At 33.5% G+C, this 71,551-nt stretch overlaps 8 protein-coding genes and 1 long non-coding RNA gene across 13 annotated transcripts in view; 6 read left to right on the plus strand and 3 right to left on the minus strand.

The window, feature by feature from the left end:
- The window catches only part of LOC104766393, a 3,159-nt gene extending 2,768 nt beyond the window's left edge, over window positions 1–391 (plus strand). Inside the window, exon 4 of one of the 2 annotated variants that reach the window (XM_010490271.2) lies at window positions 1–391. This exon is cut by the window's left edge and continues 305 nt beyond it. In XM_010490271.2, coding sequence (XP_010488573.1) covers window positions 1–252 — 252 coding nt within the window. In that variant the 3' untranslated portion in view covers window positions 253–391. The other variant, XM_010490270.2, reaches the window with a different exon arrangement.
- Window positions 25,581–29,423, plus strand: LOC104766394 (B3 domain-containing transcription factor ABI3-like). Its single transcript, XM_010490272.2, has 6 exons — window positions 25,581–27,889; window positions 28,036–28,128; window positions 28,325–28,425; window positions 28,561–28,607; window positions 28,725–28,801; window positions 28,879–29,423. The coding sequence occupies exons 1-6, from the start codon at window positions 26,183–26,185 to the stop codon at window positions 29,044–29,046; spliced, it is 2,193 nt and encodes a 730-aa protein (XP_010488574.1). The 5' UTR covers window positions 25,581–26,182; the 3' UTR covers window positions 29,047–29,423.
- Window positions 32,902–35,554, minus strand: LOC104766395. Of its 2 annotated transcripts, none has more exons than XR_764023.2 (5): window positions 35,125–35,554; window positions 34,717–34,859; window positions 34,241–34,526; window positions 33,884–34,022; window positions 32,902–33,349 (listed from the first exon to the last, which is right to left on the minus strand). It is a non-coding gene; the product is annotated as an uncharacterized LOC104766395 (long non-coding RNA). The 2 variants fall into 2 exon arrangements; XR_764021.2 differs by having other exon boundaries at window positions 32,915–33,349; window positions 34,241–34,391; window positions 35,125–35,543.
- LOC104766396 (putative kinase-like protein TMKL1) lies at window positions 37,382–39,750 on the plus strand. Its single transcript, XM_010490273.2, has 2 exons — window positions 37,382–38,860; window positions 38,980–39,750. The coding sequence occupies exons 1-2, from the start codon at window positions 37,471–37,473 to the stop codon at window positions 39,621–39,623; spliced, it is 2,034 nt and encodes a 677-aa protein (XP_010488575.1). The 5' UTR covers window positions 37,382–37,470; the 3' UTR covers window positions 39,624–39,750.
- LOC104766397 (probable pectate lyase 10) lies at window positions 39,769–42,664 on the minus strand. Its single transcript, XM_010490274.1, has 7 exons — window positions 42,511–42,664; window positions 42,357–42,416; window positions 42,186–42,260; window positions 40,893–41,535; window positions 40,629–40,732; window positions 40,402–40,540; window positions 39,769–40,318 (listed from the first exon to the last, which is right to left on the minus strand). The coding sequence occupies exons 1-7, from the start codon at window positions 42,594–42,596 to the stop codon at window positions 40,097–40,099; spliced, it is 1,329 nt and encodes a 442-aa protein (XP_010488576.1). The 5' UTR covers window positions 42,597–42,664; the 3' UTR covers window positions 39,769–40,096.
- On the plus strand, window positions 50,026–50,807 carry LOC104766398. Its single transcript, XM_010490275.1, has 2 exons — window positions 50,026–50,373; window positions 50,464–50,807. Exons 1-2 carry the CDS (start codon window positions 50,113–50,115, stop codon window positions 50,659–50,661), a joined length of 459 nt encoding a protein of 152 aa, XP_010488577.1. The 5' UTR covers window positions 50,026–50,112; the 3' UTR covers window positions 50,662–50,807.
- Window positions 54,044–59,465, plus strand: LOC104766401 (probable serine/threonine-protein kinase DDB_G0267686). Its single transcript, XM_010490277.2, has 11 exons — window positions 54,044–54,311; window positions 54,752–54,845; window positions 54,981–57,419; window positions 57,513–57,695; window positions 57,780–57,866; window positions 58,037–58,189; window positions 58,312–58,475; window positions 58,553–58,700; window positions 58,781–58,903; window positions 58,990–59,077; window positions 59,166–59,465. Exons 3-11 carry the CDS (start codon window positions 55,170–55,172, stop codon window positions 59,354–59,356), a joined length of 3,387 nt encoding a protein of 1,128 aa, XP_010488579.1. The 5' UTR covers window positions 54,044–54,311; window positions 54,752–54,845; window positions 54,981–55,169; the 3' UTR covers window positions 59,357–59,465.
- LOC104766400 (thioredoxin-like protein 4B) lies at window positions 59,406–60,333 on the minus strand. The gene is made up of 4 exons (XM_010490276.2): window positions 60,140–60,333; window positions 59,894–60,051; window positions 59,743–59,809; window positions 59,406–59,656 (listed from the first exon to the last, which is right to left on the minus strand). The coding sequence occupies exons 1-4, from the start codon at window positions 60,272–60,274 to the stop codon at window positions 59,558–59,560; spliced, it is 459 nt and encodes a 152-aa protein (XP_010488578.1). The 5' UTR covers window positions 60,275–60,333; the 3' UTR covers window positions 59,406–59,557.
- Window positions 70,657–71,551, plus strand: part of LOC104766402 — a 2,654-nt gene continuing 1,759 nt past the window's right edge. For 2 of the 3 annotated variants that reach the window (XM_010490280.2, XM_010490281.2), the window contains exons 1-2: window positions 70,657–70,829; window positions 71,445–71,551. The exon at window positions 71,445–71,551 is cut by the window's right edge. The gene's annotated coding sequence lies outside the window, so the exon portion shown is untranslated. Of the gene's footprint in view, window positions 70,830–70,883; window positions 71,309–71,444 lie in introns of those variants that run through there. The other variant, XM_010490282.2, reaches the window with a different exon arrangement.

The following is a 71,551-nucleotide window of genomic DNA, read 5'->3' on the forward strand; positions in this document are numbered from 1 at the left end:
TTAAGGGAAGTCTGTGATGAGTTTGAGTCTCTGAGAAGTTACAGAGACACGTTTTCAGAACAGAACAGCTTCGTTAAAGAGAGCATTCACATGGTGTTGGAGAATGATCTTAAAGATAAGAAGACTGAGATGACAAGTGGAGTTTGGGACTTGTGTTGGAGAAGTGAGTTTCAGATCGATGAAACTTACCAAGCTGTAGTTGACTTAGAGAAACTTATCTTGTCAGGTTTGATTCAAGAAATCATCACTTGAGTTTACCAAGAATAAATGTGTTTCCTGAGGAAACTTTCCTCTATTTTTGTACCTCGTAGGTTTAATTCTCGTACTTTTTAAATTCTTTGTAACCAGTTCAATAATAAAGTATAAATAATTCAAATATCAGTTAAGAACATACACAAAACTTCATACAATCTAAAAATGTTGGGTTCACCATTTTTAGTACTTGGCTATTAATTATTAAACAAAATTTGCTAGAATCATATAGAAAGAGACGCAAAGGAATTGGTCACACAGCTGTAATCAGCAAAGCATATAACTGAAAACCTCACAATGGTCAAACTCGCCACGTCTCTCCCCAGTATCGTGACGTGTATCCCTCATACTCTTTTTTTTTTTTCTTTTATCAACTATAAAATTCCAAAACTATCAAATCTTCAAATTAACAAACTAATTATAATTCTCGATTACTCAGACAGAAGACGACAAAAGAAGAGAATCCCAAAATGGCAAGTTTATCCACTTACAGCTTTCCTCTGTAAACAATGCACTCATCAGTCATCACAGGTGCAACACATAGAGTTCTTCTCCCCGTCACGACAAAACACTTCCACGTCGATAACTATTATTTCTTCTTTTTGTTTTTGTGTTTACTGATCACTATATATTTTAATCTTATTGCTACGGGATCAATTAACGTTATCCTGTACGTTCTTGGACCAAAATAATAAAAACCACCGCCGAGACAGTCGAGCAAAACATGAAAATTACCAAAAGGTGAAAAATAGTATAGATTAGTATGATACTATAGTGAATCTATTAATAAGGTAATTACAAACCGAATAAGTTTGTTCACTCTTGTGGGTTTTTGGGCCTTTTGGCTTATATTTTCGATTTTTGGTTCGTTTCTTGTTAAAAATAATTTTTGACAAGAATTTTGAATCAGTTTCAACTTTTTTGGATAAAAGATCATAGCACGTTCAACAAATATCTTGAATTAGTAATTTCAACTCTTTTGGATGGCCAAACTGTGATCATATCGGCATTAGATATGGAAAACCAAATTCTTATTATTGTTACTAGGTGAATACGCGCTTAGCGCGGGTTGTTGTTTAGATTTTTTTTTTTTTTAAAATTACCTTGTTTTTTTTATTGAAAATCGTTTTAAAAGAATTATGTTGTCTATTCCTGTAGTTAGTTTTTGTTATTTTGTGTGTTTTTATGTAGTTAATAAATTAAGATATATTTAGTTACAACTTGTATGGTAAGATTCATCTTTGACTCAAAATATTAATTATATTTTTTCATATATTCATATGATTATTTCTATACCTACAAAAACAATATAGGATATACTGACGCAATTCTATGCAATTATGTTACTTATATAGATAATGTTTCAAACTTGCTTAACTTGATTCTAAAGAAACAATTTCTTATTCCATATATTCTCTTATGTTCTAGCACTCGAGTTACATGCATCATCATGGTAGGCTATTGATTAAAATCTGGATTAACATAATTTAAAAAAGATATGTATAACTATAATTACTTATTTGCTTCATGATTTTTCATATGAAAGAAAAAAAGAAAGCTAAAACTAAAAAGTCATTTCAGTAAACATTCTTAGATCTCTCACTTTGCATAAATGAGAGTGTGTCTTGTCTTGAATTTATTGGTACATCTAATATCTCCATGTCAATGTTACTAACTTACCATAATGTATTAAATTGAATAGAGAGAAAATCATATACATATGATAATTAGTTAATTAGTATATGATCTTAATGAAAAATTTTATTTCCCTTCATTAAGTTTAGATAAGAGTGTCTTTTGATTTTCCTTCAATTAATTTGATTAACATTATAGTTATGAAAGTTGGCTAACTTTCTCCATATGAATTATTTTGGTATGATGATGTGGCATTCACATGGAGAAAGTTGGCCAACTTTTATATATATGAGTTTTCATATGGTATAGTGGTCAGTTATTAACTTATTAGCATCCGAACATTTTTTCTTCGAAGTGTAACTTTTTATATATTGTATTGCAATGCAACAGATTCCACAAATGGAGACAACCATCTTCTTCTTTTTTTCTATGAATGTTAATATCATCATGAAGATGAAGTAAAAAGTTTTAGCTTTACAATGTAAAAAGTCTATGCTTTTGAATATTTGACAACAAAAAAGCAAAAAAAGAGATAAAACAAGGAGTCAGTCGTCAATTAGTTGCAAATTCACTTGATGTGGGTTCATGTTATCCATCTTGGATAATCATATATATAGTTCATCCATCTTCGAATTTAGAAGCGCATGCACGCAAAAAAAAGTTGGGGAGATTTCAGATATATTTACAATGTCAACAACGTTTAAAATCTTGGAAAAGTCGTTGTATTTTTTTTTTTTTTTTTTGTTTTTGCAAAAATAGAAAAACTAGGAGTCTCTTTAATATAGAGATTTTTGCAAAAATAGAAAAACTAGGAGTCTCTTTAATATAGAGATGAATGTAAAAACAAATCGGTGCTAACTGCTAAGCCCATATTTCATCTCATAGGTCCAAAACCGACCTTAAGTAATTAAAAAAAAAGTGTCAAACTCTTGTTACATGGATCGATCGATGTAAAACACTTTCTTTTGTCGTGAGAAAAACATTGCCACTTTATAGCACCCGACTAACCCTTAGCAAGAAATAAAACAAAATAATCAGAAAATTAATCAAAATTAGTTATAGAGTTATTTTATAAAATTAATACAAAATAATATATATATATATATGATATTAATTAGAGAATATGTATAGTTTGATTTATGTTAATGTCAAGCCACAATATAAAATACAAAATTATTAGTGTTTTCAAAATGGTAGTAAACACATAAAAACCTATTTTTAAAACCAAATTAATGATTTTTTGTTAAAATTTTGAACACAAATTATTGTAAAATATCATAAACTTTCAATCCAAATGTTTAATAACTGATAAAAGAACAAGAACTGTTTAATCGGTAAGGAGTAATCGGATTAAGCAAAGAATATTCAAATGACTTATTTCTTTAAAGAATTAATCATTAATTAAGGTGGATAAAATGGATCTAACGATTATACAAAAAATAATTAGAGCTAGAAGAAGATTTTTTGAACAGGGATCCTACCCCTTACTAAAACCAAAAGTTGAAAAGAATACTACTAAAACTCTAACATTTATCGAGATTAAACCAATAAAAAATTATTATCAAGTGAAAGTAGTAAATTCATTATCAATATACACTTAATCCTAATGGTAAAAGTAATTAATACTCCTACAAAGTTTTGGAGTACTCACTATATTCTTAAACCATGAAGATGGCAAATGCAAAAGATCAAAAGATGAATGGTGCCAAAATGAAAGAGTTTATTTTTTTTTTTCCACAAAAACGTTTTGTAATGATGTCATACAAAATGGAAACATACTAGATTTTAACCCGCGGTACACCACGTGCATATAATTTTTATTATTATTTATATTTTGTGTTGTATTTGTTTGTTAGATATTGTATGTGTTATAAATAGAGGAATAACTAAATTTTCTGGCCGTTTGTGTGGCTAAATGTTTATATAATTTTTAACCTGTAATAAACTTTATGACTATTTGTTTATTATATTTTGTTTTTTTGTTTAGTGTTTGAAATTATATATTGAATTGTAATTATTATAACAAAAATAATGGATCTAGATACATAATAAGTAATTTATACGCTGTGATTAAAAGTCACATTTTCCTAATGATTTAATTTTTTTTACCACATTTTCTAATGATTTAATTATCTTACATAATTCTAGTTAAATCAACTTGATTTTATATGACAAATATTCTAATATTAGTAGTGTTAACAAATAATACAATTAGGATTTAACCCGTGTTAGCACAAATTTAATAATATTTTATTAATTCCAACATGTTCTCTTTATAACATATCTACTATATAACCAAATTATATAGTATTTTAAACTTTTTAAATTTTACATATTTGTAATATTTTAAAAATTTATTAAGTTTATATATATATTACTTATAATATTTAAATAAATGTGAATCGAAGTTCTTCTTACGTTAAAAATCAAAGCTCACATGTTTTGGAAACTAAAATGGAAATCAAATTGTTGTTTTATCTGTTTGCAAAGGATTCAAAGATAGAATATCTTCAAACACAATAAAAAATGTGAATCGAAGTTCTTCTTTACGTTAAGAATCAAAGCTCACAGGTTTTGGAAACTAAAATGGAATCAAATTGTTGTTTTATCTGTTTGCAAAGGATTCAGAGATAGAATATCTTCAAACACAATAGAAGATATGGTTAAATATATCATAGTTTTTATTTCTATATTGATTGTTGTATTTTTTTAGTAGGAATTAAATGTAAAATATTTAAGAACCAAAATCAGAAGTAATGTTATTTTTTTTAAAAAATTTAGAGATTAACTATGTAAATAAGTTTGTAAATAAGTGCAAATAAAAGAATAGAACCCAAAAATGTACATAAAAAAAATATAAATATAGATATTTCAGATTAGTTTTTTTTTTTTTTTTTTATAATAAATGTTAAATTATATTCAAAAGAATCTGCGGTACAACTAGTGCAGCGTTCTGTTTAAAACATGGTAATTGAAAATTTTACAAAAATATGTGTTAACACAAGCCTACGAAACTTGAGTGGAAAGCCAAGCTAGGATGCCATTCTCAAAACGTCGATCCCCCGTAAGGCCCATGGCTAAGAGGTGATCTCTCATCTGTCTATCAATCGCACGAATGATAGGAATTATATATTGGCATCACATGCATGCTAAATATAGCAACATAAAAACAAAATTAGGAAAAAGAAGAAAAAGGATGGCGAATTGTCGGTTCCCTAACGAACGTTCTTCCGGCCTAATTCCTTCTTCAACTTTGGTCGAAGGTAGTTCCAATCGTCCCCTTCCCCCTTTCCCTCCCGACCCTCCAGACTATCTTCCCCTCCCATCCCTTTCTGATCCCTCCCTCTCTCTTTTCTCCCCCTCTGTTGTTCCCCTTTCCCCAACCCAAACTGGCTTCTTGGCCCCTGAAAGAACTATTCTGGCTCTTTCTGCTCAGCATAAATCTACTCCTGTGGTGGTGAATCCTCAGGCACAGACGATTCTTTATTCTTACTACAAAAATTTGGGGCAAATCCCTAGATCTGTTGATACTGTAGCAAGAACTGCGGCACAAACTGACGGGTTACTTGGTACTTGTCCATCAAAGGTAGCTCGTCGTTATATTAGTAACTCAAGAGACTGTAACCCCTCGCAAGCAGACGAAGGGACTGCACATGTTGTTATACTCCCAGATGTGATGTTGCCTCCGGGTTCGGTTGTGGCAGCGGGTACTCTAGCTCCATCACAGCAAGCCGTTGGTGTCATGCCTCATGCGGAACATCCATTGCCGACACAAGCTGTCCCTGACTTTCCCTTAGCCTCTTCTACCCCCCCCCCCTACCACCTCAGATCCAATCGTTACCAAGCCTGTAAAAACTGCTCATCAGCAAGCTTCACAACCTTCCACTACCTCTAGTATCCCACCGAAAACTCTAGCACAGAAGCTGAAAATTACTGAGGATAGATCACTTACCCGGTTGGCACCAATTGAATACTCTCCTGCTGGCAAGCCTCGCGTCTGCATCCCTGACTCAGTCTTCCAGGAAGGAGCTGACATCCATAAAGACTTTATAATTGGGCGGTTTAAAGGAAGGCTACCTACATACAAACATATCCAGAGTGTAATCACACACATTTGGGGTCGAGGTAAAAGGCTTGAGATTCACCTTAATCATGCGAACAATACTATGTTGGTGCGAGTTCCTAATGAGTATTTGAGGAAAAAAATCCTTGAGAAGAAAATGTGATATATTGGTGATTGTATGTTCCTTGTGGCCCAATGGGATTCTTCAGGTGGTGAGAGTATGGATCTCGATGCAATACCTATTTGGGCTCACCTTAAAGGTATGTCGTTTGACCTGATGCATCACAAAGGCATATGCTTAGTTGCTGGATTGGTTGGAGAGCCTAAGGAAATGGATGAGTTCACAAAAAATTTAGTAAGCTTATATGTTGCCCATGTCAAGGTTGAAAGGAATTTGAATGAGCCTTTGTCTTCCTCAGTTGAAATAGAAAGGGAGAATGGTGAGGTTATCTCCATTGAGGTTGAGTACCCTTGGGTTCCACCTACATGCTCACAATGCAAAGAAATAGGACATGTTATTCGCTATTGCCCACTTGTGATACCCTCATTGACTTAAGAGAAACAAAATAAAGACTTACCAACGGTTCCTCCTGCGGTCAAGAAGGGCAAAGGAAAGCTTGTTTCTAATCCACTTCTGGTTGCTGAAGAGGTTGGTTGCTCTAATGGTCCAGTTTCTGAGCTTAATGGTGAAGCTCCGGTTGATTCAAGTGGAATTGCCAATGCCTCTCTCTCTTCTGTCCTGTTACCGAGTGCTCACCAGCCACCTGCAAGTCACAAATCCCATACGCCTAAATCCCACTTAGTGCCAAAACAAACTAAACCTAAACTTTCAACCCCTCTCCTCCTTCTGAAATCGCTATTCACAATCCTTACAATGTGTTAGCATCTTCTCTCAGTAGTTCTCTCCCACAAAATCCTCTAAAACCACCACCCTTTCTTCAACCTCATCGTTCTCCCCCCNCCCCCCACTTCAACCTCAGCTGACCCATTACTGACATGGTTATTGACACACAAACTCTAAACCCTCTAGACTCTTCCATTGGGGAAAACCCTCCACCTTCTGGAGGAACTCCTCTTAGTCACTAATCTCTTACCTTTCCCCATGTATATAAATTTTTTTTGTTGGAATATGCGTGGTTTTAATGATACGGATAAGCATCAGTCTTTTGCTACTTGGCTTGATACTAATAAGCCTATTTTTTGAGCTCTTTTAGAAACTCATATTAAGGAACAAGGCCTTACCTGGATGGAATTTTACCTCTAATCACAACTCGCATGAGGATGGTAGGATTGTAGTCATTTGGAAAGCGCCGGCCTCAGTCTCTGTCCTGCATCAGTCCACTCACCTAATCACTTGTGAAATTTCAGTTCAAGGTGGTCATCGTTTCTGTTATACCTTCATATATGCACCCAACCAAAGTGAGGATCGTACTGACCTCTGGTGTGAACTGCTGAGACTCCAACAGAATCTTTCGCTTGATTCCACTCCTTGGATCCTTTGTGGAGACTTCAATCAAATTATTCACCCAGCAGAGCACTCCACGCAGACTGTTAACCATTTCACTACTCGCATGATGGAGCTCCGTGATTGTTTGTTGCAGCTTGAGATGTTTGACCTGCGTTTTTCTGGCTCTCTCTTTACCTGGACCAATAAAAACCCGTTAAACCCCATAGCAAAAAAGCTTGACCGTGTTCTTGCAAACAACCAATGGCTTTCCTCTTACCCTGATAGTGCAGTCTCTTTCCTAGCGCCAGATATCTCAGACCATTCCCCAAGTTGCCTTAACCTTTTTGCCCCTCTCCCCTCAGCCGGAACCAAACTTTTTAAGTTCTTCAATTTCCTAACAAAGCACCCAAAATTCATTGTTACAGTTGGAACTGCATGGAATCAGGCTGGAAGCATATCTTCTCAGGAACCCTGTTTGTCCACCTTGAGTGCAAAGCAAAAAATATTAAAGAGAGAATTAAAAACACTTTCTCGAGAGAATTATTCAGATATTCAGAATAGAGTGCGAGAGACTAACAGTTTGTTGCAATCTGTGCAGGTACAAGCCCTGGTAGACCCTTCTCATGACCTGTATCAACAAGAAAAAGAATTACACTCAAGATGGGAGTTTCTGCGAAAAATTGAGGAGGCGTATTTTAGGCAAAGGTCAAGAATCAATTGGCTTAAAGAAGGAGACCTGAACACTACCTACTTTCACCGTATTATGCAGATGAGGAATGCTTTCAATGCTATACGATTGTTTTCCACCCTCTTAGGAATCATAGTAGATGATCCGTTGGAAATGAGCATACTGGCGGTAAACCATTTCAAAACTCTTTTTGCACCTGCTGTCCTCCCACAAGTTGTCGCCCCTATCTTTTGGTTTCAAAGTCTGCTCACCTGAAATGAAGCAAACAATGGTAAAGGTTCCCACTGCTGATGAGATAAGGAATGTTATGTTCAAACTTAAAGCTAATAAAGCACCCGGTCTGGATGGCTTTACCTCTGCATTTTATAAAGCTTCTTGGGGCATAATGGGGCCTGAGGTTATTCTCAGCATTCTCCGCTTCTTCCATACATCTTTTCTCCCGGCTACGGTTAATGCTACCATTCTGGCAATGATACCAAAGGTCCCTGGTGCTTCGCTTGTCTCAGATTTCAGGCCTATTTCTTGTCTCAATACACTGTACAAAGTGGTCTCAAAGCTGCTAGTAGCGAGATTGAAGCCTATTCTTCCGGACTTGGTGCAGAAGAATCAAACAGCTTTTATCCCTGGAAGACTATTGGTAGAAAATACTCTATTAGCAGTTGAACTAGTCAATGGATATCAGAAATCGAATGGGTTGAAAAGAATAACTATCAAAGTTGATATAGCAAAGGCATTTGATACAGTGTGGTGGGAATTTATATTTAGTTGTTTGAGAGGAATTGAAGTTCCGGAGCAATACTTACGTTGGCTTAAGGCATGCATTTGTACACCGTCTTTCTCTGTTGGATTCAATGGAAATGTGCATGGTTACTTCAAAGGTCTCAGGGGGCTGCGCCAAGGGGATCCTCTCTCCCCATACCTCTTTGTTCTCGCTATGAACTGTCTATCTGCCTGCCTAGATAAAGCAGCGGAGGAAGGCAGAATTCAGTATCACCATAGGTGTAAAGAACTGAAACTAACTCACCTTTGCTTTACGGATGACCTACTGATATTCATTGATGGTACGGTCTCCTCAGTGCAAAGTGTTCTCCAAGTTCTGAAAGAGTTTGAGGCAGTCTCTAGACTAGCAGTCAGTCTCCCTAAGACTAGTTTCTTCACCTCAGGTCTCTCCCCGTCTGAAATTGATCATATCGTTAGTATAACAGGACTTACGCATGGTCAATTACCCATTAGATATTTGGGAGTGCCTTTGTGTACGAAGAAGCTGAGCTTACTGGATTGTGCACCGCTGATACAAAAGGTAAAGGGTTGTTTCAATGCCTGGTCCACGAAGTCTCTCTCTTTTGATGGTAGATTACAAATGTTGAACTCGGTGATCGCTGGCATATCCAATTTCTGGTGCTCAAGTTTTGTCCTGCTGAAGCAATGTATAAGGATACTGAACTCTCTCTCCAGTGCGTTTCTCTGGAAAGGAACAACTGAAGGTCATCATTCGGTTAGAGTGGCATGGGAAACAGTTATACAAGAAAAGAAAGAGGGCGGATTGGGAATTAAGGATCTGTCTATCTGGAATAAGGCGTGTATGATAAAACTTATCTGGTTACTCTTCTTTCGCTCTGGATTGGTCTGGGTAGCTTGGTATAAGAGAGAAATTTTGGCTGGAAATTTAAGCTCCTTCTGGACCCGTAAGCCTAGCAACAGGAATTCCTGGTTAGCTAACAAGCTGCTAAAGATAAGAGAAGAGGCATATCCGTGGATTAAGGTAAAACTATGAGATGGAAAATCATGTCAATTCTGGACTGATCACTGGAGCAGCCTAGGTAAGATGTCGACTTACCTTCAGGAGGATGGACTCTATCAAGTTGGTATTCACAGAGGAGCTCGTCTCTCAGACCTATGGCGACAGGGGACATGGTGTTTACCTCCTGCACGATCAGAAGCGCAAGTGAATCTGCACATTGACCTATCTACTCTCACCTTAACTGATGAGCATGATACTTACCTTTGGTGGATCGATGACCGAAGCAGAGATCGTCATAACACGGGCACCATTTGCTCTGCTTGAAGGGAGAGGCACCCTATTGTCTCTTGGCACGATGTGGTTTGGTTCTCAGGACGAATTCCAAAACATTCCTTTCTTACATGGCTTTTTGTGTTGAATCGTTGCTCGACGAGGGACCGACTTCTTCATTGGGGCTTGCAGGTGGATCCCCTTTGTCTTCTTTGTGCAACCATGCATGAATCGCGAGATCACCTCTTCTTCGAATGTCCCTACAGCTGGTCGATCTGGACAACAATAGCGAGGCGATGTACTTTCTCTCCTTCGAACAACTGGTCTACGACTCTTCACAACCTCACTCAGTGTAGAATTGATAAGGTGGCCCAGAAACTACTCCTGATAGCTTGTCAAGCGGTGATCTACACAATTTGGATTGAGAGGAATCATCGCCTTCATCGAAATGCTTTCAAATCCTCTGATCTTCTTCTCCGACAAATCGACTTGACGGTCCGGAACAGAGCTTCGAGTTTCCGTGATACTAATCCTCAACTATCATTAACCCTTCTCCATCTTTGGTTCTCTGGAGCACCATAGTAGGCGGTAAGCAAAAGACTCTCCTCAAGATGCGATCCGTAACCCTACCTCTTCGCTTTCCTCTGTTGGCTGTATTCGAACAATTATTGAAGGTGGTTCGGGGGATAGGCGGTTAAATTCTCAACCGAATTACTGGTTCGATCTCAACATCTGGTTCAATTCTAACTATGGTTCAAGTTCTGTTTCCTTAAAGTAACGAAATTATTAATATTGTAATGGGCTTGAACCCTGTAAATATTTTCTGTATCTTTTTGTTCTATTAATTGAAAACCTTTTAACAAATATATATATATATATATATATATAGCGACATTCGAATATATTCTTGAAACAGAAGGACGAATACCTTATATCCTACAAGTTTTTTTATGCTGGTAGCATCATCTCATAAATTATCAGTTATCACCTTATACCACAACCACAAAAACAAAACTTGTCTAATTTAGGAAAATACTAAAACTTTTTTCCTGACACAAGTATTTTTTATATAATGCCTGACACGATTATTTATCACAATATTTTTAATATATAAAATATATTCACATACTTGAAAAGGAAAAAAAAACAAAGAAGACAAGCATTAAAGCAATGATATTGCGATATTATATTATTTTTAACGCAACTATACACCATCAAAAATAATGACATACGAATAGAAAAATATACGAAACATATTCGTGGCTGCCGTTTATTGGAGAAAACAAAAGGCTAAGATAAGCCGCAGAGGCATATGCAAAGCTTAGGAAAGGGTTTACGTGTAGCTATATTAGTAGTCAACGGGACAAAAACAAATCTTATAATAATATATAATGAGTTTTATTACCACACAAAAACATATACATATATTTATAACTTTGTATGCAGTACTCTACTCGATCGTATATAGTGGTAATGCGTACGTCTTATGTACTGTTCTTCTATTACTTAACCTACAAGCTTTTGGATTCTATGCTCTATAATGGACAAAACATTTACCTTAGTTTATTAATTTTACTAGATACGATCTAATCTAACTAGATACGAGTTAAGTATACTAGATATGTATGGTTTCAATCGTTAAATGTCATACGAGAGAGAGGGGTCGATGGAGAAAAAAAACAAAAAGAAGAAGTAAAACGTAGTTATTGGCGGAAACGAGATAAAGAAGGTTGCTTTAAAGTCAGAAATGGTGACACATGGCAGCATATGAAGACAACCCGCCGCTTAAACCACGAATGGTGACGAAAGGATTCTTGTTTGCATGTGCAACCAATCTCTCTCTGTCTTTTTAAGTCTTTCTTCTTTCATTTTATACGAACTCTAATTTTGGAACGACGATATAAAGGTTGGTGATGTCGTACGGCTCTAATTTAGGGGTGGACAAAGTATACGTGAGATCCGTTTTGTTATTTGCTTTGATCCAATTTATTGAAGTGGAAAAAAAAAAACAACAAATTAATGAAGTGTAAAAAATAATAGTGTAAAAATTAACTAAATTTGATATGATAATAAGATAATAATTTTTTGAAATATATATTCCTATTAATATTATTAATTTATGTAGATATATATTTTTATTAATATCCCAAAAATATATAGTACTAGATGAGGATCCGTCTGATGTGCGGATTTAAAGTTTTATAAATTATATTAAATTTTTTTGTATGTTATTTATAAATTTTATTTTTATTATAATACAATGATTTATATCCATTTACAAATTTTTTATGTATGTTACCATTAAAAATATATTTTTTTACACCTAAATATATTCTATGTTACAAATATATTCACTCACCTAGAAAATGTCTGTATGAACACATTAAGCCAACTATTTTACTTTCACTTTTGCATAGTTTTTTAATTACTTAAATTGTTGGCTCAAAAAACATTTTTAATAAAAAATATATTACATAATATACTAATCAATGATGTATCATCACAATAGTATATGACCACCATGGAGAAAACTTCGGATCCGCCCTCATCTCTTATGGAGAGAACCTTGCGTCCAACCTCCTCCACCATGGACAGAACCTTGGCTTCGCCTTCCTCACTTGGAGAGATAACCTTACATCAAACCTCCTCCACCTTCCTTCCTTGGGGAGATAACCTTATGTCCAACCTTCTACACCATAGAGAGAACCTTGGTTGTGCCTGATATATCATGGTTTTTAGGTGTTTTTAGCCATGATATAAGTCTTATTTATAGAGTCTTTTTGGTATTTTTAGAGTATTTTGAGTCTTTATAGGATTTAGCATGGGTGGGAGTATAATGAAGCTAAATAGGAAGATTTGGAGTATAATCAAGCATTGAGGCTGAGTTACGAGTTGGGAGACCAGTTCAAGAGTAAGCATCGATCGATGCTTCATATGTATCGATCGATGCAGTGTCCACAAGACAAATCAGAAGTTTTCCCACAAGTTTTGAAGATTTACAAAACTACCCCAATGTTTTCCATATTTGCATCATTAGTCACTGGACGTGTTTTAGGAATATATATAAGATTTTTATGGTCATTGTTTAGACCTAAGCTTTATTTTTCCCTGCAACTTTTGAGAGAAAACCCTGAGAGATTTTAGAGAGTTTTTTGGAGAGAAGAATCAATACTCCTTCCAGAGAAGATTCATAACTTCTTTTCTTCTTCCTTTAATCTCTTAATGCTATCTATTTTATTCATAATTTGTGTTTTTACAATTATGTCGTAGTAGATCTGTTTGTTAGGTTTAGGGTTTTTCATTAGGGATTTCATGGATTCTTAGATTGATTAATTGTTTGGATTCATTATCTTTCTTATTCTTCACCATAGGTTGTTCTTAATGCTAGATCTTTGATTAGTCATCTCGATTTAGATCTTAGGATTATTAATTGATATGAGAATATAATTGATTTTCCTAACAAAAACCTTTGGTGAGCAAAATTACTTTTTGCAAAGAGATTTGATTTAGTAATTTTAAGAACTTATCTAAACTTGATTTTATTGCTGGTTTTTAACTTGAATTTTGCAAAGAGATTTGGATTTTTGGGTTTTAAAACTTAGATAATATTTGCAGTGAGAACTGATTTATTTTACAATTGTGTTTAGAGTTCAAGAACGGTGCTTAATTATTGAATCTTGCTTGCTTAATTAATTGATCTGATTTTCCATGATTTCCTGAGAATTTTCCTAGGCCTAGCGTTTAATCCTTCTGAATTTTACAACTCTTTTATTTTCTGTTTAATCTTGCAATTTAATTACAATATTTTGGTTTAGCATAATTAAAAGATTATTAAATCTATTGTGTGAATCTGGAGTCTTTGTGGATTCGATCCCTAAGTACTACAATTGATCTCTTAATTTGAGAGAGTAGCTCAGGGTTAAATTTGAGTATATCAAATTTTAGCGCTGTTGGTTGTGCTCTCCCCCTGTGTGGAGAGAACATGTTCACTTCTTTTTGCTATCTCAAAATGGCTTGCTCCGACAACCAATGAAAGAAAAACCTTTTTTCTAACGTCACAAATTTTTTTTTATAGTAACTAATGTTAAATTTCCCAATGTATTCCTGAAAGTGTCTTTGACACACCATGATGTAGCCTCTGTCTATGTAATGCCTCAAGCGCCACCTTGCTTAGTGAGCCCATGTCCACTCTCAGTCCATGAGCTCACCTTCCTAAGTGGGCCTTACATCTATTCCCGGCTCGTGGACCCACCCATATTCGATGGCCAGTTTGTTACGTCTGGGAGGCTTTTAAAACTTGTTTACCGATCCTACAAATCAAAAAATGATATTTTCCTATGTTTTATCCTCACTCACAAAGTTCCGACAATCACTTTCAGGAAGGTCACCCATCATAAAATTCTCTCAGGACCCTTGACCGAAAAAATAAGTGCATTTTGGTGACATATATAGCCAAAATCAATTCTTTTAAACCTTTTTCCAAACCAGGGTGTCACAGTCTTTGATCTCCTATGGATTTATCAACAACGATTTATGTTTTTCCAATCTATCTGTCTATGTTTGTTGCAAGTTTGTGTTTGATTAACCTATTTTATCCATCCATTAGGTTTATGAGCTTCTACTCGTTATTTTCCTTTGGGATTGAATGGATAATGGTAACAATTATGTTTGCAAAATAAAGAAGGGTTTATGACCAACCAATCAAAGTTGAGTAATTAGAAGAAAATTAATTTGACATAATCAAAGAAACAATAGAAAATTATAACAAGATAATATATGAATCCTAAATAATTCAAAGATGAAAATACAAATTAATTAAAATAATTTAAAAATACTACAATAAATTTTAAAATACAGTATTAAGAAAAGTAGACGCATATATTAAGTTTTTTTGGTCAACATATTAATCTTATTACCTATTTCCAACTGAAAAAGAAGAAAGTAGGAAAAAATTTTGGTTTAAGAAAATAAGAAAAATTTACCTTCCCCTTAAAAAAAATCCTAACTAAACAAAGTTGCAAGCAATGTTTTTGAATAACTTAAAATTAAAAATAATTAAATAATATTATAATTTCAAATTTTATTAAATATATATATATATATAATCTTCTTATAATTATTTTAAAAAACTTATATTTTTTTTTGAAATTCCAAAATATTTTATTTTTGTTGTAATCAAATTACTCCTATTAAATATTAACTTTTACACATGTCAAAATCTGAGATTGAGAACTTGGCACATGTCAAAATCTTATTAATGACTAACTTTCAAAATCCAACTTTATATAATAAAAAACAAAATATTTTATTTTTGTTGTAATCAAATTACTCCTATTAAATATTAACTTTTACACATGTCAAAATCTGAGATTGATAACTTGACACATGTCAAAATTTTATTAATGGTTAACTTTCAAAACCCAACTTTATATAATAAGATTAGGAGAGTTTATTAGTTTAAAAATATTAATTTATTAAATATATATAGTACAACATAGAACCGAGAAATTTAATTATTTTACAATATTTAATAATTTATAGATTTTTTTTTATGTTTCGTGAAATTTACATTATTATTATTATTATTTTTTTAATTTACATTATTTGATAAAATATTGGTTTATGTTTTTTTTGTTAAAGATAATATAAATTATTGGTTTATGTCCTTCATGCTTCAGGATTCAGGTAGAGACAGTTTTGCATTTTCTAAAATTTTGATGCCCAAAACAGTGTCGTTTAGGGGTGATTTTATTAGGTCATTTTCACATCATCGCCATGTTAGCTATATAGTCATCATAATAACAATTAATTTTAATTAAAACACTATAATTAAATTTCATATAGGTTATTTGAACTTTTTGATTGTTTAGTTAGGAATACGCACTGCTAATTTGTTTGTATATGAAACACAAAATCGAAATTGTTAGTGTGAAATATGCCATTTTCCCTCCACAAGATTTTATTGGTTTATTATCAACATAAATATTGTGTGTTCAAAGTTCAAACTAGACATTCAACAATTTTTGTCAGTTTTTTTTTTCTGGTTTTCACCATCTAAAACCCTCTACTAATGTCAATTAATATATACATTCAATGTAAAACTGTTTTTTTTTTTACAAATAATTTTTATTTTCTTTCATATACAAATAGCACAAATTCCATAAATAAATTTTATTTTCAGACTTGTTGACTTGTTAAATATCACAAAGATTAAATTATCAATCAGGATCTAAATATTGATCCAAATGATATCTTTTTAGACCACGCTTAATGAAACAAAGACCATTTATTATGGTTCAACTAAGACCTTGATTGGTGAAGACTTTTAAGACTTTAAAACCATTTAAAAGTTATAAAAGCATTTTATTTGCCAATCAGGCTTTTAAGACTTTATTATTTTTTTAAGTTTCAACAGTCACTTTAATTTTTTTTCTTCTTTATTTCACTTTCTTTTTTAAAGCCTCAAAATTATGCTTTAAAATCAACACATTTTAAAAGCATTTTTTTCTCTTCCCATTATATTTAAAAGCTCTCCAAAAGTATATATATTTTACATATTTTATTTTTACAAATTAAATATTTTTATCTTTTTTATTTCTTTTAAGATCTATTTCAATAATAATTTTATTTTTATTCATCATCATCATTAATAATGATGTAAAAGAGTTTATGAAATACATCATTGGTAAGAGAGTAATCTATACTAAACAAAAGTAGGAGCTATAAGCTTATTAAACTGTCCACATAGGATTTTAAACCACCAATAGGGATTAGACACTTCACTAATTAACATTTTAAAAATTTCCAGAATTTTCTATACTAAGAATTATTTTAAACAACCTATCACGTTTTGACATGTCATTCATTAACATTTTTAAATTTCCAGAATTTTTTAGAAAAAGAAAAATTTTTAATTTATGGAAATAAAAGAACTATGTACAATAATATCCCACATCGGCTATAAAATTTTTAGACAATAGTTCAGAACAAGTATAAATAATATTAATATGCTTCCAACAACGAATGAGCAAGAAAGCTTGATTTATTAGGCGTCCAAGTTTAAAAGTTTTTTTCGGTTTGATCAAGTTTTTTAATTTGATCAAATTAAAAATTTAAAAAGTTTCAAAATATATATTATAATATTTTAACAGTTTAAATATTATAAATATTGAAACTTTTAAAAGTTCTTAGCTTTTAAAAAGTTTTTAAATATTATAATTTTTAAATTTTAAAAGTTTAAAATATTATAAATATTGAAACTTTTTAAAAGGTTCAAATTTTATATTTCGAAACCTTTTAAAAGATTAAAATATTATAAATATTGATGTAAAACATAAATTATCTTATTTATCTACGTTTGTGCTTTTTATTTCTTATGAGCTGTAAAACATATTTTTGTATATGATTATATAGATGAGTTGATATTCTTTCATTAATTTTTTATTTTTTATCTTATTTTTTCATTTTTATGAGAAAAGAACTGATTTTGTTCTTGGAGTTTGATGGGTTAACAAGTTGTGTGGTAGTCTAAAAAAAAGGTTTTTCAGTAGAAGAATGTGAAGAAGTTGACGAGAAAGAAGAAGAAAAAGAGTATAACATAGAACCAGACGGTAAAAGTAAAGATGACAATTACCACAAAATTTGACAATGAAAATGACAAGAAAGAATATGAAAGATAAGAAAACATGGAATAAAAAACACGAAAACATAGGTGGTAGCAATCAATTAAATATGAAAACGAGTTAAATTCATGATGATAAAATTGTTTTATTTTTACGGTAGTCAAATAAATAGTTTAGGATATGTCAGGTCATCAGTTTGATTCTCCTCGCCTGGACGTCGAGTTAAATTCATGATTTTTTTTAATCAGATTTGATTTTATAACACAACTGATTTTATATTTTAAAAAATTGTGTATCTGAAATTTATTTTTTTTATTAGATAATATTTTATTATCGTCATCAATCATATATAGTTTTCATCAAAATATATCAAATACACCCACGCGTAGCATGGATTCCAAATCTAATATTAAAAAAAAATACATTGATTAGTGTTTAATGGATTTTTGACTGGTCATATATATAACTACTCAATATAAAAAAGCCATTCAAAACGATTAAAAATCAATCACCAAAAACAAAATAAAAACAGAATCTTCAAAACAAAATCACATATTTTATTGACATATATTTTAAAAATTTTAATTTATCATTAATAAACTTTATTTTTGTTATTAAATTGTTATGAATTATATTATGACATAATTTATATTTATTATTAATAAAAAAAATAACATCTACAGCTTTAAAAGTTTTGGTAAACAGTCAGATTTTAACAGTAAAAGTTTTTACAGTGAAAGCATTTACAGCCAAATTCTCTACAGCTCAAATTTTAAAGTCAAAGGTTTTGAATGGGAGGACAGAAAAATAGCAGATCACCATTTAATGTAGTTCTCCTATCACTAAGTTACCATTCAAGAATTTTTTTACTTTTAAAAGTTAATGCAGATAAACTGTGTGCAGTTCATATTTATTTTGCCTTTTTGTGGTAAATGCAGGAGAAATATATGCAGATCTGATCTACATCTTTTTTGATGCTGTCCACTCTTGATCTGCACTTGAACAGCCAAATATTTGATCTACTTTTATTCTGCTTAATCTGCTTGAACCACTTGATATGCTCTGCCTAATATGCTTTCTCCATTCAAGGCCAAAGTCTCTACAACCACAAGTCACAGCTGTTACCAATCAGTGCCTAAATATGTTTGGTTTCCAAAACTCTTGACTATCTTTACTGGATGGTTGCTTCCCCCAAATTATTTTAATAAAAAAATTACAAAAAAGAGAGAGGAAGGGAGAGAAGTTGTTGAAGTTACTCAGACTATATACAATGGAGGTGTTGAATTATAAATTCAACTGTTGAAACCATACAATGAAGGTGTTGAAAAATGAGAAAAAAATTATGTGGATTAAACCATGTTGAATTCTTTCAACATGTTGAATAAACAAAAATGGGACCACAAGGACACATGATGCATTATTATTGGTTGTTAAAGTTCTTTATACTTTTAATTTTATCCTAACTATTTGAAATCATTTATATTATAGTAATCTAAATTTATTTTATTTTGCTTTACATCAAAATTTATTATTTTTGATACTTTATAAACAGATACTTGTTTCATTTTATTTGAACATATAAAAATAAATAATAAAATAAATAAAATAAGGTGTTGAACTTTATTAAATAGAACCATTGTAGATGATAAAAATTGAGGGGGTGTTGAATTATTAGATGGAAGAAAGAGATGATGATGTGGAGTGTTAAAAAGTAAAAAGGAGGGTGTTGAAAAAAAACCAATGTCCATAGTCTCACTGTAGCAGCGTTACTCATACATTTTATACACATGTCATTTTCTTATTAGTTATATATTAAAATATATTTTATTTTGATTTTTTGAGCAACGGGAATGGTTCTCTGATGGTGATGCTTAGATTGCAAAAATAGAAACTTGGACAACATACCATATCATCCCTAACTAACAGAAACTTCTTATGTTTTGATTTTTTATGCTATAGCTTATTTACAAATTAGACAAAAGTAAACAATATATTTTACATTCTCTCGGAGAAAAAAATGGTTTATTAAATTTTGACCAAATCTCAATGACTACATCGGATTTTTACCTTCTAAAAAAATAGGTTTTCCAATTGAAAGAGGAAGGGGGGGATGTTTCTCTATTTTAATCGATGGTGCCTATTTTGATAAAAAATTCTCTGTTTTATACATGAACAAAAGTCAGGTTTCACAATATAGACTAATTCTTTATTTTAAACCTAATATCTCTCTTTTTTTTTTTGGACTTTTCTTTATCTTCTACACCTATTTATCTTTTTTCGTAAGTCGAAGCCGAAGTCGTCGGACTTATGCTTATGAGCTGATCTCGTCATTATGGACCAATCTAAATATTCTTGGTTTCAATTTTCAAAGTTGGCTACTTAAATAGTGCGTAGTTTCATGAGAAAATAATCGTTGTAATAGTGTGAAATAAAGTTTTCAAATCGTTGTAAAAAAAAAATTCTTCAAATCTCTTTTTAGACCTATATTATCCGCAAACTTAGTTTCAAAGTGCCTAAGATTTGGAAATACCTTCTCCGAAAATTTTCTTTATGAACTATTTTGTCACAATTTGGTAATTAGATACTTTGTCACAATTTGGTTAAGTTTTTTTTTTTTGGTTATTATCTTTTTCATATAGCCCGTAATTTTTTCTTTATCACAAATTTTCTATTTAATTATTATTTTAAAAAGTAAAATAGTGAAAAGAGTACTTAAAGTATATAATTCAAGTGTGTAATTCAATACTTCTTCAGTTAAATTAAATGCATTTTCACATAATTAGATAAAATTTTATATGTTATATATATCATGCATTCCAAAAATAATAATGAACTCTTAAATTCGTATTATTAGATCAATTTTTCCCTTAACCTCTGTATCTTTTCTTTTCTTCTTTTAACCAGACCACAACCACAATCACCTTTTTCCGTCAAGCAAAACCATAGCATCTCATTTTTTGTTTCATACACACCATCTTCGTCACCTTGAAAACCAATTTCTTGGCTTCCGAAAAACAAAAAACGACTCCGAAGCCAACACCATCTCCGGTTGGATAAATTCAATGGATTTCATCTATTTTGCTTTGGATGAAGGAAGCTATACCCTAAAGAGATACTATCTAAGAACCCTAATCTTACATGAACATAAACTAGATAACATTAATCATATCAAAATTCTCTTTCAATCTTACATGAACCACAAACTAGATAACTATGAAGGAGGAGGAGATTATCAAATTCCTTTTTACCCATGAGAATGGAAGACGATCAACTAAACGTGCATCAGCTGAGAGATCTGAGCATTCACGATAGTCACAAGTCTTCTCTTCAAACCACAGCAGCAAGATCTGAGAATGTGGTTGAGGTGAGAGAAATGTGAGATTGAGAAGAATCGTTTAGTTAAAGGGTAATTTTGTCTGTTCAATCAAATTAAAAGGCCTATTCCTGTAAGTCTTGATGATAAATCCTAAACTCATAAGATTTTTTTTGTAAAAAGCCCTAATTTTACTACAATGGTGTTACTAGTTTCTTATTAACATTTAAGATGTTAAATTTGTTTTGCCAAACCAAATATATTTCTATTTTTTTCTTTGTTAAACATACAATTTTATATGGAATACTTTGACTATGAGATTGAGATGGGTGACACTAGAACAAATCGCATTATTAATTCAAATCATGATTATGATAATTTATAAAAATTTATGGGACTTTTTATTGTTATTGTTATATAGAGAAGACTCAAAGATAAATCCTGCCACAGGGACTTTTTATCATAATTAGAAAATAATGGAATGTCAAAGCACAACCCCATTTAACCATAGCATTCTTCTGTTGACTTTACAAAGATTAGCAGCAAATAGAGAAATTCTCCAATAAATAAAGTACTAGTACATGATCTTCTGTTTTTAACTAGAGCTGTCAAAATGGGTGAGTTGTCCATAGTCAGCCAATGTCCATTTCATTATGGACCGGTCATAGACAAGCCCATAACTGAAACGGTTTTAAATGGTCTATGTCCAACAATATTCATGGACAAAACGGGTTGGACAATCTGGATATTGGTCAGCCCATTGGTCAAACAATTCTAGGTCAAAATCGATTTGGGAAAAATTTTAAAACTCATTTCTCATTGTCAAATTTGTTTTTAGATATTTGTGTTTTTACTTATTTTACAAAATATGTTACATGTTGTCTAATAGACATCCATGGAGAGCCCATAAAAATATGGTCATTAGTAAACATGATCGTTAATGGACCGATCGTCAAAATAGACGCAGATAGCCCATTCTGACAGCTTTATTTGTAACAATCTATATTAACATTTTTGAAGTACATTTTGTATTATGCCCTTTTAGTTTTACTTATTTAAAAATTTATTTACAACATAAACCCCTAAAAAGTTTCCAAAAATAACATTACTTCAAATTTTGTTTTCTAAATATTTTACATACTATTCCAACTAAAAAATACAACAGAATAAATATGGAAACAGAAACTATGATATATTTAATCACACTTTCTATTGTGTATTAAAGATATTCTATCTATGAATCTTTTGCAAACAAGAACAACAATTTGATTCCTATTTTGTTTTTCAAAACCTGTGAGCTTTAATTCTTAACGTAAGAAGAACTTCGATTCATATTTATTTAAATACTAGATTAGGACTCGTGCTACAGCACAGGTTGAAATTCCTTTTATTTATATTGTAATTTTTATATAAAATATAATTTATGTGATTGTTTTAAAAAGTTATTGTGAATAAAATATTATGCAATAAAATCATATGCTAAATATGAGGACTTGAATTTTTTTTTTGATATTTTTTATGATTGTTCCGCGGATTAGCCAAATATTTTTGAAATTTATCAATTCAATCATAATAAATATTATTTCTGTTATTCTGATATATAGTTGCTAGTATAAATCGAAAATCACTTTTAATCCGCGGAAGAGTGATTAATTTTTGAGATTGTGTTGCCTATATATGGTTAATTAAATATTCTGTGGATTTTATTTTATTTTTTTGGAATATCCTTTTTAAGAGGATCTGAAATCAAAATTTAAGTAATGGTTACAACCCATATAATCTATAATCTATCAAATAATCAAATAATTAATCTTATAACCCATATTATATAGTCTACAAAAAAAAGATTTTGTACTTCTGTTTTATTATATAGGGGATTATAATTAATTTATATAAACTTAATAAATTTTTAAAATATTACAAATATGTAAAATTAGTTTTTAAAAAAATACTATGTAATATGGTAATATAATAGGTTATAAAGAGAACAAGTTGGAATTAATAAAATATCATTAAATTTGTGCTAACACGGGTTAAATCCTCATTTTATTATGTCAACACTATTAATATTAGAATATTTGACATATAAAAATTAAGTTGATTTAACTAAGATTGTGTAAAATAATTAAATCATTAGGAAAATGTGAGTTAATCATAGCTTATAAATGACTTACTATTTATTTAGATCCCTTATTTTCTGTTATAATAATTAACAATCAAAATAGAATCTCAAACACTAAACAAAACAAACTAAATATAACAAACAAATGGTAATGAAGTATATTGCGGGTAAAAAAATAATATAAATATTTAGCCATAGTCTTTTCTGAAAATATTAAGACGACAAACCCATTATTTTGTGGGGACAATTATACATTAATATTTTTTTTTAAAACTTGAAAAACACAAAAAAATACTTGAAAAGATTTGAACCATTGACCTTTGGTACTAAGAGCATGTCCAATAGTGTTTTTAAAGGAGTACTCATAGAATTTCTGATGGAAAAAAGAAAAGAAAAATAAGAAAATTGGCCCACAAAAAACTCAGAACCGTTGCTCTGAGGAGTATCGGAAGGAACCGTTGCTCTAAGATACGTGTCAATTTCTGGTTGGATATTGATAAAATATAAAACACAGTTTTTTTCTCATTTTCTTTTTTTTTTCTTTCCCCAAATCTATCTCTCTTCTCTCTCGACGAAACGGTGATACCATATTAATCTCACTAATTTTTGTTGATTTCAATCGATTCACCTTGAAGAGATTGCTTGTTCCAGCTTAAGCACGTTAGATAGTGGTCTCTGAGAACGATTTATGTTCGTATCCAGTGCAATCGTTATATTACTCGATCTGACGATTGGGATTTGGATCAATTTTGGGGGTTTCTCTTGACTTTTTGTGTATGCTCCTCAAAGTTTGATTTTTTAGCAGAGAAATTTGGAATTGTGATGTTTATTGCAGAGAAATTTCATATCAGTTAGATGTTAACAAGGCTATGTATGGTATTTGCTTGTGAGTTTCTCTGTTCTTCTTCTTCCTAGAGGATGTTACTGAAATTGTTGGTCTCTCCGTAGTTAAACATTATTTTCAAGAGTTATGCAGGAAGTTTTCTTTAGAGACAGACAAGCAAGCATCTTAATATTGCACATTAAAATATGTTTAATATATCTAAATTATGTAAAATATTTTTCTTTTCTTTTTGTGGAGTATAAGTAATTGAAATAATTGTTTTGTCATTTTAGATTATTCAAATTTGATAATTAATAAATAATTGTTTTAAAAATTCTTATTTTAGTTAGTGAGCAATTTTAATAGGAATTTTCTAGTGGAAGAATGATTTTGTTTGAAGTACTTAATGAATTGCTTTAATTAGTTTAATATTAACTATATGATTAATTTATTTTTGAATAACTCATATGGGTTATTCCAATGGCCATGGTCTTCACTATCTTATTTGGAGACCACAAGCATCTGTTCACCTGCCTGTGTTAAAGGCAGGCTCTGCATTTAGCCGTACAAATGATCGAAAAATTTAATTATTTCTCTAGGAAAACATTTAATATTTAACAAACAAATATAATATTAAATAAAAATAATAATAAAAATTATATGTACGCGATATATCGTGTTAAAATTACAGTTTTTTTTCTTTTTTTCTTCATGGAAAACATTGAAACAAAGATTCACAAAACATATGCTACTACTCTTATGTTAAAGTAATTATTTCCAGGGTAATAAAATCCGTGTCTATCTCCTCCACTTCAATAGGAAAGTGCAAGTTTTTCGAATCTTTTTGGCCAGATAATTTAAAAACCGACCGACGAAACTTACTTTTGTAAAAGTGACCATTTTGCACATAGAAGGTGGAAAGCTTATAATTGGAAATTTTATATTTTAATACAAAAGAAGTGTTTAAGAACCACCGCTTGGTCTCACCACTCAAATTCGAACGTATGGCTCGGGGCACAAACTTCTGTACCAACCTTTAGATACTAGCGGCACGAGGGGACTTCTATTTTCTCTTCGTTTTAAAGTTATTTATTCAACTTAATATGTAGCATGTTTTAGTATTATTTTAATACAATGTAATTTCAAAAACCATTGTCTTTTCTCCTAGACATGTATTTTTATTTCTTGCAAGATGATATATAAATAGAATTTTAAATGTTTTTAAGTTTTTATGAGCTCAACAGTTTTGTCAATATTGCCCACAAGTTTAAACGTTTGCTTTTTGTCTTCTTTGAAAAATCAAATGCTGAGAAAACTGTTACATCTCTTTTTCTTAAAAACTCCTGTCTCTCTCCTTTTTTTTCCGCTGCGTTAATTGAATGCTACAAAAGAGAAACAGAATAACTTAAAACCAAAATTATCACTTATCGTCAGAAAAAGAGTTCACGAACATATTTTATACTATACAAAATGATAACTATAGTTGTAAATAAAAACTTCATGGAACAAACTGGAACACATGGGGCTCTCTTATTTTAACTTATTTTCTTCTTTGGGTGATTTTAACCATGTTTATTTTATAGTTATATATATAGTACTATCTCTCCATAATTTGATAAAATAAAAAGGAGAGAGTCTTCTTGTATTTATCCTTCATTGGAGTAAACCCAAACGGTTTTAGATTACATAATATTAGCTGTTCATCACAGTTCTTCCTCTTTAAAACCTAAACTTCTTTCTCTGTTCCATTAGAACCAAAGACCAATCTTTGTGAACATATCACATCTTCTTATATATACTTCAGATCCACAACCAAAATTTAGACCATATTTAATTTCAATCTTTGCCCATCTGAAGTTAGAGAAAATCGCTAGTTTTGGTTGGATCTTTTCATATGTTGTGGATCCTCTTTCTTCTCTTTTGTAAAGTTTTGAACTTGTCAAGCTCTTTCTGATCAATCTCAAAAGATTATATGTTGTTTTATGGAGATGGATGGCCAGATAGTTTATGTTGTTTGAAGATTCGATGATAGCCAAGTTGGGTTAATTTTTTTCTTTTTTTCCTTCTTGCCTCCTTACCCACATACAAACCCTATCTGTCCGTACAAATACTAAAAACCCTAACTTTTCACTCTCTCTCCAATCTAGTTTTATCGTTTTCATTTCCACTATCGCGAGAAAAGACTATTCACGGATCCATCACACCAATGAAAAGCTTGCATGTGGCGGCGAACGGCGGAGATCTGGCTGAGGATTGTGGAATACTCGCCGGAGATGCTGATGAAGCTATTTTAATGGATGGAATGGATGATGTTGGTAGAGAGATCTGGCTAAATGACCATGGAGGTGACCATAGTCATCATCATGCTCATGGAGATGATGACTTGATTGTTCATCATGACCCTTCACTCTTCTACGGAGATCTCCCGACGCTTCCTGATTTCCCATGCATGTCGTCATCATCATCGTCTTCAACATCTCCAGCTCCTGTCAACGCAATCGTCTCCTCAGCCTCTTCTTCTTCAGCTGCTTCTTCCTCCACTTCCTCAGCTGCTTCTTGGGCTATCTTGAGATCAGACGGAGAAGATCCGGCTCCCAACCAAAACCAATACGGATCAGGAAAGTGTGATGAGTCTTCTGGCGCATTGCAGTCCACAGCGTCCATGGAGATTCCGTTAGAAACTAGTCAAGGTTTCGGTTGCGGTGAAGGCGGTGGTGATTGCATTGATATGATGGAGACTTTCGGGTACATGGATCTACTCGATAGCAACGAGTTCTTTGATACTTCTGCCATATTTAGCCAAGATGATGACACGCAGAACCCTAACTTGATGGACCAAACCCTTGAGAGACAACAAGATCAGGTCGTTGTTCCGATGTTGGAGAATAACAGTGGAGGAGACATGCAAATGATGAATTCTTCCTTGGAACAAGACGATGATCTCGCGACTGTGTTCTTGGAATGGCTAAAGAACAACAAGGAGACTGTGTCGGCTGAGGATTTAAGGAAAGTGAAGATCAAGAAAGCTACGATTGAATCAGCGGCGAGAAGGCTAGGTGGTGGGAAAGAAGCTATGAAGCAGCTTTTGAAGCTGATTCTTGAATGGGTGCAAACTAATCATTTGCAAAGAAGACGCACCGTCACCACCACCAACAACAACAACCTCTCTTATCAACAATCATTCCAACAAGATCCATTTCAAAACGCTAACCCTAATAACAACAACTTAATCCCACCGTCAGATCAAACCTGTTTCTCACCTTCAACATGGGTTCCTACACCACAACCACAACAAGCTTTTGTCTCTGATCCGGGTTTCGGATACATGCCTGCTCCGAGTTATCCTCCACCGCCACCGGAATATCTGCCTATACTCGAATCTCCACCGTCATGGCCACCGCCACCACCACAGTCTGGTCCCATGCCACATCAACAATTCCCCATGCCGCCAAACCCGCAGTATAATCAGTTTGGAGAGCCAACAGGTTTCACCGGATACAACATGAATCCGTATCAATACCCTTATATTCCTCCAGGACAAATGAGAGATCAGAGACTACTCCGTTTGTGTTCCTCAGCAACTAAAGAGGCAAGAAAGAAACGGATGGCGAGACAGAGAAGGTTCTTGTCTCATCACCATAGACACAACAACAACAACAACAACAGCACTAATCAGCAGAACCAGAACCAAGTCGGAGAAACCTGTACCGCGGTGGCTCCACAACTTAACCCCGTGGCCACAACCGCCACGGGAGGGACATGGATGTATTGGCCAAACGTCCCGTCTGTGCCACCTCAGTTACCACCACCGATGGAGACTCAGTTACCAACGATGGACCGAGCTGGCTCCGCTTCTGCTATGCCACGTCAGCAGGTGGTACCGGTACCAGTACCAGTACCAGATCGTCGGCAGGTAGATATGCACAATGTTCATCTTTCTCATTGTTTAATGTTATAAGGGAAGTGTAAGTGCACCAAGTCGTATTGGTTTGATGATGAAGCTGTTTGATTAATGATATTTGCAATGGAACTTAAAATGATTTTTATTTCTTTTGGAAGGGATGGAAACCAGAAAAGAATTTGCGGTTTCTCTTGCAGAAAGTCTTGAAGCAAAGCGACGTGGGTAACCTTGGAAGGATCGTCTTGCCAAAAGTAAAATTACTTCTAATTTCTTGTAGCATTTGCTTTCCTTTTTTCCATTTCTTTTTTTGTTTTCTTTTTAAGTTTTTATGTTTATGTAAAACCGATTTTTGTTATTTTCACTGTTTTGGTTTAATTTTTTTTTTTAAAAAGATATTTTGGTGTTAATTTTTATTGAACTGAATTTTATGAAAATGAAAATATACAGAAAGAAGCTGAGACGCACTTGCCGGAGCTAGAGGCAAGAGACGGTATCTCTCTAGCCATGGAAGACATTGGAACCTCTCGTGTGTGGAACATGCGCTACAGGTAAATTACGATGATAATTTAGTGAACATTTGATTTATTTTTGTTTTCAATGTCTTTCGTGTATTTGTCAAGAGTTGGAACTTTGACCAGTCTCTCTCTTTGGTTATTTAATTTTCTTCTTTAAATGGGTTGTAGATTTTGGCCGAACAACAAAAGCAGGATGTATCTTCTCGAGAACACCGGTACGTTTTTGAAAATATACCCATTATTAAATTTGTGTTCTATAGTTTGTTGTTCTTCTGTAATCTATTAATGTTGTGGCCGCCTAACTAATTTTCCTTGAAAATTTACTTTTACAGGCGATTTTGTGAAAACCAATGGGCTCCAAGAAGGTGATTTCATAGTCATATACTCCGACGTTAAATGTGGCAAATATGTAAGAGAAACATCAAATTTTGTTTTCAATAGTTTTTCATAATATTCAATTCTCATCATTACTTAATATTGTGACAGTTGATACGAGGGGTTAAAGTAAGACAGCCGACGGGACAGAAGCAGGAGGCTCCGCCGTCGTCAGCAGCTGCCACGAAGAGGCAAAACAAGTCGCAGAGGAACGTAAACAATAACTCTCCGTCGGCCAGTGTGGTGGTCGCTTCACCAGCTTCTCAAACTGTTAAATGAAGAAAGCAAAAGAGAAAGAACATGAAACAATATAAATATTATTATGTAGCAAGTAATAAAGAGGCAAAAGGAAAAAATGGCAGCGTACCTGAGTGTTCCACTTCTCGTGCATGCATGGGATCTTAAAGACAAATGGAGGGTTATGATTAAAGCTGTGTTGTCGGGGTCGGGGTTCGGGTTTTTACTCCATTTTTTTGCTTTTTCTTGTCGAGTCGTTAACTATTCTCTTCCTTTTTTACCGTCAGGATATTGTAAAGAATGATTAATTCTGGAAATGGTGTTTGTGTTGTATTTCTGGAGAGATGATTATATATAGTCTTTTTGTTGTTGTACCTTTTTATACGTATGTGGCTCATTTCTTGAGTTGAGCTTTATTACGTATCGTTTATAATGTACGGAGTTATTTGTAAAGATTACGTTCTTATAGAATAGGAAGAGGATAGCCGGGGTTACCCATTTTACATCTAAATTTAGTTTGAGAAAGTTCGTTTTTAAGGAAATTTAGGTTTGACTGGTTTAGCCACAAAATGTGGCGTTGCGTACACTTGTATTTGAGTCCAATCATATAAATGGTTTCATACCATTTTAAAACAACTTTAAACGCGCATGAGAACTTCTTTTCATCTTCCTAATTTGCATGCTATTGAGATAATAGTCCGGTTTAACCGCTGTCACCATTTAAAGCCTAAAATTCTTCGATTGTAACTGAGAAAGCTTTGTAATTATTTTTATCTCACTATGTCAATAGATCTGTGACAGTTATAGAAAAATATATTGAAAACAATGAAACAAAATGAAAATGATCGATAAAGCATTTGTCTATCCAGAGACCAGCTCTAAAACCAAACTTTGGAGTATGGTAAACTTAATGCTTAGTGTGGATTCCTAATACAAGTGAGACAAACTTGAAAGTGTCGTTTCATATGAAAATGCGGTTTTTGAACTTTGAAGAGTTTATATGGACGGTTTTTCTTGTTAGATGTCAGACTCACATTTATGAACTAAAAGTATATATGGTTTCATATAAGCAAAGAAGCTCAATATGTTCATGGATGCCTTTTTGTCATATGTTAAGACTCACATTTATTAACTAAAAGCATCTATGGCTTCGTATAAGCAACGAAGGTCAATTGTTCATGGACGGTTTTTTTAGCAGATGTGAGACTCACATTTATGAACTAAAAGCATTTATAGCTTCGTATAAGCAAAGAAGGTCCATATGTTCATGGATGGTTTTTTTTGTCATATGCGAGACTCACGTTTATAAAATAAAAGCACATATGACTTTGTATACGTAAAAAAAGGCGATATATTCATGGACGGTTTTTTTGGTCAGATGTCAGACTCACATTTATGAACTAAAAGCATCTGAATTCATATAAGCAAAAATGTCAATATGTTCATGACGGTTTTTTTGTCAGATGTCATACTCACACTTACAAACTAAAAGCATATATGATTTCATATAAGTAAAGAAGGTTAATATGTTTTATTTTACAATTTCCACAATTAGGTTTAACACCAGTTTACTAATTGCAATGTGCAATTATTGTGTCCTAGTAGTAATTACTAGATCAAACCCTACAAGGACCAGTGTCGTGCTCAGGCTATTTGTGGCTTAGGGCGGATAAAAATTGTGGCTTTTGTTATTAAAGATATTAATTATTTTTTTATTTATTTCAAAAAAACAATGATGTTAAGATGAAAAAAAATAATATAAACCAAATTTTTCTATCTTTTTTTCTAAAAATATTTTTAGCCACAATTCCAAAACATAATTCTTTTATTCTTAATTATCTCTTTTTATTAATTGTCTTCCATTAGTATTCTTATACTATAGTTATAACTATAAAAAGTAATTGTTTTATGCGCAGAAATTTCCTTATACATAAAAAATATTGATTTTCTTGTAATGACATAATGTCATGGATTTCTCAAACAAAACACCACTTTACAAACATATTTATGTCATCAACTTAGATATATATAAGCCTAGATAGAAAAAAAATGTGGCTTAATAAATTTTAAAAAATCGGTGGCTTAGGGCAAATGCCCTTTTCACAATACCTTAAGCACGGCACTGACAAGGACCAGCATAATACAAAACGATTTCGACAATAGAAGTTAGCTTAGGCAAACAAAAAATTCTTACTAAGACAAAACTTTAAAGTATTATTTTATGTGCAGATAGTTTAAAAGATAGAGTCTTTAAACTTTAAAGAGTTTGCATAGACGTTTTTTTGGTTAGAGGTCAAGACTCGTATATGTATGAACAAAGCCTCTTTGACTTAATATAAGGAAAGAAAATCGATATGTTCATAATTTATTTTGCAATTGCCACAATTAAGTTTAAAAACAATTTAGCAACCCGCAAATGTTAGTAGTAATTACAAGATCGAACCCCACCAAGATCAATGGAACACGAAAAGTATTCGATAAGAGAGGGTAGCTAAATCAATTTATTTTTAGTTTAGTTTTTCAATCACTAAAATAACTACCTAATGTAATAGAAACAAGAAGGTACTAGCATTGAATAAATTGATTGGAAAATAAAAAGGCATTAGACATTTAGGTATGCGAGAAGGATTCATGAAATGCAAATACAACACAAATAATAAAGGAAAAAACATTAGAACCGTCCCGAAATTAATTCACAAAATTATATACCTATGAGTTTCGGTTTGATCAGTTCACAAAACTATTTAGCATAAATTTTCATTGGTTACAGAAGTATTTAAAACAACCCGACTCATTTTTTTATATTTAAAATATAATATAATTAAATATTTCATAATATTTAATTACAATCCAAACATACCAAACAAACAATATGCACATCGGAACATAAAACATAACCAACAACTTAACATATTTCTATCTAAGGTTTCAACAATACCAACACTAAAAAACAACATCACAAAACCGAGACCCTAGATCATCCTCTTCATCATTGTCATGATTCCACACTACACATTACCTTAACAAGATGATTCTAATAACAAATAAAACCAAGAGAGATTCTCCTCGCGTCTGCAACAGCCCAGTAACACCCGTTAACTTCAAAATCCCCCAAGTGGAAAGCTAGTCCTAGACGTCAAAGAGTTTCCCTCGTGTCGATTAGGTACCAGACAGCCCACGATCGCACTTACAATCCCCTCTGGTCTCAGTTCGCGTTTGAGACGAAGCACCTCACGAAGCTTTGGGTACGATTTGCTATGTCGAAACCCTTTTCTATTAAACCATGACGATAATGATTTCTTCTTAATCTTCTTCACACCACACCAAGCTTCTCTCTCTTGCTCTCTCTTTGCTTTATTCACAGCTTAAGCATGAAATCCGCAACAACAACAGTAAGGAGAAGGTGTCGAGACTTATAAAACACTTCTAAACCGGGATGTTACAGTATTACTCATTCAAAGTTAACTCATGCATTTAAAAAGTCATTCTAAATATATCGATCAGTGAATTATTACTTACACATATTTAAAAGTACAACTAAAGAAAAAATCATAAAAGACATATTAGATTAATGAAATAAAAGCAATTTGAAATCTTCTAAAGTGGTGAGTTTGGGATGGGGATCTTTTTCTTTCTATTAAGGGGGGTTTACAAGAGTTTAGAAATAAAAATGTCTTTAAAGGCTAAGACTTAAAAATGATGGGCCTAATAAGAAAAAAATAGCTAGGCCTCCTTTAAACACACGCCCACAAGCTATGGACATTCTAAGAGCATGACCATTCCTCAAATCAGTGTCAATAATTTTTAATAATATTAAAAAGAATACTAATCTAAGTTTTGATCTTCATCCCATATTTTTATTTTTTTCTCCTCCCATTAATCATCCCCAAATATGAGTGTCTTATATAATTTTTATTAAAAATGTGTTTAAAGTATATTTTATAATGTTATACATGTTGGTTATATAATCTATGCAATATTAGAAAAATAAAACTAGAAACTGTATAAAAAAACAAATATATTACAATATAAAAACATTAAAACATAAATTACAATACTAAAAAAGTGTGGTTTAAAAAGAAGAAGTTGTGGAAGTAGAGATAGGAGTAGAGTTGATTTGGGGAAGTTGTGGTACCATACAATGAAGTTGTTGCTGCTGTTGCCACTGATACAACCCTCCCACGAGTTGCGGCTGCTGCGGTGGCAGCGATGCTTCTTCCACATCCATGGCTGCTTCCTCCATCATCTCATCTCATCCTCACCATCCAACTCAGTAATCTTTGGCGCAGACGGTTCCTCAAAGGACTGGAACTGGGATGGGTCCCAGCATCACGCAAAAACATATCTGCAAAACAAGGTAAAGAGCATTAGTTATTATTAGTAAACATGGATATCCAACCCAAAACCAATTGACAATGAGTGGAGGGATCCATGTACTATTTATATTAGTCCCAAATATTGCCAAGTCTCGATGTGGGACAATTCTAATACATTCCCCTCACGTTCAGGATCAATATCTGAAACGTGAAGTTTGTGGGACTGGACATCCACGAGTGTACCCCATAATTGAGACATTGGGCTTTAACCTTGGTCTCTGATGCCATATTAGTAATGGGCCTAACTCACTCCCAAAAGCTAGCTCAAGAGAGGAGGATTGCCTCATACTATATATATTGCTCAAGGAATTATGTTTCTTCCGATGTGGGATATATTCTAACACACCCCCTCACGCTCAGGATTGGACATCTGTAGCATGAAGTTTGTGGGACTGGACATCCACGGGTGGTAGTCCACACAATCGAGAAGAAAAATTGAGAAGAAAACAAGAAATCAATTTCAACAATCAATGAGAACTTGTAAAAAAGCTTTTTAACGTTACCTTCTCTGAGAAGCAGCGGTGAAAGCATCAACTTTAGGACAAGCGATGGTGGCACCAAGGAGCAGACGTCTCTGATTTAAAAACACACTGGAGAGGTTACAACAAAATTAAAGGGATGCCGAAGAACGCAAAAACATATCTGCAAAACAAGGTAAAGAGCAATCACACCACCCATCAGAATAGTCAAATATCTTAATCGAGAACAAAAATGATCCCCTAATGCAAAGACGAAAGCTAACAACAAATGTTTCAACTCCCCCTACACTCGAGTCAATCACCTCATAAAACAATAGCATTTTGTACACCACGGAAACACAAAACTAAAACAGATTGATCAAAAAGGTAAAGCAAACTTACTCTTGAGCCCTAAAACCAAGTCTGTATCAACAAAAAGGTGAGGAGGTTGATGATAATGCTGGAGAGGATTATAAAGAACAATAGCTCTCTCTTCGTTAACCGGAACCGATTTGATTTCATCTTCCTCCATAATTGGTGGCGAATCCAAATCCTGAATTTAAAGACAGTTCGACTCAGGGTCCAGTTTGATCAACTCTTCAGCCGAATCCAAATCCCATTGGAACAACCAAGCTCAGATGAGCTGAAACACACACTTAGGCTGAAGCAACCTTCCTAGAGCCTACGACTGTAAGCAATTCCTCAAAACTAAATGCAAGTTTTGAACAATGACAAAGCATAGAAGCACAATGGGAAAAGCTAATTACTCTAGCATAAAAGCTAATTACTCTAGCATAAAAGCTTTCTTTCCTGATTACTCTAGCATAAAAGTTGTAACAACAAAGAATAACAAGTGAGGAAGAAAAGCTAATAAGAACCTCAGAAAATTAGAACGTGAAGCATTTGAAAACTCAAACCACTAAATTCCTCATGTCCAACTTGACAAGTCCTAATTTTGTTATTCTTCGGAGGTTGAACACCATCATCACTCCCTAGAAGCAGAGCAAGTCCATATGCAGACCTAATACAAAAAAAAAGCACAATCAGAAAATGCCCCGAAAGATGGTCAAAAAAAAAATCCACAGTTGCATATACACCGAGACTCAAGGAAAAAAAATAAAGACGAAGATAATCAAACTCGTCCAAAATCAAAATAGCATCGGATCGAAGATATAAGTCGGCAAGTGCACAACAAAATAATCAGATCACAGATCACCAAAATTTCTGAAGCAGAAATCAAAATCAACAAAATCTAGCAGTAGCTGAAAGGGATTACAAAATTATACCCCAAAAAAAAAAGAAGAAAAAGATATAATGTAGAACATAACGCCATGGAATTGATTGCTCTTGCTTAGCTTTTCTAACGCAGATTCAGAGATTGAAGCCTATAAACTAAAACGAGCTTCGAGATCGATGGGAACTTCGATTAGGTTGTGAATCAGATTTTGAAAAATCGATTTTTGCTTTCGAATTTTTGTTTGTGTCAAAAGGGAAAGAGAGGCAAATGCAGAAAAAATAAAAGAGAAAAAAAAAAAAACCAAACGCAATCAATAGAATTTTGACACGTTGTGGGTCTCTCAGTATCTAATTTCATCAGCGCAGAGACACGGTTCGAAGAAATAAAATGATTAAAACTTTATTTTTATTCCATTTTATTATTAGAAAATAAAACAGATCCCACCGATGGGAATGCTCTAAGAAGAGTTTGTTCGTTTACCACTTTCGATTCTATTATACTTTTGTTTATCTGGTTAGCTTGAAGCCTTGAACCCTGTTTGTTCATTTGTTGTATGTATCAATGAGTAATGGACACCACCTAATGAATGGAGAGATTCAAAAAGATTGATCTGACCCGTGCCAAATATCCACACCACACTTTTCTCAATTCAGGCCCTACTACAAAGCCGTGAGACGGTTGAAAACTTGAAAACATATGACTTATAAAATAGAATAGAGAAACAAAAGAAAACAAAAAAAGTAGAGTTGATGAATAATCTGATCTTATGAAAGTGAAGTTGATTGCAAAAGGAGCAGAGCGTGGTAGTTGAATAGTTTCAGATGTTGATAAAGACGTGACATATTTGAGTCAGTAATCTAATCGGTGATTTCTCATGTTTTCATCTGTCTTCTTCTATATAGTTGCATGAGATATACTTATACATCTGGAAACTTGGGATAACATATACAATATTGCTCTATAATTATGTGGTCTTTAGTTTTACAATTCCAACAGGATTGAGATTCGAAATTGTGTAGTCACCCTTAGAGATGCAATACAACAATAAATAATTTTCCCGACTTCCAAACATATCTGTATGTTTTCTAATTATGTAATATGTAGTCTGATTAGACTAAATCCAACAAGGTCAAAATAAAGATAATTGTATTTAACCTTTTCTTATGATCTATGATATTTTTCTTTTTGAACCGGGATTCAAACAATTCTATATTACTAAAAGCCAAACTCGATAACATTACAATTTTTTTTTTTTTGAATCTGCTCTGACTTAAAACAGATTTGTAGTGGTAGTTGTAGTCTGTAAAGGGAACAAGCTAGTTGTTTTGCAAATCATTCATCATTTTCCCCCCTAATTAATAAGATGGAATAGTAAGTTTAAAATTGATATTTAATTAATAAAGTTTGTGTTAAAAATACAAAACAATTTTTTTTTTGTTAAACAAAATATAACTTTAACGTGATTTCTCTTTGTAAAACAAAGAGATAAATAGATTTTGTTTTTCTATCCATATGCTTAATATGAAGAAAACAAACTCTATTTTCTTTATAAAAAAAAAATAGAGCGGGTTAATTAAACAATAAAACAAATTACTCTGTCTTGTTTAATGTCAAAATCCAAATCTAAAATTATGTTTTTGAACATTGTCCGGTTCTGGCTCGATCCTCCACCCTTGAAAATTTCGAAATAGGCAAAATAATACACAAAAGGACATAGACAACAAAACTTCTTCTCACTTAGGTATTCACATTTCCCATTTTTCAAAAAAAAATTGGCTCTGCATTTTCTGTATATATACTTCCAACAAATTGTCTTTCTAGAAACCACAACTATCCAAGACTCCTCCACCTTCTCCATCATCAACTGTTCATTCACTTATGTCATGTCTCCCAATGAACTCATCAACGGACAAGGTTCAAGGAGTATGAAACACCCTATGAACCAATTTACAGAAAAAAAAAAAGAACTTCAACTTGATAAAAAGAACTTCAGTTTTATTATTTTGGCAGAGATAAAAAGTCTTTAATTCCGAATTTGAGCGTGCTAATAGTTTAATCAATTAAAGTTATAAAGAAAAGTAACTTTATAAATTCAGGAGTAATCAGTAGATTTATACCGTTCTTGTCCATCACTTTAAACTCTTTGATCGGACGGTAAGCAATCAATCCGGTTAAACACTTTCTGATTATAAAGATTCCAACTTCTGGATTAATCGAACGGTAAGGAACCAATCAGGTTTGAGTTTGGATCATAGCCGTTGAGATCATTGACCAAAGTGCTTACAAAGTAGTCAACACTCTCTTTCTGCTACAAAGGAGCAGCCTTGAAACTCAAAGTTCTTACCTTTTTCCCTTCACTAACCTCTCTCTCTCTTTCTCTCTCTCTTTGTGAGAAATGGGCATGGAAGTTTTGAGATTTCTTCATGTTTCTTTCTTCTTCTTCTTTGTGGTGATTCTTCACTGTCATTGTGGAACATCTCTCTCTGGGTCTTCTGATGTGAAGCTTCTTTTAGGAAAGATCAAGCCTTCACTACAAGGAAACAGTGAGAGCTTACTGTTGTCTTCTTGGAACTCATCTGTCCCGGTTTGTCAATGGAGAGGGGTGAAATGGGTATTTGCAGATGGGTCTCCTCTTCAGTGTAGTAGTGACCTGTCTACACCACAATGGACTAACAGCTCTCTCTTCAACGACTCTTCTCTTCACATTCTCTCTCTTCAGCTTCCTTCTGCTAATCTCACTGGCTCACTCCCTAGGGAGATTGGTGGGTTCTCTATGCTTCAAAGTGTGTTCCTCAACATCAACTCCTTAAGTGGGTCAATCCCACTTGAGCTTGGTTACACTTCTTCTCTCTCTGATGTTGATTTGAGTGGTAATACCCTATCTGGGGTTTTGCCTGCTTCGATTTGGAACCTCTGTGATAAGCTTGTCTCTTTCAAGATTCATGGTAATAACTTGTCTGGGGTCTTGCCTGAGCCTGCTTTGCCAAATTCGACTTGTGGTAATCTCCAAGTTCTTGATTTGGGTGGTAATAAGTTCTCTGGTGAGTTCCCTGAGTATATAACTAGGTTTAAAGGTCTGAAGTCACTTGATCTTTCAAATAATGTCTTTGAGGGTCTTGTTCCTGAGGGTTTAGCTGTATTACAACTAGAAAGCATCAATCTTTCTCACAATAACTTCAGTGGGATGTTACCAGATTTTGGTGAATCAAAGTTTGGAGCAGAATCTTTTGAAGGGAACAGTCCTAGCCTTTGTGGTTTGCCTTTGAAACCTTGTCTTGGCTCCTCTAGGTTGAGTCCAGGTGCTGTTGCTGGTCTGGTGATTGGTTTAATGTCCGGGGCTGTTGTTGTGGCTTCGTTGTTAATAGGGTATTTGCAGAACAAGAAGAGAAAGAGTAGTATAGAGAGTGAAGATGATATGGAAGAAGGTGATGAAGAAGATGAAATCGGTGAAAAAGAAGGCGGTGAAGGGAAGTTAATAGTGTTCCAAGGTGGTGAGAATCTGACATTGGACGATGTTTTGAATGCAACGGGGCAAGTTATGGAGAAGACTAGCTATGGTACAGTTTATAAGGCAAAGCTTAGTGATGGAGGGAATATTGCTTTGAGGCTGTTGAGAGAAGGTACTTGTAAGGATAAAAGTTCTTGTCTGCCTGTTATAAGGCAATTGGGGCGTATTCGGCATGAGAATTTGGTTCCTTTGAGAGCTTTCTATCAGGGGAAAAGAGGAGAAAAGCTTCTCATCTATGACTATCTTCCTAACATAAGCTTACATGATTTGTTGCACGGTATTTGCTTTCATCATCCATCTTCTTCCCATTTTATCATCTTGTTACAACTTACAAGTCCTTCTTGCTCGGTTTTTAGTTATTCATGTGTTGAAGTTTGTTGTTTGAATGATGTGCAGAAAGTAAACCTGGAAAGCCAGCTCTGAATTGGGCCAGGAGACACAAGATTGCACTTGGCATAGCGAGAGGACTTGCTTATCTTCATACCGGACAAGAAGTTCCTGTCATCCATGGAAATATTAGATCAAAGAATGTGCTCGTGGACGATTTTTTCTTTGCTAGGCTAACTGAGTTTGGACTTGACAAGATAATGGTACAGGCAGTAGCCGATGAGATTGTCTCACAGGCGAAATCTGACGGGTACAAGGCACCTGAACTTCACAAGATGAAGAAGTGCAATCCAAGGAGTGATGTTTACGCCTTTGGGATCCTTCTCTTGGAGATATTGATGGGGAAGAAACCGGGAAAGAGTGGAAGGAACGGTAATGAATATGTGGATCTACCTTCTTTGGTTAAAGCTGCGGTCTTGGAAGAGACGACAATGGAGGTTTTCGACTTGGAGGCAATGAAAGGAGTTAGGAGCCCAATGGAAGAAGGTTTGGTTCATGCATTGAAGCTGGCAATGGGATGTTGTGCTCCTGTTACAACAGTTAGACCCACCATGGAAGAGGTTGTGAAGCAATTGGAAGAGAACAGACCAAGGAATAGATCAGCATTGTACAGCCCAACAGAAACCAGGAGCGACGCCGAAACTCCATTTTGAGTCAATCTATGTTCTACAAGTTATTTTTTGTTTGTTTGTAATTTCTCTTACTTTAGTTGGCTATTTGCATTTGTTTCCTTGGCAAGAAACCATTTTGATTTTGATTTTAATCTATATTTGTTGATGAGAATGGTGTAACACAAGCAGTTCAAAGTAATTATATTGATAGAAGAATATATGATACATGATGATACACACCAAATGAGTAATGAGGATTAAGAAGAAGAAGAATGATGCACTGTACTACAATTTGGAGTCGAACAACACTGAAGCTCATCAAAGCTGGCCCAGATTGACGATTTGAAGCAGAGAGGAGTCTAAGATGGTAAAAGAGAAGGAAGAGAAACGAGAAAAAAAGAGACAATGATATGTAAAACATCGGGAACGAAGAAAACAAATTATTTTTCTTCTTTTGTTTCCCTGAGCTAGTCAGTATCCCTCTTTGGTCTTTGGGTTGAGGATTATACAATTAACTAACACCGCATACCATACCTGCATTTAAGGGCACCGGAGCTGTAGGTAAGCATTCTTACAACGGAAGCTGGTTTAGCTCCCAAGCTAGATGCTCTGGCATAGCTTGCAGGAGCAGCAGCTCCAGATCTAGTGAAGTAGGCACCGTTGAGCATTTGGTCTCCCTGTGATCTCCAGTTCCATTGCTTCCATTCCCCTTGCCATGAACCTACCCTCTTCGTCACCTATCAAACAAAAATATTACATTTAATCCATCTGTCCTACATCAATCAACTAAGATTAATGAAAGAGAGAAATAATGATATACCTCTTTGGCAAAAGGGTTACCAGGGGCAAGGAACCGATTGCCTTGGCTGTTAATGGTAGGGTTAGCACTTCCACCAATTGCATACATTACCCAGTGAGTGTAATCATTGTTTACAACATGGAAATAACCATGTCTACACCTGTACAATAACAGCAAAAGCATCAGCACTCCTGACTTCTGTAGCAAACACAAATCATCGGAAACAAAACAAGAAACAGATGAAGAACCTTGGCATTCTCTGTATAAGCCCTTCCCCAAAATGGTTATATGCTATGGTCACTTGCATCATCTTGTCTCTGGTGTATGAATCACTATGCCCCATCAACATAACCTGCCATTCCCATCAATAAAAACTCTTCTCAACTTATTAAAAAGTCCATTGCCAACTTACAAAAACACACACTAGGAATCTTCACCACAACCTACACAATTCAGTTCACTACACTATCTCCACATAATCATCATTTTTAAGCTCAGCAAAGGAAGCAAACCTCGTTGTGGTGAGTCATATAGTTATTGGAGATAGTAATAGCAGTAGATCCCATAATCGCATCAACCAATCCATCAGCACAATTAGACAACGAGTTGTGATCAATCCAAATATGACTCGATCCAAAAATCGAAATCGCATCACCATCCGCCATAGTCCTCCACCCGTAATGCGACGGCGAGCTACGAACCATAGCGTTACCAGTCCTTCTACAATCATGTATATTAATCCCGTGGATGATAATGTTCGTCACAAACTGGATCGTGATACAAGCACCGCCGGCGATCGCGACGTTCACGCCACGTCCATCGATCGTTTTGAAGCTGTTCATGATCAGCTCCTGACTCAGAGTGATCACCATGTCGCGCTTGAACACGATCCATAGCGGACGGTCTTGGATCACGGCGTGGCGGAGCGTTCCCGGTCGAGGATTAACCGCGTCGTGGTCTGACGGATCAGTGACGACGTAGTAACGACCGTCGCGTCCTCCGACTGCGTTACGACCGAATCCAATCGCGCAGTTCGCGAGACGCTTACGACGGAGATGCCAGTTCCGGTCACATCTCCAACAGTCGTCGATTGGGTTTCCGGTGGCGCATGAGAAGAATCCTAACCTCCTCCGCTCTGTACTGTTCTTAATCGTCCTGTTAAATTTTAATAATAACAAAAAGAGAACTTAGTTTTTAATTTGTTATCAAATCGACCAAGAAAGCTTTTGATTTCACGTTAAAGCCCTTAATTTGTTATCAAATCAACCCGTAAAGTTTTTGATTTCATATTAAAGCCCTTGAAGTCACGTGGAGGAGTAGAAGAAGGAAACCATGTGGTGTAATTAATGTAACCATATGATACGGAACCATACGGACACCTTTTTAATTTTCTATTTTTGTAATGTTTTTTAAAGTAAATGTTAGTACAACATAAATTTATACACAAAAATGTGTAAACATTTATTACCAAAAAAAAAAAAGAAAAATTGCGTCGGTGGGGTGAGGAAAGAAATAGCGACGAGAGAGGCGCTTTAAATGGCGATCACGGCGTGTCTGTGTCGCATATAAAAACCCAAGTTGTGCAATAACACTAAAACGAGGTTTTCTAAAATTAGAGATATAGAATAAAAACATTTATGGGTGCAATTTTATTGTTATTTTGGGTCTTATGTAAAATTAATATTTAAGGGAAACACAACGTTTAACTATCTGAAGGGTTATTAATATAAAAGTGAAATAAAAATGTCTTATTAATTGCTATATATATTAAAAAAAGACATTACTTTAAAAGGGAGAGATCTTACATATCGACCATTGCTGCTACTTCTTCTGGGTTTTTAACGGCGTGTTCGTTCCATGCACCATCGTCGTTAGATAATCTGAGAAAACAGAGCAATTTCAAAACGACGTCGTATTAGCATTTTCGTTGATTAAATCTGGACGGCTGAGATTGACTAGGAAATTTAAAGACTTACTTATCAACCGTCGATGAATTACTTGAGCTATGCGACTTGAGCTCCTCTGTTTCGTTAGCTCTGTAAACACAAAAAAAAAGTAAAGACAAATGTTACTTCTCCCCTTTAACTAGTAGAAAGATTTGGAAAGTTTCGAAATGCTACGAAGCTTTACATTGTTGATGCATTTACACATAATGCTAGAATGATTAGAGTTGCTGAGAGAGCTAAGAAGCTTCTGCTGCTAAAGAAGACCGCCATTGTTGGATATATAGAAGCTCTCTCTCCTCTGTGCTTAATGGAGACAAATGTAGGAGGAGAAAGAGAGAGAGAGATCTAAGTTGAAGAAGCTGAAGATGAAATCACATCTCTTTATATATAGGCAAGCAACGAAGGTAGGAAGAAGCAGCTTAACTCCGTTAACTATTATTATTATTATTCCACTTGACGTTAAGATTTATCGTACGGGGTAGGATCAGTTTCATTTAACGGCGTTTATTAACTGTCGCCTTCCGTGATAGATATGGTTGAATCACATTGTTCTGACTTTATTTTTTAGCCTTAAACCAAATTTTGGGAGGTATGTAACCACTTTCTCGGTTAGTTCTTTCTTACCAAATTACTATACTTATCAAAAATCTTGATTTTTTAAAATAAAAATTATCTGTTTTAGTTAATGGACATTTTAAAAATATATATATTTACGTTAGCTAGTTTCAAAAATATTTTCAATTAATTTACAAATGCTAAGATTTCATTTAAATGAATACAAAATGACACTTTTTTTTGAAACAAAATCAAGTGTTAAAAACGCTCTTCAATTGAAAACATTTTTAACTCTCAACTGTATATGCTAATTAGCCATAATACTCCTAAAATCTAGATGTACAAGTACATTACTTTCAAATTCTCAATCACTATAATCAGAATAATTAGTTTAATATCTCAGTTAGTAAAACGGAGGCATAATTATAGCATCAATTAGCAATGAATCATTTACCACAAACAATTAAGACTTTTTTCATCGTAAATTTTTATATTTATCAGAAAATTAATTCATTTTCCTAATTTAGTACAAGCGATAAAGAATTCCTTTATCATATGTGGATTATAAATTATTAATAAAAAATCTATATCAAATTTTATATTTTTCTCTGAAAATCTATGGTGAATGCTTTAATTTTAATCCAAACACACAACTTAAGAAGTTTGTTTGTAATAAGATGAACGCTCAAATTTATTTGATAACTATTTTGAACTAAGCCCAAATTAATTTTCGAAGAGGCGGCCATTCTTATACTTTAAAATGTTTACAGTGAAACAATGATCACGTTATCTATTATGAATCTTTAACCACTGGACATAAACTTACATATATTATATATATTAGATTACTAATAGTTATTAACATAATTATAAGCTTTTTAAAATTGGTCGGTGTTTCGGCCTTTCGAGTACTACAAATTGCATGGAAACCACGTCTATTTTTTCATGCTTGCTATATTATATGTTTAATGTTGCATGTGTATTATTCTCTAGTTTCAATTAAAACGCCGACTTGAGAAAATTTGAGGTTAGGTACCGATTTATAATATTAGGTTTGACGTCGTGGTTATGGATAATGCCATGCATTTATTAATGTATTTGCATGTCTTTTTTGTTGTTAAAGATTAAGGTATAAACGTATTTGCATGATTAGTAAGTACAATGCATATACCCGTGTAGACGAAATTACATATTGATGAAATGGCGCTCATCATCAAACTGATTATTAAGAATGTGATTTTGGCAAATACGTAAAGTCAATTTCTATGAATTAAATCTAAGTTTTTATATAGATGTTGTACCCGAATAGAATTCTAGGATGAGTACATGCACGTTTAGTTCGAAACGATAAATTATTACGCCAACCATAAACTCCAAATATATATTCAATATCTAACTATCTGCAATGTCTAGTCTTTGGAGGAACTACGAATGAAAAATCAAAAGAACACATGTGCCATTGTGGTCGGAATCTTACCATAGAGAAACCATGTAATAATGTAGTTTACACGAACTTTTAGCATCGCTTTTATTTAGTGATTATGACTTAGACCAATGAAGTAATTTATGAAAAAAAAAAATTGAGGTCTATATTACATATTATACATGTCGCTAGCTATATACTTCAATCTTATTTAATTAATAAAAGAAAATCAAGCTGACTTCTTAAAGTTTAATACAATTTATATATATACAGCCATTGCATCCATATGTCGTACGAGTATTATCACTAGCTAATAATCATATTATTGGTAGCTTCAAATCAGGAAAAGACATCTCATTATGGATAAATTTATATAAGCAAACTCAGTATCAGACGGACTTATATATATTGTAAGCATATCATTTTGTGCACCCATGTGCATGTAAACTTATTGATGCTCAAAAAAAAAAATCGAAATCTATGACATAAAGAACTTTTGAAGGAACAACTGGATGGTTACAATTACATAAATTACAAGGACGCTGAAAAATAATGTAACTCGAAATTTGATTTGAGGAAAATCAACCTTTTTTTTTGGGCAAACAAGGGAAATTAATCTATGCACTTTATATTAATTGGTAGAAAATGTGTCTAGAGAGAATCACATTAAAAGAATATAATATATGGAAAAGGTGGGAAGTTTAAAGAGGGCATTACTCGAAGCACATTTGTTTTGGCATTGACTTTTGCACATAAGACAAGCCACATGGCCGGCCGGTTATCACCGTTAATCAAGACACATGAACATTACTTCGATTAGTTTTATTTGATAATCATCCACTGGATTTATAGCTGCTATAGTTAAACCTTAAATCTATAGTTTGTATTTATTCCAATGGATATCTAATAATTAACTCACACACAGTTCTTTCTAATTTTACAATTTTAATCAAAAGTTTGAACACTCCATTAATTTATACAACTCCATCATCCTTCTGATGATCTTGAACAGACTATTAAGATATCCTACATCGAGAGAATAGAGATTTGTGGGGCAATATATATAGTACATGAGTCTCTCCATTGTCAATTGGTTTTGAGTTGGACCCCATGTTTACTAATATGGTATCATAGCCCATGGTAAATTTCTCTCGATTGTGGGTTTACCCGTGGATGTTTAGTCTCACAAACTTCACGCTTCAGATGTCTAGCCCTGAGCGTGAGGAAGGTGTATTAAGATATCCCACATCGAGAGAATAGAGATTTGTAGGGCAATATATATAGTACATGGGTCTCTCTACTTATTGCCAATTGGTTTTGAGTTGGACCCATGTTTACTAATAGAGACCATATCCAATATTCTCAATTTCTATCGTACACAAGACCTCACTAATCGAAAACTCTTTCCCAAATGGTTATTTTGGAGAATTCGGAAAGTAAGAATAACTTTGTTTCAATAAAATTCGTGAGTCCATCCAAAAGAATAAGAAATGCACGAGCTAAAATTAAAGAATAGATCAAAATGTATTTTTTTTCGTGAGCACACAAAATCGTCTTCAAGACAAGCTATGACCAAATTTTCCGTATATGAAATGTAATTTTGACGCATATTTATGATATGCAAACGCAACAAGCGACGTAGATGGATAGTTTATTTGAGATCATCAAGGGATTCCAAGTGCATCAATCACGCCTCTTCACCTTTGGAAGCTGAGATAGAAGCCTTAATTACTAGCGGCTATTTAGCAAACTTGGAACCGAGGCTTCAAATCGGTATAGTCTTTACCAAAATAATCAATGGATTCAAACAATTGTGCGATAGTAAACCTACTTATATATATACATTAACATTATTGAGCGTCAAAATTCTTATCCATACGATTCAGTTTTACAAGACAATCGTGTAATATCGTAGCTCATCATCTAGCTAAGCTCGATTGTTCTCATGCTAATTTATATTCTGGTTTGTAAGTTGTAACCCAGTCATTAATTGTGGCTACAACAACTTCTTTGTACTGAATGTTTAAGTTAATAAAATATTTTTTTTAGACAGAAAATATAAGCAAGGGATGAACCCTTGTATTAATCCCTTTCAATTTTAACCAATCATTGTGCCATGTCATATACCATTTAAAGAAAAATTAAAAATTAAACAAATTAAGAAAATAAACTCATTAACAAAAAAAAAAAATTGTTAACGGCGTTGCCATTCTTCCTTTTAGGTTTTTGATTTCATTATGTTGTCCTTGAATCCTTGATACGTTAATTTGTTTCTCTTCAGTATTTATTATAAGCACCTCCCTGGAATATATGACTCGGCATCAATACCGTCATCTGCTTCAAATTTGGTTTTCTGTCTCACCAATCATGTAAGAAACTCTCGGGTCTGGTCTCCAGGCTTGTTTTATTTGTCCTCTAAAGTTGTAATCGGTTTCGTTCCGGCCTGCATCTCTGTCTTTAAGTCAGTGGTCTAAATGCTAAACTTTGCACATGTTTATATGTTTGAATATTCAATATAACATTCAAACAAAAAAAAATATTTTGTTATAAGTAGCATGCTCTTTTCCTTCCATTGTCATGAATTTTTTTGCTTGAGTCAATATATTTGTGTCAAGGTATTTGCATGTTCTTTTCTACTTGTATTCATAAGATAATTTTTTGGTGTTTTCATTTGAATTCCTAGATGAATACTTATTATGAGGATCGACGAGTATTGTAAGTCTGCACTCTACTCGAATGTTAGTTAGACGTTAGTATATTATGACCAATAACTTTGTTTCGAAGTCCTAAAATTTGGAAGGTTTTTTTTTTTTTTTTTTTTTTTTGTCAACATTGGGCCATAATTGGTCGGTCCATTAGCCAAATTTCTACATTTATAGGAAGCGGGACTTGATCCTGGTGTGATGGTGCATTCTACAAATGGACTTACCTCCTGCCACTGCACTAAGATCACTTCACATTTGGAAATTTTTTCAAGGCTCCGATTGGTAACGGATGTTACTTATGGCTGTAAAGACTTTAACTTTAAAATTTTAACTGTAGAGAATTTGGCTGTAAATATTTTGACTGTACAAATTTTAACTGTTAAAATTTGATTGGTAACAAACACTTTCAAAGCTATAACTGTTACTTTTATTATTAAAAATATTGAAATAATGATATTAATGATGATAATAAAAATAAAAATAATTATTATTGAAATAGATCTTAAAAGAAAGATAAAAAAATAAGAATAATTTTTTATAAAAATAAAATATGTAAAATATATATAGAAACTTGTGGAGAGCTCCATTATTATTTCAATCATCATGGAAAATAAAAGAGAAAAAATAACTACAGCTTTTTTTATTTATTTTTAACAGTAAAAAAAGTCTCACATTTGTGGCTTTAAAAATTTGTACATACAAATTAAAAAAATGGACAGTTATACTTTTAATGCTTTTAAAAATAATAAAACAATGAAAACATGATTGGTAAAATTTTGGCTTTTAAAACTTTAAATTAATTTTAAAGTCTTTAAAGTCTCTCCCAATCAGATCCTGTTTCATAATTTTCATATATATTTTTTTCGCCAATACATTGTCGTGAAAAACACATTAGAAGTTAGATACTCCATAAACATCATAACAAGCAGATGATCAGATTAGATACCCGAAAGGACAACAATGATATATACTATTTTCTGACAACTTTATTTGAAAACAATCTGCAAGTGAAAGAGGAAGAGAGATTCATTCTATCTTACCTCTTAAGTATTGAGTTCCATTATTGCACTTACAATGTCTTCATCTTCCTCTTTATCATCTTCCACATGGCTTCAGTTGTGGGCCTTGTGGCTGTCGATGCTTCTGCTATCTCAGGTGTGGCTTCAGTTTCGGGCATACTAAACTGTTGCGAGCAGCTTGCGTTTGAAGCTGAGAGCTCAAGTCCTCGATCTTGGCCTCACCGAAAATAACACAGGTTTCTGAATGCGGGTTTTTGAAGACATTCGGTTTTGAGATGAAGAACAGTACCTGGCAACATTAACGTAGTGTTATCATTCGAATCTTACAGGGCAAAAACATACATCTAAACTCAATGAGAAAACAGATAAAGGTTGTTGGTTTACGTTTTTGGTTCTTTTGATGGTTATTCTGCTAACACCGGTGACTGGCTTCAACGTCGCCTTCCTACTCTTCTTTTTCTCTTGTAATTATGCAACAAATTTTCCCACTTTGGAAACGTCATGTTTGTGGCAAGACCATTGCTAGCACCAGGGAATATGATGACCTTAATTAAGAGCCAAATGAAATCATCAAGTTCAAATCCAAAACAATTAGCATCTTTTTCCTAAGGTCACTTTTAATAATTTCGGTTGACTCAATCAATTAAGTAATGAAAAACTAGCTTAACAGTTTCAGATGGGAAATTATTTACAGTGTAAATTTACCTGAAGAGAGTGATATGGAATACGATCAATGTTGATCGAGTAACTAGATAAGGAATAATATGAAATAGGACGAAACAAAAGACTTTTTATTGAGATAGTCAAAGATGGGGAGATTACAACAATGTTACTTAAAGCCCCTGATCTTTGCTTGCTCAGAGCTCCCCCTATTTATAGTTGGGATATTTCATCTTCATTTCTCAGGATCGATGTAGTACGGCCTCAAAGTACAGGTGGCGGTCGTTTTCACTCGAACCGTCGCTTAGCGGGCCGAATATTATATCGGGCCTTTTAGAAGTTCCGCCGGCCTAAGAGGTTTTATTCGGTCGGTCAACCCTTCTAGAAACTCTGTTGACTGTTTCTTAGATAGGTTGAATAGGAGTTGTGTTTCCGTAGCCAACAATCAAGACGAAGTAAACCCATTACGTTCGTTTCCGAATCCAACCTAGGAGAACTACCGTCGTCTCTTTCTCGTTCCCAACCAATTAATGTGTTTTCATGTTTTCTCTTCTGAATCCAACTTTGAGCATGAGAGCCACCGTCGTCTATGTGACTCTGTCCGATGTCTTCACAATTCCTCTAACGGCGACGCCCTCAAGGCGTTAACAATTTTTTTTTTTTTTGTAAATGAGTTTATTTTCTTAGTTAATTTGTTTAATTTTTCTTTAAATGGTATATGACATGGCACAATGGTTGGTTAAAATTGAAAAGGGTGAATATAAGTGTTGAACCCAAGAATTGTTCATCTCTGAAGAAATACATAGGAAGAGATTTCTCATTTCTTTCTTTAGCCGTATGTGTGAAGAGATTTCTCATTTCTTTCTTTAGCCGTGTGTGTGTTTTTTTTTTAGAACAATAATTTTAATAAATTTTACAATTAAAGGTATAATAGACCTAAAAAAAGAAGGTATAACAGTATTAACAATAATAAAAAATTAAGTATTTCTCCTTTAATTTAATGTTTGGCTGACAAAAAAAAAATTAAGTATTCCAAACTTATAACAAAAATGTTAAGATTCACAAAAGATATGAAAAAAAAATGCAACAATAATATATGGAAATAACTATACAAAGATCTAGAATGATCCAAATTACATTATAGAGATACCTTAAATATTTGTCAATAATTAATATAATGGAATTTCTTCTTTTTTTTTTGGTAAAAATTATAATGGAAATTTGTATCTAACTTTATAGAAAGATCTCGAATGTTCCAAAACATAGTAAAGAGAGACCTAAGGTCTCTACTATATATATGTCGATGTGGTGTCTAGTTTAGATCGTACCCCATCCGATATCAATTAAGAAGAAAATAAAACCCTAACCTTCATCCTACTTCTTTGTTCTCTTTGCTCCGCCGTTGTTATCTTTTCTAAGACACCATGGCCGCCACAGAAGGACCAGTCGTTGCTCTCATCAGTAAGCGTCTCCGTGCTCACCGCAAGAAATACAACAAAATTGTTGGGCTGGAAGAGTCGATCTCTCAGGGGAAAACCCTAAACAAGGATCAAGTAGAGATCCTCCGTTCGAAGCCAATCGTCACCGCCCTTATCGATGAACTCTTAAAGCTTCGTATTCCTCCTCCCTCCGATGTCGTTCCTGAAGAGACTAGCGTCCCTGCTAAGAAAAAAAAACAGCAAAAGGTACGTATTAACTTATTGTGTTTTAAGAGTTTTAGCCGCCGCATATCGTATAGTATAATAAATCTAAACCTATTTTTTCCACTTTTCTAGGCACGTAAGGAGGAAGCCGAGGAGGAGAACGTAGCGGCCAAGAATGACGACGAGGATTGCAAGATCTCTGAAGATGGTGAAGTTTCGAAGGACAATACTTCTCCTAGCGAGAGCTCACAGGATGTTACGCCACCTCCGAGTAGTGGGAAGTCACGAAGACGTAGACGGAAGGCGAAGAAACCTCAGACTTCGGAGTAATTGTGTCTCCAACATCTGTTTGTAGCAGAAGTTGCTTTTGTCACAATTGTCCTTGGCAGTTTCGTTTGGCTTTCTTCTTCTTGTGAACACAAGGAGGGCTTTTGCGTTTGAGCCTTTTCCAATTTGGTTCATTTAATTCGCCATGTAGAATTTTTTTCTACTATAATTTTGTTAAATTTTTCTACTATTTGTTTCTTTATTGTTTGCTTTACTTCATGAATCGTGATGCCATATTATATTGATTATCTTCTTCTCACACTTAAGAATGTTTTCCTTCAGCTCTATACAACTCTCTTATCCTCCAAATCCATTGTTCAGTTTTTTAAAATATCGTACTTCAATGTCAGATATTGAGGAAGGGTGGAAAGTATTTTACTTTGCAACCGATTTTAAAGGAAGATATATCAACGAGAGTATTACTCTTTTGACTTACATTTCTTGTATTCGTCTTCTCTTTGACTTGTCTCTTCGATGTCATAATTTGCTGTATCTATCAATTCCTTCTTTTTTAATTAAAATCAACAGTTCACATTTCACAATATCATCATGATATTGAAGATTTCAAATTCATGGGTAGGGAGTTGCCATCCTCGAACAAAATCTCGGCTTTTCTATGCTTCAGAACCTCTTGTTCTGGCTGACACTCGCGTGTAAGCCATCCAAACGTTCAAACTCTTCGTCATATTGGTTTCTTAATTTTTTTTTTTTTTCCTTTTGTCACTGACATCTTCATTAATTTGGAATTTATGTTCTAACAATTAACAGCCGGATGTCCCTGAAAGTAAATCATTCACACAATTATATGAGCATTATGCAATCTATGAAAAAAAAAATCCTTTTGAGAGAGGATCTTGAAGCCTATCAAATTCAAAGAGCTTAGAAACACAAATAAAAGGAAGACCAGAACATATATGCCATGAAAAAACGGCTTAGCACGTGAAGTGAATCGCTTTATATACATAACCAGATTTCAACATATTATCCTTTACCAAGAGCCAAAAGATGAACTAGATTATCATAGCAGCATATGAAATAAATTGAAGGGTTAGTTGAGAAATCCCAAAAAGTCTAATACAATAAATCAGATTTCTCACCAACATAATCCTTTTGTTTTCCAGAAGTACGGTGACTTATTCAAGTGCCATGATCTCTTCAGCAACTTGCTAGTTTATTAAAAATGTGCTATAAATTAAGCGATGGAATGGTCTTCCCCCCTTCTCCTTACTTCGTCTTAAGGAGACAATAATGTTGGATATACAAAACCAGTGAAAAGTGGAAATGGATGATCAATAAACGCACCATATTTACCAGCGGTGAGACACATCATCACAATTCCCACTGAAACTTTCAAACATCCATCAACTCCAAGTTTTGCACCGTTACTTGATCTGAGAGCTAGCATCTCCAACTCTAGTAAATTTTGTTCCAACCCACTTCTATATAAACTTCTATAATAGAGTTGAATTATTTTATTTGCAAAGTAGTCCTTTTAATCTTGAATTTCTTTATTTATGAAAAAAATTAATAAAATAAATATTTTTTCAGAGCTAATAATATAATTGATTTTAGAAGTTTTAGTATAAATATCTATTATAAAATTTGAGACTATCATTTGCAAAAGATAAATTATATAAAATCTTATAAATATATGAAAATAATAATAGATTTTGTTTTTTCATTCATTTCATAATAATTATTTTAATATAACAAAGACTAATTACTTAAGAGGTGGTATTGGATTCTAATTTATGAAGATTTTTGAAGAGTTCAAACAAAATCATTAAAACTTAAAAGTGTATAAGTGAAAGATTGTTAAAGATTGATAGAGAGTTTTGTTGATTAGTTTTCTAAAATCATATAAAGTCCTCTAAACAATCTCTGTATTTTTATAATACTTTCTATGACTTTATTTTGTAAAAAAAGTGTCTAAAATCATGAACCAATAACATAATAATTAAACTCATTAATAATTATAGATTATTTTGTTTTAATTGAATAACACAAAACTTTTAATGACTTTATAAAAGTCTGAATCTAATAACTCAAATTTTTTAAGATTTTAAATGACTTTTTACAAATCACAAACTAATAACACTAAACTTTAACAGAGTTTAACAAAATTTTGATCTAATAACAACATATTCTACATAACATTTAAAATATTTAAAACTCTATTCAAATCTCAAACCAATAACCCCCACTTAATACTTTGGTAAATTACTTTCGGATCCACCAATATCGTTAAAATATTGTCCAAACAAACCAAAGTAGATGAAGGAGGAGCTTGTTGGTTTTGTTGTTGATCATTTCGCTTTTGTAAATGATGCGATGTGCTTTTTATAATTTTTATATGATGTGATGTACTTTTTAATAACTAAGGTTTAATTTAAATAAAAACCATAATTTTATAAAAATGTTAAAAAAGTTAAAGTAAATGGTTTTTTTTTTATCAAACAGTTAAAGTAAATGGGTTAATTAGTAACTTTTATAAATAAAAGATGTTAATAATAAAATAAAAAGAATTGCATATTTTGCGGCCCAATAGATTCTCTACATAATTAACATAAGTATGAATATAAAGGAAATTAATATGTTAGACAAAGAATTGCATATTTTGCACTTACATTCTTGATGTTTTAGTATTCAGGTTTAAAAATAGGAATACTTGCAGCCACTGGATGGATCTTTGTTTCCCGAAGGCTCTAGACAAATAGTGCTAACTAGGTCTAGTAAAATCAACAAAGTATTGAACAGAATAGTTGGTATATTTTGTGTCGCGTAAGAGGATGTGTCGCACAACACTCACAAGATCAGCATAAACAACTGACTATCAATTTCTGTTAACAAATATTGTTAATTTAAAACTAAATGAAAAATTTATTGAACAAGTGTAAAAAGATTAACGTGGGTTAATTGATCCATCACATGGCCCATGAATTATGACCATAATTTGGTCCCTAATGCCTAATACGTTTTTTTTTAAATTCAAACAATGCCAAGCTGATGTACTGTTTTTCCACCGGATAGAACTTTCGTATTATTAGACGTATTCTCCCATGAATTCTTCTCAAGCCTTCATTTCTCAAAAAAATAAGATTCGCTAACACATTACATTTTATTAAGTTCAAGTAACCATTTTAAAAAAAATCAACACTAACCATTTTACATTAAATTACATTTTATTAATTGATTCACTTGAACCACTTCCACTTCAACTCTTGGAATCAAAAAAGAAAACACTCACAATTTTAAAACTTGAAATCACAAATTTTGGGCTGGGAAAGCCTTATAATATGGGCCGGATCATTATGAATTCAGGAAACTTAATACGGCGTAGTTTTAGAATCGTCTCCAAAAAAGAAAAAAAAAATGAATCTCTCTCTCTCTCCCCTGAAAAGCGAAGAAGTTTTTTTTTTTGAAAAAGAAGAAAACAGCGGAAGTTCCGGTAAAGTTCGATGGCGCTTAATTCTCGGGAAATGTTGGTTCTTCTTCGCTCCCCCCAGCAGCAAAACTGTTTTACCACCCCTCTCTATCCTCCTCCTCCCTCGTTTCTTCCGTTTTCTTCTCTTTTCTTCGATTCTCTTCTTTTTTTTTTTTTTTGGTTTGTTCCCCCCCTCGATTCTCCAACCTTCCTCAGTTCGAATGTGAAGGTAACTTTTTATCTTCCCCCGATCGTTTCGGAATTACCATTGCACCCATCAAATCCTCGAGAATCTGACGATCGTGTTTTGGAATTTGTTTTTTTTTTTTTTCTTCTCATTCCTCTGTCCCTCGTTTTAGAGAATGTGGAAATTGCGATCTGTTTTGGTTCGAAATTGAGAAATCGGAGTTTGAGCTGACATTGATTTCTCAAATTTTATGTTTCTTAGGATTTTTCTAAGTGATTGAAACTTAATTAGATGAAGCAACTTTATCAATCTTAATTTTGAATTCGGCTGTTGTTTGTTGTTGTTTCATGATTCATCTTTTTTTTTGGTTTTTGGTTTTTTAACGTGACAAAGTTTAATGTGACGATGCTGCTGGTGATACTTATGACGATGATGGATAAGAGTATTTTTTTGTTGTTGTTAATATATAGTAATCTTTACAGGTCCTACACGTGAAGTTTTGAGCTGGCTGTTTTAGCTTTCGGGCTGGCCATAATTGATGCAGGGGGTTGTTCTCTCTCTCTTTTAACAAACATAGTAAGTGTTGCCTCTTTCTTTTTCTTATTATTATATGAGAATGCCACCACATGCAGGTGTATGGTTTGCTACTAATTTCCTTATCTTGTGATGTGTCTAATGAATTATTATTCTCTCCTTCAATGATGTCTTCAGGTGCAAAGATATTTCTGAACTGAAGATCTTTGATTCTTCATCACTGGTTTGGCTTTTACTTGTTTTCACAGCTTCTTTCTCTTTCTCTGTTCTGCGGTTTGTTTAATGTCAGCTAAGAGTCAGAGGAGGTTTATATCGCAAAACTCTTAGCTTTTTGTTTGTGAGAGAGACCGTCAGTCAACTACTACTATGTCAGATAGATGGGCTAGGCAAAACGCGGAACAAGCAGCTGTCTTGGCTGAGAGAAGAAATTTGAATAAAAACGTTTCACTTCAGACTGGGGAAGAGTTTTCCATCGAGTTTCTCAAGGATCATCATCATAATACTCCTGTCCACTCTCCTGTCGTTTCAGGGAAAACTCATAACGATGGGAATAGATTTGGTGGGGACCTTTACTATCATCAGAATCACTTACCGGGGTATGACAGTGCTGCTGCTCGGTTTCATGAGCTGAGGAGGATTGAATCTGAATGTCCTTCTTCTGATGCTTATGATTTTGGACGAGACCTGAGGTCTTCTTCTATACGGGTTGAGAATGGTGGTAGTTATGTGCCTCATTTTAGTGCTTACCACAATGTAGGTGGTGAAAATGAAGTTATAACTAGGAAAGCTTTTGGTGAAATAAATTCCAACCGAGGAGATGTTACTGGGAGGTCTGCGCCTTGTGCATTCTTACCAGAGCGTGTTCAGTCCAACAACTATACTGGAGGAGGAGGAGGAGGAGATTTCGATAGATTCGGAAAAGTTAAGTTTCTTTGCAGCTTTGGTGGGAGGATTATGCCAAGATCCACTGATGAAAAACTAAAATACGTTGGAGGAGAGACGCATATTATTTCTATCCGCAAGAACCTTTCTTGGGAAGAGCTCAAGAAGAAGACATCAGCTATATGCCAGCAACCTCATTCAATCAAGTATCAGCTTCCAGGGGATGAGCTTGACTCCCTAATATCAGTATCATCAGACGAGGATCTTCAGAATATGATTGAAGAGTACAATGGACTAGAAAGGCTCGAGGGTTCACAAAGGCCACGTCTGTTCCTGATTCCTATAGGGGAGCCTGAAAGAAAGGTTCAACAGACCACTCCTGATAGCCAATACGCTGCAGCTATAAATTCTAATACTGTTGTTGGTCAGACTTTGGTTGGTGATACACGTTATCATGTAAACAATTTGGATCGCAATCCAAGTTTCCGTAAACAAGCACCGAGTCAGATGCTCAGACTGGATACTACTACTATGCACCGGAATCCGCTTTTCAATGGAGTTCAATATAACATGCCTACCTATCCATCACCTCCTGTTTCTCCTTCACCATTCCAGCAAAGGGATTCAAATGGTGTATACTCACCATTCCCTGGCAACAACTCCAGCTCCGAGAGCAATAATTCCTTCAGTCCAGCTCAACCAGACACGCCTAGCTTTGAGGCGATTGATTCCAAATATCATCAACAGCGACCACTACCTTCAGTAAACTGTCAGTCTAACAAGCACGAGGCAGAGAACCTATATGGGATGCAATTCCAGAATGGCTTCAATGAAAAACTTGTTACTCCCAGTTCTAGCAATGTTGATACACTTTGCTTTAACCCTGAGAGGTCTGTGAATAGTGGAAGGGTCTACAGCGATAAAGCGAGCATGCCGGAGGAGTCTAAGGTATCTTTTTCTGGGTCTACAAATTCAAATGATTCTTGCTTGGGGATCCCACACTCGTACTCAGACTCTACACTAGAGATTAATGGTGGACACTCTAGTTACTTTTCACAAGAGAGACAAAGCCCATCTTCAACTTTGAACTTTACAAAGAAACAAACACAAGAAAAGCCAGTGCAGGTGCATAGGAACAATGATCTAGCTGACCGTCGTACACAAAGCGATATACTCGATATGAAGTCCACTGAGGGAGGAGAGACCATGTTTAAATTTTCCCCAAGGCCAGGAGGACCAGGACTATCCGGTGAAAACAAGACATTGCATATAGACATTTCTTCTGCAGGCAATCATTACGATGAGATTTATCTAAATCAGGAAACCAAGAACCAAGGAGGGTACAATGACACGATTTTTCATCTAGGAGGGAAAGTTTTGGGGACAAAAGCAACGCCTACTGACATGGACGGTAAGACTTTGCCTACATATGGATACCAAACCTCAGCGGTTGTTGATCCATGGAAGCAAATAAAGCAAGATAATGAGCGTTTGATAGCTGGAACCTCATCTGCTAATCTAATTTCTTTGGAGGAAGGCATTGCAGCTAATGTCCCAAATGAGGAACCTGAATCTCGTGCTGCCCGAGAAAGGAATTTGGAAGTTTCAGGGATGTTTTTAAATAAGAGAGCAGGGTCTGATGATAATTTCTTGTTCAGCATTGCCTCTGAATCAGAAAACAGGAAGATTGGTCATGAGACTGGGATCTTAGAATTTGATTTAACACAAAACAATGTGAGTATTGCAAAACATCCAGATTCTACTTTATATTTGTCCCAATTCATGATTATCCTTTATCAGATTCTAACAGTAATAAGTGACCTGCAGAGAACAGGAGGAGAAGGTGTGTTAGGCCATGTGAGAATCCCAAGCATGGATTTGAATCAGCCAGCGCCGGCCCCAGTAAGCGACACTTATGATCTGAAGATACTATCTGTCGAAAGGGAAGATTCACCACAAAGCATTCCCCACGCAAAGATGAACAGTGATGATACAGTATTCCTTTCTGAGGTAGTGATTTACTTCTCTACAAGCTTATAATATAAGTTGAGAGAGGCTCGTTTTTTTCTTCTCATGATTGTCACTTGTCGACAGGAGGCTGAAGCAAATACGGGCGAGAAAGAGAACAGTTTCAAAGACACACTCTTTGTTGAAATGGAAGCCAGTGTTTATGGCTTGCAGGTACTCTGCCTTGCTACTTAGGAAATTGAGTAATCACATGACTTTGGAAAATCGGGAATGCTAATCTGAGGCGTTGTGTTAAACAACGTTTCTGTTGCTTCTTCTTTAAACAAGACTTCATGCAGAAACCGATTCTCTTGTTTAACTCATTACTCATTATAAACCTTCAGATAATAAAGAACGCTGATCTTGAAGACCTAACAGAACTGGGATCCGGGACATATGGAACTGTCTACCATGGAACATGGCGGGGAACGGATGTTGCGATAAAGAGAATAAGAAAAAGCTGCTTTGCAGGGAGATCATCTGAACAAGAACGCTTGGTTAGTCTTCAAATCTTTTGTTTCTTTGAATCTCATTGCTGCATTTTTAAGTCCTACTCTGGAGTCTGGACGTACATAACTTCATCAAATATGACGCTTACATTGTTTTGATTTATCATCAGACCAAAGATTTCTGGAGGGAAGCACAGATACTCTCAAATCTTCATCACCCAAATGTAGTTGCATTCTACGGTATAGTCCCTGATGGAACTGGGGGAACTTTGGCAACTGTTACAGAGTTTATGGTGAATGGGTCACTCAGGCATGCTCTTCTCAAAAAGGACAGGTAACTTAATTTGTTGCCGCAATTCCCTTTGCGTCCTGAATCTGACAGAGACCTAATCAGCAAGAATGCCAATGCAGATTACTTGATTTTCGGAAAAAGATAATAATTGCGATGGATGCTGCTTTTGGCATGGAGTATTTGCACTCGAAGAACATTGTTCACTTTGATCTCAAATGCGAAAACTTACTAGTCAATCTAAGGGATCCACAACGGCCTATATGCAAGGTGACATCATTGATGAAAATCGCATTCACATTAAGAAGACAAGAATCCATTACTTCAACATGAAATCCTGATTTCTGCAGGTGGGAGATCTTGGCTTATCTAGAATCAAACGTAACACTTTGGTATCTGGGGGAGTGAGAGGAACACTTCCATGGATGGCTCCAGAACTCTTGAACGGAAGCAGCACCCGGGTTTCTGAGAAAGTAAACTAAATTGAATCACTATCCTAATTAGACTTTTATCTTCCATTACAATACACAACTCATAATCTTTCCGGTCTGAACAACAGGTCGATGTTTTTTCATATGGGATCTCACTGTGGGAGATTCTAACTGGAGAGGAACCCTATGCAGACATGCATTGTGGAGCAATCATTGGTAAGTCAAAAAACTATCTTTCAGTTTCACTTACCTCAAAACAGTAACCACTCTTTTGCTAATCTACTTCCACTTTTTTAACACTAAGGCGGGATCGTAAAGAACACACTTCGACCTCCCATACCAAAAACCTGTTCTCCGGATTGGAGAAACCTGATGGAACAATGCTGGTCCGTAGACCCGGACTCCCGTCCTCCATTCACCGAGATAACATCCCGACTTCGGACCATGTCAATGGATCTCGTCACAAAAAGCAAAAGAAGAGAAAATAAACCCTGACTTCATCAAACATCAGAAACCAAGAAACGATGGACACTTTCACATATGGTTTCTATCGAAAAAACCTGCATATTTTATTCTCATTCTTCAACTGTGTACAAAAAAAAAACATATATGTAAATCTCAATGTAAATATTACTGCCAACATAAAAAGGATGAGAAGAAAGAAACAGATTTTGCATTGTAATGTAGTTTCTTCTTTTACACATCCTTGTACAAGAGTTGATACTTTGGTATTCTCTCTGGCGGTACAGGACATTGAACAATCATCTTCCCCTTCATTGCTCCTCTGTATATTGCCTATACACAAACAGAGGATTTGAATTAGTAACAATTCTATAAACTTTTTTTTACGAATTAGATGAAATTGAATTGGTTCTGGTTACCTCAACAACATCAATAAAGTCTTGTTTTATGTGAAACGCACCAACCCATTTCGTATGATCCGCAGTTCTGCAATATATAAACCGAAACCAAAATTAACTCTAAACCATCAAAACCAAACCTAAACCGGGATTAATCAGCTTCTAAAATTACCCAGAATCCAATTTCAAGTGATGAGCATTGAAGAAGAAGACCGTCGAAGGGAACCAAGTGATGTCAAAGTACTTGACGTACACTTGAACATCCTCTGAATCAACATCAACCAAAGCTACTTTAGCAAATTTCGAAACATCTGTCACTGATTTCGCAAGCTGAAAGAGAAAAAAAAATTAAAAAAATTAGTCGAAATTAGAGAGCATTTAATATTTTGATTCAGAGAGAAGAGCGAGTTTCAATTACAATATCATCATGCTGGAGACAAACGGTGTCGGTGCAGCGACCGAATCGTAGGACAAGAACCTCATCAATGGTGTCTCTGATGATCCGATCGATCTCTTCCTTCTTCGTTAACGTCTTCAGAAGCAAACTACTCATCTCTCTCTCTCTCTCAAAGAGGCGCGAATTGTACGACGTCGTTTCGTAAATAAGACTATGCAAATTTATTTAGCCAAAAGCCCAAAAACCTCGTCCAAATACATATTTCGTAATTAGTACTTAAAGCCGGTTGACAAAATAAAATAAAATTTGAAGGTTGATTTTAAAATTTTAACATTGAAAGAAAATATATAAAATCAAAATCCTTGTAACAAAAACCTACAAATATATATAAATTTTTTTCGAAAACACTAATATACGTCATCATAATTTAATAGAGAATAAAATGCAGTTCCGGATCGAATGTCATAATACTTATACATATACTCTCCTCTATTCCAAATTGTAAAAATTTTTAGCCTTTTTGAATTTATAAGATATTTTCAAATACCTATACATAATTTATGTTTATTTCCTATATTATAACCATTGGTATTTTGAAGTTTTTTTGTCTAATTGGTTAAAATCTTTTAAATAAATATTAAATAATATTATGTTATGTAAAAATAAGAATACATTTATAGTTCTTTAAACTTTGTGCTTTTGTGGCACTTCCACCATATTCCTTTTCTGGTGCCGGCGGTGTTTTAGCTCGCTGGCGTCGGGAGATCCTCCAACCTTCTCACACCTGCTCTTGTTCTTTCTTATATAATTTTCTTTGCATGTCTTTTTTCTCCACTTTTTTAAGCTTTTATCAAGTCTATATAACCCTCTTGAAAACCCAAAAACTGGATCGTTTAGCATTCACTGGGTGGAGATGGTTTCCGGCAAACCTCATCATCCTTCATATGTATCCAGATTCCATGGCAGCAGATCGAAAATCCACGGTTGCATACAAACCTCGATGCAGATCTCCATGCTCCCCTGAGAACTCTTTCTTCCCGGTTTCGTTGTAGGCAGGAGAGATCCCTCATGGACCTTCAGTTGTGCCTTGCCGAGAAGAGACGCCGAGGGCGCACGGCAACTTCAGGGTCAAGGTTTTCCTTTCAAGCTGGATATTTGCTTCAACCAAACAACACCGTTGGAGCTTGGCAAACCCGCTGCATCCGGAGACACACCACTCATCGCAAATCCTATCGATCTCTCCGACCAGCCGCCGCTGCGCTCTAACCAGGTTTTGGTCAACGAAAGAAACCCTAGGGTTTCTCTTGATGGACCCAAAATTTGTCATCGGCCCATTAAAATTGTCCAAGCGTCAGCCCATTAAACCTAGGTCCAAAATTTCTGAACTTTTCCTAAACCCATTATCAAAAATGCTTAATATTATGTTTGTAAAGGCATGAGATACCTTTCTCAACTTTTATCGACATCCATGGTTTGGGTCTTGGATTATCAATGGAAAAACCTGGGTAAAAGCAATTCCTCGACGAATTTTGCACATCTCAGCTCAAGGCTTTTGGGAATCTCGCTACTAGCTTCTAGCCACACCAAGGGTTTGAGGAAGAAAGGCATTATGCCCCTGGTTCCAAGGAACGATGGTTACCGACACTTCTTCAATCTCATATCCCCATTGAAACAACCCTTCCCGTTTTATTTTTATTTTTTATAATAATTCACTAGTGGTCCCATATCCACTAACATCCTAGCACAATCAACAACGGTGGATAACAAAACAAATCCATTAACCAATAAGAATTCCAACATTAACAATCCAATAACCAACATTGCAATAATCCAAAACTAACAATGAAATAAGCAAGTTCCAACATCCTACAATGTTCTATCAACTCAATACTAGCAACCTAACAATAGCTACACCACAATCAATCAAGCCTCTAGAACATCCTCCTCCTCATCGCCTTGATTCCACGATCACACTTTGCCTTTACCTGCACACCACAAACAACAATTGAGATGATTAAGTATTATCATAAATACTTAGTGAGGCAATCCTCCCATCTACTGGGCTATACACACAAGCATTTGAGAATCTAAATGTCAAGCAATCATCAACAATAACAATCAAACCAGGAAACAAGCAATCGTCGACCAACAAAATTTGGTGTCGACCGACACCACACCAGTGTCGATCGACACTGTCAACCTGGTGTCGACCGAAACCTGCTCGACACCTCCCGAAAACCCTAGTTGTGTCGACCGACACCTCCACATGGTGTCGATCGACACTCCCAAAGATTCCCGAGCCGTCCTCGCACAAGTGTCGACCGACACACCGAAGGTGTCGATCGACACTGATGCCGAGCATCGTCTTCCTCGACACTCTCTTGCAGATCTCCGCTTCCCAACGCCTTCCAATCATCCCAAACTCATCCATAAGCCACATAAGGATGTATAAACACCAAAACAACCACAAGCAAGGAAGGAATCAATCAAACAACTTAAAATCACAAAGAAACATAGAATTCTCAAGCTTAGATAAGCCATGGTCATGCACTCACCTCTTTTGCAGGAGAATCTGACTCAAAAACAGCTATCACACACTCCTAGCAAGCTTCTGATGCAATTCTAGCAACAAATCTTCTCAGAAACCACCACAATCTCTCCAAAACTCAAGAACACTCACAAGACTCCTTTTTCTCTCTGAAACACTTCAGCGGCGACAAAAATAAAGTTTTCTGAACCCTTTTTCGTCGACCCACCCCTTAAATATGTCGGTTTAGGGATTTCTAATTGAACCAAACCGAACCAATCAACAATCAAAACAAGCCAGTCAAATCGGGAACAGTTAGTGTCGATCGACACACCCATGGTGTCGATCGACACTCAGACCAAAAATGCAAATTCTGGTTCGCGGATGTTACACCCAAACTCCGTGATCAACGAACCATATCATGTTCAATCTATCAAGTTTGGGGACAAATCAGTTGTTGTTCCATCTCTAAATCCATGTAAAACTAGGTAAGCTACATTTTTTCATCTGTTGACGCCAAACTTTAGCCAATGGTGTGATCAAGATTACAAACTCTATGGACTCCAACTAAGACCATTGTTGCTTTGGCGTTACTTTAACTCCCTGAGAACCCTGGTATTATTATCCATGTTGGCTTCGAACTATGAACCCTCCTGTTTAATCTTCAAGCATCATGCCACATTCAGCCTTGCTCAAAACCTTGTCAATCTACTACTTCGTGTATATCTTCTCAAGCCGCCGAGAAGTACAGATTTGACCTCTTTGTTAAAGCCAATTCGTCTCATGACAACGGCTATCTCATCATCCATTGACTTGTTCATGGAAGAAGGATCAACAATTCTTGATCTCTCATGTACCGAAACTCTCCCAAGATTTTGGCTCAAAGCTCTCAAGAAATTATTGCTGATCAATTTTATCTATTTATGTTTCTATGTTATTTTGGCATTAGGGAATGCTCTCTCTTTATGTACTCTACACTATGCTTGTATGAACCGTTTATCTTCTGATCAATGAATGAATACAAGTGGTTTGACAAAAAAAAAATAAAAAAAAATAAACTGCAAATGCAGGTGTGGTGATTTGCTTCATGCTGGTAGCTATACGATTCTACAACAGGTTAGAGTGCTGTTTTGAAGAAGAGGAACATCTAACTGAGAATGATTCCGCTAGAACACATCTACTTGAAAACAAAGATGACGATGGTTCAAGCATGGGTTCATGTAATGATTCTTTCACAAATTTCTGACATTGGATTAATTATAGAATTGGGCATTTTTTCAGAATTTTATGGATTTAGGAGCTATTGTCCATACTTGCAGAAATAAGTATTTTTATTTAACAAAATTACCAAATTGCCCATCTTCAATAAACGCTCAATTCTCTGTTCGTTGTGATCTCTCTTTCTCTCTCTCTCTCCTGGCCGTGAGCATGTTTTATTTTCTTCTGATTCTTAAATCTCTCTGAGATGGTGTTGGTGGTGGAAAAAATACAAACCAACGATGGTTTGTGAATATGGTTCACTGTGTATTAGTCCACTTATGGTTTAATTAGTGATGAGATCAGATGAACAACAATATGGTGGTGATGATTCAGCTGCCCAAATTTATAGTGTAAATTTTTAGATGAGATTGGAAATTTTGATTGTTAATCTTTATAATTAGAACTCTTGGGTTCACAAAATATTATCTCCTTAGGGTTTAGTTTTCTTCATCTAAAACAAAACAGATTGAATCTATTGAAATCTTTGGATCTGAGATGGTGTTGGCGAAGCGATTTTTTGTTTTAGAGGCAAAGGAATTGGTGTTGTTAGTGACGAAGATGGTGTTGATCGATAGAGCACAGTGGTGAGAAGAAGCTATGGTTGTGGTAAAAGGAAGCACTGGTTTTATTTTTTTCTTCCTCTCGTTTTGATCGGCGAAGGAGAGATGGTTGGGAGAAAAGACAGAGGGCAAAAAGTCAATTTCCTTCTCTAAAAATGCCTAATCACACAACTACAAGTAAAAATGCTTTATCTCAAAGTTTTAACTCACAAAATACCTAATTCTATAAATATCCCTTCTGACATTAGTTAAGTTGTATGTGATCAAAAGGATACCTTAATCAAGCAGTATGTTGTTCTCATACAATCCAGTCCCTTTGCTTCCATTATTACATTGCTTTAAGGTTGCCTAGTATTAAGATTTAAGTATTATTACCATTGTTAATCTAATAAAAGGGAAATTACAAGCCATTTAGCAAAGCGAAACCTAATACAATAGTAATAAACAATATTACATAAATTTATTGAACTTACTAATTAAATCAATATATTTTTATTTTAGCATACTAATAATGAGTGAAACTGATAGTAATTAACTTTAAAATACTTGAGTTAAAAATACTAAATACTGAGTTAAAACTCATGTTTCTTTAAGTTTTATTTTAGTTGTTGTTGTGCTAGCATCTTGTGAGCTAACAAATACTCTTTATCTGTTATTTACACAGTGTGAAATGATTATATACTAAATTATATCCTAGGGAATTATGTGCAATAAATAAGCAAAACAAATAGAATTTTAAAGCAAAATTAATACATTTTTTGGTGCAAACTGCATCCAAAATGAGTATTTGAACTTCATTCTCAATAAAAAAATACAAAGCCAAAAATGTGGGATTCTTAAATTTGTAACAGTGTAAAATTATATGATAAAAAACAACGTCAATAGTTTTGAAGTTTTGTTGGAATAACTCATCACATGAGAAAAGTGAGTCACACAAAAAATATATATATGTATGCTTCGTTATAAACCTTTCCTTCATCATGGGACTAATGATTCCTAACATTCTTGGTTTCGATGAAGAGTTTTCCTACATTCTTCATTATGAGACTGATGATTCTTCTTAGAAGATGTGTTTGAATATTATTATTGTAAACATTGTTATTAGAGCCTTATCTATAATATGACATGTATATATGTATGAAGGACATACCGATGTTTTTGATGCTAAAGGACGTGTATCGAACTTGCACTCATAGGTTTCGAGTAAGAATAAGATCTACAATAAAAAAAATCATTCAAACAAACAAACATCATTATCGATGAAAAACACAAACCCGAAGTGTTTAATTTGAGACTTCAAGACTGTGACAGTTGAAAATACACATTTGACAACATGAGTGTTATCAACAGTCATGTACATGGCACATAATCATAAGACGCTCCTGATACTCATGTAGATCTCAGCAAATCCAAATGAAAATTAAGTCTCTTACGAGAGTATAGGGAGATAGTGGCAAAAGATGTGTATTGGGCGGTTTTAATTTTTGAAAACATAATGTCACTAAGCCTCCCGTTCAGTACCTTTCTCTCCCACACCAATGTTACCAGTATGCATATGACGCTCGACGAATCTGCTGCCTCTACAGCTTGAATGCATTGTGAAGCATCCAGTCCATGATATCACCCGGGCGCCGGGCCATTCTGCAGGTTAATAAAAATTATGTGCTATATCCGTTATACGGACATTTAAAAGTCCTCATATGCCACAAATAATGAAGACCAAGAAGTGAGTTATTTATCAGCCAAGCATTCTTCTTACGGCTAGATCCAATCTCCTGGTCCCTGCGGAAAGGAAAAAGAGTTTCACGTTCTTCCTTTCGGAAAGGGAGGATTAGGAAAATCCTATTGATTGCAGCTTTCTCCAGACCCCCGGGAAAAGTATGAAAAAAGGCTCGAACGGTACGATCCCTCCGTCACCCCAGAATGAAAGGGGTGATCTCGTAGTTCTTGGTCTGTGAAGATACGTTGTTAGGTGCTCCATTTTATTTTCCCATTGAGGCCGAACCTAAACCTGCGCTCGAGAGATAGCTGTCCATACAATGATAAGGGATGTATGGATTCTTGAGAAGAGAGGAGCCGTAGTGGTCCCCTCCGGACATGCTTTAGCGTATTTTGTTAATTGCTCTGCTTATATTATACATACTAGATTAAAACCCATGTTAGAGCACGGGTTGGAATTCATTTTATTTATATTGTAATTTTTATATAAAATATAATTTATGTGATTTTTTTTAAAAGTTTTTTTGGATAAAAAATTATGCAGTAAAATCATATGCTAAATATGATGGCTTGAAAAAATATAAATATTTTGTAAGTTTTATATTGTTAAGGATTCTAGATAAGTACCCGTGCTATAACACTGCTTAAATTTTATTTTATACAAAATTTTGTTTATTTTCGATTTTAAAATAAAATTTTAATATATTGTATTAGATTATATATGTGAAGTTATTTCAACAATGTATATTCTACATCATGACTTGAATGTCATTATAAGACATAATTTTGTAAATTTGAATTTAAATATTCAAATTTTGACCCGTTACTCAGTAATTTTTTTAATTTAATAGATATTATTTCTAAAGAATAATATTACTAAAGCTTGAATATTGTATAGATTGAACAATTTATATTTGTTTTTAAAAATTCAACTTATGGTATATCCAGAAATAAAAATATTTTTTAATTATAATAAATAATATGATAATTTATTTGGTTCACAAAATAGGCTCATATATAAAAATGAGAGGTGAAGTATAATGATAATTAACAAATTAATATGTTAAGTTAGATATCAAAAGATTTTATTTGATGAATAATTTAATAAAGGAAATTAATATGGTAAGTTAGATGATATGATTCTTTAGAATATTCTCTTTAAGATTTTCGGTATAACCTATTTGTAACCAATTAATCTATCATTAATGTATAATCTATTTGTAACAAACTTATTAAAATTATATAGTCTACAAAACAATGTTGTGTACTTCCATTTTATTATAAAAGGGATCTGTACAACTTATATTATACACTAGAATTAGGAAAAAGAGAACTACGTTAAATTTTGAGTAGTATTCTAAATATAATTTTATATTTAATTTAGTTTCTTTTAAAAAAGAATTATGATTTAGAATTAACACTCCATCTTGCAATAAAATTTAAATTTATATTACATTATAATACAATTAGATTTTAATTATATGCATTCAATCTCAGTGGATAAGACTCATAATTTTCATATCTTAAAATATGTGTATTATATCAAATTTATATCTTACTTAGTATTAATAATTAATAAAACACAACTCCCACAGGAAAAAAAAACTAATACTATCTCATACTTGAAAAACTAAAATTATCTTAAATATATTTGTTCCATAAACTGCTATCTCATACGTAAGAATTTTACAACTTGTCCAACTAATTTTTAATAAAACTATACTAACATTATCATAAACTAGGTTTTGAACCCACGCTAAGCGTAGGTATATTTGATATATTTTGATAAAAATTATATATGATTGATTACGGTAATAAAATATTATCTCATAAAAAAAATTAAAATTAGTACTAAGGAAAAAAGTTAAATTTCAGATACACAATTTTTAAAAATATAAAAATCAGTTGTGTTATAAAATCAAATCTGATAAAAAAAAATCATAAATTTAACTTGACGTCCAGGCGAGGCAAATCAAACTGATGACCTCAAATATCCTAAACCATTTTCTTTGACATCCAGAAAAACGAAACAATTTTATAATCATGAATTTAACTCGTTTTCATATTTAATTGATCGCTACCACCTATGTTGTCGTGTTTTTTATTCATGTTTTTTTATTCTTCATATTCTTTTTTGTCATTTTCATTGTCAAATTTTGTGTTAATTGTCATCATAACTTTTACCGTTTGGTTCTTCGTTATACTCTTTTTCTTCTTCCTCCTCGTCAACTTCTTCATATTCTTCCACTGAAAAACCTTTTTTTAGACTACCACACAACTCCTTAACCCATCAAACTCCAAGAACAAAATCATTTCTTTTCTCATAAAATTTGTGAAATTAATGATTACTAGCATAGTCAACACATGCATCCAATTATTGACAATTTTATCCATATACTTATTTGGTTTTAGATCCACGCGTTTAGAAACTTCTCAAACCAAAATCCTTACTTGGTTTATAATTTTTATAAACATAATAAATATACTAATAATTATTTATTTAATATGAATCATATGATATATAGAAATATGAGTACACTATAAGAACATATTAATTATAAATAAATAATATCAATTATATTATATCATCAAATAATATTAACCGTATCATATTATCAAATAACCGTAACCGCTTGAACCCTAACCGTATTTAAACGTAACCGTTTATTAAACGGTTCTCGTTCAGGTTACAAAAATTTCTAACCATAACCAATGGTTAATAAACCTTAACCGTGACAACCATAACCCTGGTCATGCCTATGTATAGCTAATAAAACATGTGACTCAAACATCAAATTAAGGTCTTGCAATGTCAATCCTTCTTCCTCAGACCCAAAAATAAAAAATTAATGAAAGAATATCAACTCATCTATAAAATCATACACAAAAATATGTTTTACCGCTCATAAGAAATAAAAAGCACAAATGTAGATAAATAAGATAATTTATGTTTTGCATCAATATTTATAATATTTTTTAAACTTTTAAAAGGTTTTGAAATATAAAATTTGAACCTTTTAAAAATTTTCAATATTTATAATATTTTAAACTTTTAAAATTTAAAACTTATAATATTTAAAAACTTTTTAAAAGCTAAGAACTTTTAAATATTATAATATTTTTTTGAAACTGTTTAAAGTTTTAATTTGATCAAATAAAAAACCAGATCAAACCAAATAAAACTTTTAAACTTGAAAGCCTGATAAATCAAGATTTCCTGCTCATTCGTTGTTGGAAGCATATTAACCTTATTTATACTGGTTCTTAACCATTGTCTAAAAAAATTCTAACCGATGTGGGATATTGTGTTTAGTTCTTTGATTTCCATAAATTTAAAATTTTCCTTTTTCTAAAAAATTTTGTAAATTTAAAAAATATTAATGAATGACATGTCAAATAATGATAGGTTGTTTAAAATAATTATTAATATAGAAAATTCTGGAAATTGTATAAAATGTTAATAAGTGATATGTTAAATTTCTATTGGTTGTTTAAAATCCTATGTGGACGGCCTTAGGAGCTTATAGCTCCTACTTTTTATTAGTATAGATTAATAAAAAATTCATATAAGTTCATTACTTTTTTCTCAAAAAATTTAAGGTATCCTGAAAATTAGAAGGAAAAAATGAATTAGAGGTAAATTTAATAATCCCAATAAACTAAAAGAAGAATATATGCATATAAACATATGTTCTAAGTTACATAAACATATGATTTGTTTTAGAAAAGTTTGGCCTTATAATTAAATTTGACAAAAAAAATAGAAAATATGAGATAGTATATAGAATTGTCGTATAGTTTTATTTTATAATATGAAACATCCTCATAAAATTGAGATAACCTCATAAAATTAATTTTAATTTTTACAAAAATTAAAAGAAAAAGTTTTAACAGTAGAACAAAGTTAAATTAATGGTGGTATATTTGAAGAAATTATTTTTTATGAGACTATTTCTTTGTTTATATAGCGGTGAGTATTTACAATCCGTTTTCTTTTAGGATTAATAATTGATTTATAATTTATTTAATTATTATAGTATTATATTTATTAATTGTATAATTTATATAATCATCCTTTTTCTTGTAGAATTAGCATTATTTCTTCATATACATATTAAATTTATCATTTTATATTTTAAAATTGTTTAAATTTTGAATTTTCTTATGAATATATGATAAAATTGACACATATCGCGATCAGTTGAGTTACTAACTTTAAAAACCAAACATATATATATACACATATAACTCATTTAACTTTTAAGTTTGATTTTGTGGGTTAAACAGGCATTGTTTTGAACCATAGGGTAAATTTGCAAAGATACGTTTTTTTTGGAAGGAAAAAAAGAAAACAGTTTTTTTTTTTTTTGTAATTTTCTTGGATTTAAAATAATGTGGGAAAATAATAATATTATAAAAATATAAATACGCAAGTGCTAATGTTTTTGGGATAACCATAATAATATTAAGAATAATAAATAAGTGGAGAAATCATCGATTGTCCTTTGTTTCGCCTAACCCAGTTTTCCCCTAATAAATCTCACCATCGTTCACCATCCCAATTCTCTCAATTAGAGAGAGAGCGAATCAACCCTAAATCGAAACCTTGGGAGACGAACATACAACTCCTAACAATTTCCAATTTGTAATTTTCCTCGTCTTTTTTTTGTTCGTACCCAATTTTTATTTGATCTTGTTTTTGTTTGATGGATCGATTGATTAATTCTTGTGTTTGAAATTTTGATTTATATGTTTTTGAGGATTGTTATATATATCTGCCTTTGATTGTCGTTGATTTTTTTTTTTTTTTTGTGAATTTTGACATGAGATTTGGGTATTTTTGATTTGGGGGGGTTTTTAGGGTTAATTTAATTCTCTTTTAGGGAATAAGAGAACCTGATTTTTTTCTTAGATTCCAGATGTTTAAAGTTGGATTCGTGTTGTTTTGAACTTTGGGAATTATAAAAGTTAGAAAAGTTTCTTATTTAAGCCAAAACCTGTCAATTCGTCTATGGTTTTGTAATGAACTCTGATGATGTGGATTTGTCTAAAATCTCAGTTTTGAGGGTATTGTAGTCGAAGCCTGGGTTTTTTTTTTTTCTTGCTAATCCAATGTCTCTCAAGGTTAGGGTTCTAGTTTCTTATTTTTCCATGATGATGCAATTAGTTTACATGATTACTAACTTGACAGTGTTTTTATTGTATAAAGTTGTTTATTATCCAACCATGTGTTTAATGGTATGCGATAATGTTAATGCAGGTTTTAGGACAATTGGGTTGCCCTGCGGATTAGCGAGTAGTGATTTAAGTTATTTATGCCGAATTTGGTGTTGTCCCTCAAGGATTTTCTCTGTTTGAAACTGTTTA

The sequence above is a fragment of the Camelina sativa genome, chromosome 19 (genome assembly GCF_000633955.1).
Source record: "Camelina sativa cultivar DH55 chromosome 19, Cs, whole genome shotgun sequence".
Taxonomy (NCBI): domain Eukaryota; kingdom Viridiplantae; phylum Streptophyta; class Magnoliopsida; order Brassicales; family Brassicaceae; genus Camelina; species Camelina sativa.

Bases quoted from the DNA above. Each gene is read 5' to 3' on its own strand.
- LOC104766401 (XM_010490277.2), top strand. From the start codon at position 55,170: ATGTCAGATAGATGGGCTAGGCAAAACGCGGAACAAGCAGCTGTCTTG. The intron at 57,696-57,779 runs GTAGTGATTTAC...ACTTGTCGACAG, and splicing joins ATACAGTATTCCTTTCTGAG to GAGGCTGAAGCAAATACGGG. The intron at 58,476-58,552 runs GTAACTTAATTT...ATGCCAATGCAG, and splicing joins GCTCTTCTCAAAAAGGACAG to ATTACTTGATTTTCGGAAAA.
- LOC104766400 (XM_010490276.2), bottom strand. From the start codon at position 60,274: ATGAGTAGTTTGCTTCTGAAGACGTTAACGAAGAAGGAAGAGATCGAT. The intron at 60,052-60,139 runs GTAATTGAAACT...TTTCTCTTTCAG, and splicing joins GTCTCCAGCATGATGATATT to CTTGCGAAATCAGTGACAGA. The intron at 59,657-59,742 runs GTAACCAGAACC...GTTTGTGTATAG, and splicing joins ACTTTATTGATGTTGTTGAG to GCAATATACAGAGGAGCAAT.
- LOC104766397 (XM_010490274.1), bottom strand. From the start codon at position 42,596: ATGGCGGTCTTCTTTAGCAGCAGAAGCTTCTTAGCTCTCTCAGCAACT. The intron at 42,417-42,510 runs GTAAAGCTTCGT...TTGTGTTTACAG, and splicing joins TGTGTAAATGCATCAACAAT to AGCTAACGAAACAGAGGAGC. The intron at 42,261-42,356 runs GTAAGTCTTTAA...CTGTTTTCTCAG, and splicing joins AATTCATCGACGGTTGATAA to ATTATCTAACGACGATGGTG.
- LOC104766394 (XM_010490272.2), top strand. From the start codon at position 26,183: ATGAAAAGCTTGCATGTGGCGGCGAACGGCGGAGATCTGGCTGAGGAT. The intron at 28,426-28,560 runs GTAAATTACGAT...AATGGGTTGTAG, and splicing joins GTGTGGAACATGCGCTACAG to ATTTTGGCCGAACAACAAAA. The intron at 28,802-28,878 runs GTAAGAGAAACA...ATATTGTGACAG, and splicing joins ACGTTAAATGTGGCAAATAT to TTGATACGAGGGGTTAAAGT.
- LOC104766398 (XM_010490275.1), top strand. From the start codon at position 50,113: ATGGCCGCCACAGAAGGACCAGTCGTTGCTCTCATCAGTAAGCGTCTC. The intron at 50,374-50,463 runs GTACGTATTAAC...CCACTTTTCTAG, and splicing joins AGAAAAAAAAACAGCAAAAG to GCACGTAAGGAGGAAGCCGA.
- LOC104766396 (XM_010490273.2), top strand. From the start codon at position 37,471: ATGGGCATGGAAGTTTTGAGATTTCTTCATGTTTCTTTCTTCTTCTTC. The intron at 38,861-38,979 runs GTATTTGCTTTC...AATGATGTGCAG, and splicing joins CTTACATGATTTGTTGCACG to AAAGTAAACCTGGAAAGCCA.